We start from the raw sequence: 60,948 nt of genomic DNA, 5'->3' as shown, positions 1-60,948 counted from the left end.
AGAGGGGGGGGGGGGTAAAACCGGTCGCATTGTGACAAGGGGTATATGTATGTTTGTGAGGAGGAGAGGAGCTGTGTTTTTTAAAGATTTCATTTACATTTATTCTTCGTATTCTTTCACACGAGTTGGTTTCCATCACGTTATTGATTCCAGTGGAATGTGTGCAATGGATTTTGAAAAATAGTGCAAAAAGTGTTTAATATCGCAAATATACCACAAGAAGTCTTTATAAACAGTGTGCTGGTAAATAAAGTGAATGCTACAAAAAGTCTGTATAGTGTAACGTGCTGTTACATAATTATCGTAAATTCGACAGCAAGTCTCACAAAAAGTCCGTACATATCATGACATACATCGTGCTGTTGCATAATTATTGTAATGCCACGAAATTTCTGTATGCGGCTACTGTTGAATGCCATAAAATCTCCTGACGATGTTCAATGCTGTCAGAAAAAAAGTCGAGGATTTACGCAAATGCATCTAATATAAACACATCATTATACATTGTATTATATATCATTATATGAACTTATAAAAAGCTGTTGTATTGTGACTTACATTAAAGGGACGCAGTCCTCACGAAATTAAAAAAAAATATGTTGTTGTTGGTACCTCCAATGAACTACTTTCATCAAAAACAAACTTTCAAATCACCTAATAAGCTCGTACATTTCGGTTAAAAAAGTGTGACTCTGCAAATGAGCAAGTCTTGGCGGAGAGTCATACGTCATCGATGCACAACTCTTTCCAGCGGTGTTCTGCTCGTCATCCCTAGTTATTTATAAATACATGTTTACTATTTATTTTTATATTAATTGTATATATAAATAAGCTTGAAATATTTTGTTTGAAATAATAAAACCACATATTGTCACATTTTATGAAAAAATCAGATATGATCATTTTGAACACTTGAATTGGTTTTCTGAGGCACGGCTGTCAACTTGAGAGTAGGGCATCAATGACGTTGCACCTTTTGGCAGGCTCTTACACGATCGCTTGCAGGAATTATTTTTTAAAAATCGCGTACGGAGACAATTTTTGATGTCCACGCGTATAAATTGGGGAAAGGTTATATTTTTTACTCTTCTTAATTATCAGTACAGTGAAAATCTAAGGACTGCTTCCCTTTAAAGAGTGTCTGCCACGACGGCTATCGCATCGGAACTGTCAAACTAATAAACATATTTTGTTTTTCCCTTGTCAACTGATTCATTCGATTCAACTCAAAGTCTTAAATTTCTTTCGAATCATACATAAAACTATATCAAATCAAAAGTAATACAATAAAATATAAACGTACATTTGCAAGCAACAAGAAAAAATGAGCAGGGGCATAACCTCTTATGAAATTACATGTATATATATATATGTATATATATATATATATTGAAAGAAATTGGACTGAGGCGGGACGTTGCTCTCGATCTTAGTCTCCCTTTTATTTGTCAAGCTTTCGGCCCGTCATTGGGCCTTCGTCAGGACCTACCAACAGAATGATTATTATATGAATAACCTGATGTGTCATATAATATATAATGCAATTTCATATATTACCAATCTTCTAAATCATTTCCTTTATATACACAAATCAATCATTCAATTCAATACAAATATCCAATCTGACCTCAAATCATCATCAGAATAACATCATAATTATGTCCAATATATATATATATATATATATATATATATATATATATATAGATAGATTCTTATATCATAATGCTGCCATATAATAATCATGTTGTCTTATAATTCTTAGCATGATGATCACAAACAAAATCATATACATATATATCATATTCATATGTCTATCTGCATTGCGTCTATGTATACATCCACATACGCACACACACACCCACATACATACGCACATATATACATATTCACATACGCACAACACACAAGCAAACACACACACACACACACACACACATATACGCACACACACATACAACTCCGGTTGATATAATACTACATGTATCTAAATCAACATATCCTATATATTTCTTATATTACCGACATGTAATAACATTAACCCTACCAAAAATATACCAACTCTTAAATCAAATGTGTAAACAACAACAATTTCTGTAAATTACGTGCGTGGGTCTTGTATCGTTATCGTGCATCCCAGCACCGTGTGCTCATCTTCTGTTCAAAAAAAAAGATTTTGAACAGAAGATGTGTTTTGAACCTTTTTGGTAGTTTTTGTGGCCCAGCTGACGTCTTAAGTGGTCCCTAGCCGCCGAACCAACGTTAGATTCGATCCCTTTCCTAAGATCATGAAAACTAGGCTTATCATCTATTCATTGTTCAGAGAAAACGACTTATTAATCGTTCACAAGATGCTGGCAGGCTGCTCTCGGTTGAAGTCCAGTTTAATGTTCTCCTGATCCATTGCAGCATTCAGTGTGTCTTCACTATACTGAGGAAAAAAGCGAGAGAAAGTGGCGATCATCTCTTCACGTGACCGGAAGTAAGTTTTCTCCACTTCACCCTCCTCGTTTTCTATCAAGAGAGTAGTATTAATGATCGAAAGAAGTCGTCGGTTGGGAAAGGCTACACACCAAAGGCTATTGAGAAGTGGGTTCTTTTCCGATACCTCAGTATACAACATCGACATTACGTCATCGAAATGAGAGACGTCTACGGGCATTTCATGATGGATCTCAGCATAAGTGTACCAGCCTTCCTTCAAGGTTTTCTTGAAGCCAGCCGCCCCCACCGGGTCGCTTTCCGCGTTGTGCAGGCGTAGGATGAGATTACCTTGTCGCACCAACTTGTAGATCACGAAAGACTCGTGGTACTCGGGGGATTCCTTCTCAAAATCCAGCGGGATTAGCTGGAATGTCGGCCAGCCCCCTGTGCCCACATCTGCCATGTGCTTGCTACCTTTTCCGGATAGGTTGTAGACTATGATTACCACGTGGGCGCTTATCATACCAAGGACGTCACCTGGTACCAGGGTTGCCTGGTAACCAAGAGCTTTTATCACCATGAAACATCCGACATTACTGTGGTAGCAGCGTCCACCATATTTTGCCCATATATCGTGCTTGATCTCCAAGAGTGTAGGGCGGTGCCTTTCTTTGTTGGGCGTAGCTATGCTGCGAATTGTCTGGTATGGGATGTATTGTTGCCAAGAATACACAACATCGTCTAGGAGCCCTTTCGGGTCAGAGGTAATCTTATCTTCAGGTGACGTCACACCTAGAACATCGCGTACAAAACGAAATCCTTCCTCTGGCGTCATCACCGATTCGATCGTGACGCCCTTGGTTGATTCACTCGGCTCCCCCTGTAAGATATAATTTTGCTGGAATCATTAAACTAGTATTTGAATATCTGTAATGCATAGGCCCTTTCATCAACATTGTTTTGGAGGGTAAAAGTACCTGCAATTCTTTTTTTGTGACAACAGTGGAATATAATGACTTTCCGCCCTGCACGTTTCAGATGAAATCTTGTCGAATTTTGTTTTCATTACTGTACAAAATTACAGGCGAGGTATGCGATGTAATTGGTTCGCATGAGGCGATCTCTGAAAACCCTGAATAGCGTCCGCAAACCAGGTGTCAGAGAATACGTGCATTGGCGCGTAAAATGCTCATATTGGTAACGGTCGACTGGCTGTGTGTGTAATTTCTAAATAGAGATCAGTGAAAAGCTGAATACACCAGTTCTGTAAGGTGGTATAGAGGAATTCCACATTATGTTCGTAATTTCATATCATATAATACATAAATCGGCAGCTCCATGTTTAAATATCTGGAATTCATTGTGTGGTCCTTGAGCAGTGAAACCAATACTCAGAACACCCGAAACAACTTACACTGAAGAAGGATGATGGCGTATGAGTTTCATATAATACCGTTGCTTAACAAGTCTGTGTAGAAGTTATGCATGATTTCTTTTTTTTTTTCGTTCAGTTTCCTTGAACCCCCACCCATGCATTCCTATGGTGAATCTGTCATGTCATCTTTGTCTATAGTGATTTGTTGTTCATTTTAAAATGTATATTTTATTCCTCATCCCAATTACTATACAAATTCTGAAAATGTAGGAGTCTGAAAATCAGCCAGAGTTTTCCTTTACGAATTATAAGTTTGCTGTGAGCACCATCGTAGCACCTTAAGGAGAACAGCGTTGCACCTTTCAGCGTGACAAATATTTTCCATTTCTAATCTCCTCACCCTGCTGATTGTCCACATTTATACAATGACATAATTATTTGCTCAAGTTACGAACGCACATACAGATATACGTGACGAAATGGACCTTATGTGCCGTCATATGCATATTCAAAAGTAGATAAGTTACCATGAAGCTGCAGTGGCGTATCTAGGGGGGGGGGGGACAAGGGGGGCACGTGCCCCGGGCGCCACTCCTTGGGGGCGCAAAAAACGAAAAAAAACAACGAAGAAGAAGAAGAAGAAAAGAAAAAAAGAAGAAGAAGAAGAAAAAAAAAACAAAAAAAAAACTCGCCCGGAAGATGGGGGGGGGGGGGGGAGGGAGAATGATGGGGGGGGGCAGAAAACCAAATCAAACAAGATAAAAACAAAACATGATGATGACGCGGACAAAATGACAATGTTTATTGTGTTCACACAAGAATTCCATGTTCCGTAAGCTGAAATACAAAAATTTTCGGCGCGCTCGCTGCGCTCGCTCGCCAAATATATATAAAAAAGAAGGTAAGAACAAAACTTGATGATGACGCGGACAAAATGACAATGTCTATTGTGTTCACACATGTCATTTAATATTTAGCAGGCAAAATGTTTCACTGAGCAGCGGCTGCAATTTCTTTCGTTCTGAAGCGATCGCCAATTGGATCAAAAGGCGCCAACGGTTTCGAACATAAGGGGGGGGGGCGCAAAAAAAAATCCCAAATCAAACAAGATAAGAACAAGACGTAATGATGACGCGGAAATATACAAATTTCGGCTCACTCGCTCGTACTAATTTAGAGTATTTTTTCAAGTCCTAAGTTTGGTGGTATAAATCGTTATCTATAAGGCCGTCACTATATCTTGATTAGAATATTGTAAGATTTGATAAGCAAAAAATGACAAGAGTTCCATGTTTAGTAAGCTGAAATATAACAATTTTCGGCTCGCTCGCTGCGCTCACTCGCCAAAATTTATCAAAAAAAGGAAGAAGAAGATAAGAACAAAACGTGACGACGCGGACAAAATGACAATGTGTATTGTGTTCACACATGTCATATATTTAGCAGGCAAAATGTTTCACTGAGTAGCGGCTGCAATTTCTTTCGTTCTGAAGGCGATCGCCGATTGGATCAACAGAGGACGCCAACGGTTTCGAACATACGGGGGGGGGGCGCAAAAAAAATCAAAAAAGAATAAGAACAAAACGTAATGATGACGCGGAAATATACAAATTTTGGCTTCAGTTTGTTGGTATAAATCGTTATCTATAAGGTCGTCACTATATCTTGATTAGAATTGTAAGATTTAATAAGCAAAAAATGACAAAAATTCCATGTTTTGTAAGCTGAAATGCAAAAATTTTCGGCTCGCTCCCTGCGCTCGCTCGCCAAAATTTATATATATATATATATATAAAAAAGAGAGATAAGAACAAAACGTGATGATGACGCAGAAATATACAAATTTCGGCTCACTCGCGCGCACTAATTTAGAGTATTTTTTAAAGTCCTCAGTTCGTTGGTATAAATCGTTATCTATAAGGCCGTCACTATATCTTGATTAGAATTGTAAGATTTGATAAGCAAATAATGGCAAGAATTCCATGTTTTGTAAGCTGAAATACAAAAATTTTCGGCTCGCTCGCTGCGCTCGCTCGCCAAAATTTATCAAAATTCGCTACATTTAAATCACCCTCAAAAGACCCCTTTTAAGTGCTTGAAAAAAGCATATCATGTAGACTTGGTTTAAAGTCCCTACCGGGATGGGTTGGGGTTGAACACTTTTTCAGAAATTAGGGGCGCAATTTTCGCGCTTGCCCCGGGCGCCGTTTCCCCTAGATACGCCACTGTGAAGCTGGTATGATCTTTGATTGCCAATGGGAGCTGGTTGATAATGCTTCCAGAAAACAAAGAATCCTAGTCTTAGAACTTTGGACTAAAGAGGGTTATGTAGTCCAGGGGGCATTTAAGCTTTGCAGACATGTTTCACTATTTTTATTCGTTGTACTATAAGACAGATTCTTAGTTATTTCAAAACTTTTTTTCTCTCTCTCTCCCTCTCTTTTCGAGTCAGATTTAACTGTCATTTTCATGCTGGCTAATTTTTCTCAGTTTTATTGATTGTTTGTTTGTTTGTTTTCTTATTTGCACCGCAAAATTCCTTCTTAGAGGCATGTACCGACAGCCCTAACCATGTTGAAGAACCATGTTGTTTGGAAGGCTGGTGACATATAATAAATTTCATCTACAAAATCCTAAAACGGTGATGGCTCTGAAATCTATCAGACACACTGGACCTGATATTTGGAACTCTCTTCCTTCAGAAATTCGAATTTTAAAGTCTATGTATTCTTTCAAGAAAGCTGTAAAGACAATGCTGCTTTCTGGATATCAGTGATCTTATAATGTCATTGCAATTGTATCGTATATGAAATTCCCTTGTTGAATTATCGCCGTTCAGAATTTATTGCGTAATGTTATGTAACCGACCATGACCTGTAAGTGTTCACCTGTACCTCGGTGAGAAAATACTTTGCTATGCTTTACTATTCAGTGATCCAGGTGATCTAACTTTGTGTATTAGTGAAAGCAGACAGACCTCTCCTCTCTCCTTTCTCCTATCCTATCTCTATGCAAGTCATCCCTCCCCTTATTTTCCTATTTGTTATGTATTATGTACGAGGGCTGCATGCAAATCAAGCAATGCTTAAGCTGTAGCCCTTCTGCGTTATTCATTGCATCACTGATATGTTCTGTTGTACATTGTAAAGGCAATGAAGAAACTTACCTTGTTAGCACTTAATGTTTATGTATATCCATTTATATGTATGGTACCAACAATGTATATGATATAATTATGTGTATGTATCTGCATAAGCAATGATATAATGCAGGAACCAATAAATCAAATCAAATCAAATCAAATCAAATCAAATCAAATCAAATAACTGTAATAATTTTGATTTATTTAAAGCCTTTAGGGAGAGCAATAAAAAACTATATAGTGAAAAGCCTATTTCGGGGAAGTTTTGACCATATCAAAAATGCCGGTCTTCCTTTAAGAAAAATACAGAAAACAACAAAACAAAACAAAATTCACACAAACAGGAAAAGAAAATGAAAAAATGAGAATATAAGTCTGAAATAAGCTGCACATAACGTTTTCATGAGGGAAAAAAAAAGGAAAAATAACTCTCTCTCTCCCGGTCTAATTAGCCTACTGACAGAACAGAACCTTAGTGCTAAAAAGAAAGTAACGCAAATTCGTACTACCATTATACTCGACCCCTGTTTTTTAGGATTATCTGAGCAACTTCTGCTCAAATTCCTCCCAAAGATTTCACATGCTTAGCACATGGATGCCCTTCATATTCAAGTTAACTTTGACAAACCACACAAAGCTCATTAAATTTTAAGGTACATTTTTACAACTGAGAATGTTATAGAATGTAATTGTTTTATCACAGTGTTCGTAAAAACACAGATGTCCATCGCTACCACTTGCAGACTTGTGATACTAATGAGAATACGCCATGACGTCATAACCTCACAACTGACACTTCATTGTTGATATTGACGCAAATAAGTATTCCCGAACCAATGTTTTAATGTTTTTGGTCCATAATCGAACACAGGTCAATGATCCATCGAAGCCAGTACTGAAAGGTAAACAAACACACACACACACACACACACACACACACACACACACACACACGCCATGGACCCCATGGAAGACCAGCTTAGTGTAGCTGAATATGGGCTATCCAGCCATTTTCACGGATGGAAAAATGAACAACAACAACACACACGCACAAACACACACACAGACACACATTCGCACATACGCACACAAAGCCTATACGAAGTGCCAAAAAAAAACCTTTTTTTTTTCTTTCTTTTTTTTTTGGGGGGGGGGGGGAGGTCTGGTATGATTATGTTACCCTTACCTTTTTACTTCGTCATTTCGTTCCTACGGCTTTTTAACGCTTCATTTGTCATGTTTGTGTTCTTTACCCGAGTTTTGCCGACTCCACTGGTTTAACTCTACATAATAAAACCATTTTAAAAGAACTCACCTTCAAACACCCTTTCCAATGAAAAAGGCCCAAGAGACATCAAATACAAATAGTTTACAAACTGTTTTCGCCTCATGAACCTATGCAGAATTCGCTTACCATTTTTCTGAATACGTCTTTTCAATCGACCTTCGTGGTGTACAGTCGGTTTCCACTGGTTTATTGTGGCGGTCTAGTGAATACAGTAGGTTTGGAGAGAGACTGAAGCGAAAGGCGGTTTCAACCTTCGCGAACACAGGACTGTAAATGAAGGCAGTGTACGGCACGATAAAGACCAAGAATCAGCGGAAAAGGATTGTCTAGGTTTTCTAGCGTCGAGTGTTGACACATTCAGAGACTCAGACAAGAGTTTGTTGTCGCATCGACGTCAGGGTACATAAGATTAAAGGTCTTGTTTACCTTTGGGAAAATGATGTAAAAATGTTCAAGATATCATTTGATGCTTATATGTGTAGGTCTGTCGTATCACAAAACATCCTACCGTATACAATTTTATCAATACAGTCATAATAATTATAAGGACATAACACATGTGGGTTTTTTTTTTATTTCGTGTGAGTAAACCGTAACTGTAGATGGTTTAGTCTGGAAACAGTTTTATTATAACTGTAGTTCACATTTTGTGTACTTAACAAGACTTAACATTGATTATACGGATTCAACTTTTGACAGTGGTTGTTTCTATCCCTAACTCACATTTTAGAACTATGTCAATGCTGGGCTTTTGTTTCATCTGCAAATGTTAAATCATGCTTTTAACGAGTGCGAGTAGACCGTATTATTACCATCATCAAAAGGCAGGGTCGTACAAAGAAAAGAAGATGGGGGGGGGGAGGGGGACAGATATACCCCACCTATCCCCTTCCAAGATTTTGAAGATTTTGCAAATGTTATGTCGAAAGTGTTTATTGCACACATTCCTCCACTCTCCTTTACAAAGAAATGAATTCGAAAGTCCTTAAATGTAAATATCATTTAGTCTATTTCACAGCACAGAATAGAAGATTTAAATTAATGTGTGAGGTTGGTAATGAGGACTATGGAAAGCTGATTAGCATAGAATTGACCAATAAGTATTAGTTGGTAGATAGGATTTGCGTTATGTGTCACAACTGACTAATAAGATGACATTTACAGACGCTGATATCTTCTTCGTACAACACTGGTAAGCTGTTTTATCGCGCTTGCTAACACTTGTATACACATTTTACACGCCTATGCCGTTTATTTTGTTGTCAAGAAAGAACTTTAAGAATTAAACACACACACACACGCACAATGCCGGTAAGTGGTAACTGCATGTCCTGAAATGGACAAAGATAAAATGCCAACGGTAAAGGTAATGGTGGTGCAATGATAACTGACCAGGTCAGCTGTTTGTTCTGTGCAATCAGTGGTATATTAGCATATTACGTAATAAAGCAGAGTGAACATTGTAATGCGTACAAGCAATGTCTGATGCTCCTGTCAAGGGAACTCACTGTTTTATTCTCTCTACTAACGTTTAACCTTCATAGGGATGTTGCACTTGAATGGTTTCTGCTGTAAAAGTAGGGGCGTGCAACAGCAACCGTTTTGTCACAATCAGACGGTGATTACAAAGTTACGGAGAGATATTACACCTGTTTTTGTGAAGAAGTGATATTATACGAATAATTTATGAGTTGTGAGTGCATAGGGCACGAATATCGCACGTATGGCAAGCCTTTTTTACATTTAAAGTTAATTTCTGATATCACAAATTCCATTTTGTGATAAAATCAAATTTTTGATATCAAGAATTCAATTTATGATATCAAGAATCAAATTTGTGATATCACAAATTCCCGTAAGTGTAGCACATGAACTTAATTTGTGATATCAAGAAATCGAATTTGTGATATCACAAAATCCATTCTTGATATCACAAATTCAATTTGTGATATCAGAAATTCGAATTAGTGATATCTAAAATTCAATTTGAGATATCACTAAATGAATTTGTGATATCAGAAATTCGAATTCTTGATATCAAAAATAGGTTTCACGTGAAAAACCAATGGTGATTCGTGATATCACAAAATTATTTTTTGATATCACAAATTCGAATTTGTGATATCACGAAATAAATTTGTGATATCACTAATTTGAATTTGTGATATCAACAATTCTTATTTGTGATATCACAAATGCGAATTTCTGATATCACAAATTCTATTTTGTGATATCACGAATTGAATTATTGATATCACAAAATCGAATTTGTGATATCAGTAATTCACAGGGAATTCGAGCGTTAGTTTTGCGCTGAAATTCAACTGTGAATTCGAGCGTTAGTTGAGCGCAGAAATACAAAGTGAATTCGAGCGTTAGTTTTGCGCTGAAAATCAACTGTGAATTCGAGCGTTAGTTGAGCGCAGAAACACAAAGTGAATTCGAGCGTTAGTTTTGCGTTGAAATTCAACTGTGAATTCGAGCGTTAGTTGAGCGCAGAAATACACAGGGATTTCGAGCGTTAGTTCAGTGCAGTAAATCCCTGTGAATTCGAGCGTTAGTTGAGCGCAGAAATACAAAGTGAATTCGAGCGTTAGTTTTGCGCTGAAATTCACCTGTTAATTCGAGCGTTAGTTGAGCGCTGAAATACACAGGGAGTTCGAGCGTCAGTTCAGTGCAGAAAATCGCTGTGAATTCGAGCATTCGTTTAGCGCAGAAATACAAAGGGAATTCGATAGTTAGTTTTGCTCTGGAATTCAACTGTGAATTCGAGCGGGTTTTTTTTTTTCTTTTTTAGCGCAGAATACACAGGGAATTGGAACATTACCTTCAGATGGAAGGTATATTATACTGCTAACTTTTTTTTAGAACAATGTTCAAAATACAAACTATACATGAGAGATTTACACATCCATCATTCCCTAAATGATCATCAAGGTATATTCGCTGAATTATTGATACAAATCAATTATTGTTTTGCAACATGTTATCATGAATTCAATGATACTATGTTCACTTAGGGCCTACATTTAATTCATCGTTTTGGTCCTCAAATTGTCATTACTACATTATTGTTAATCATTATACATCCCCCCCCCCCATTTTTCATGTGGTAATCCCCTTTATATACAGTAAGACTCTTCCACTAAATCGATGATAATTATGTGTGGTTGTATGTGTATGTGTGTTATAAAAGCATACCATGTGTTTGTATAGCGGAGGACCGACCGAGGGCAATCACCCCTCTGGTCTGTGTATGTCAGCAGCGGAGAATAAGATAGAGAGACTGTGAGTCATGCAGGGTGCGAGAGGGAGTCGTAAACTTGTCAAATGTCCACCACTGGTGTCGGCTGGTGGTCACATAAAGCAACGTGTTTCTCCTAAAGACATTTTCTCACTCCTCAAAATCAGTCCTCCAGAACAAAGGGGTGTATCCATTAAGACCAATAGTGTTGGGTGTACAGTTTGCCTGCCCCACTATGTTTATGATTTTGTAAAATAATTTAAAGTGTAATTATATAGGCAAGTTTATTCAAGAACCAAAACCGGGGAGAACAAAACTGGAATGCACAAGCCCAAAAGTCTTCAGACCAGATCAAGAAGAGTGAAGATATCCAAATCTTATGAGGATTTTATGCAGCAGTATGCATGGCAAACAAACAGTTAGAATTTGTAGTAAGAAAAAAGCAGTGGTACGAAGGACTTCAATTTTGTTAATCTGCGCAATGAGAAATCTCTCTTATTAACCTGCTCGGAGGAGTAACAGGGGGAGGTCGGGAGAGAGTATCTTTCACATGACAGAGTAAAGAGAAACGCAAACAAAAGTTGTAAGTCAACCAGTCTCTGCCAAATCAGTGGCGAGAAATGGAGAAAAATAAGAATATAATAATGACTTTGAAGTAATTGACAACATATCAATAATGGCATTTTAGATATGTTGCTAAACGATTTATTTTCATCGATTCTTTTAAAACCAATTCCTAATCACTTTAAATGAAGACGAGTTGCCAAAACTCTTCATTTAGGGTTTTTTGTAACTATCGTTATATACTATGTAAAGATAACACCTGAAATTCCATAGGAATATCTGCGCTAAACTAATGCTCGAATTCACAGTGTATTTCTGCGCTCAACTAACGCTAGAATTCACAGTTGAATTTCAGCGCAAAACTAATGCTCGAATTCCTTGTGTATTTCTGCGCTCAACTAACGCTCGAATTCACAGTTGGATTTCAGCGCAATTTAACTAATGCTCGAATTCGCTGTGTATTTCTGCGCTCAACTAACGCTCGAATTCACAGTTGAATTTCAGCGCAAAACTAATGCTCGAATTCCTTGTGTATTTCTGCGCTCAACTAACGCTCGAATTCACAGTTGGATTTCAGCGCAATTTAACTAATGCTCGAATTCGCTGTGTATTTCTGCGCTCAACTAACGCTCGAATTCACAGTTGAATTTCAGCGCAAAACTAATGCTCGAATTCGCTGTGTGTTTCTGCGCTCAACTAACGCTCGAATTCACAGCTGAATTTCAGCGCAAAACTAATGCTCGAATTCCCTGTGTATTTCTGCGCTCAACTAACGCTCGAATTCACAGTTGAATTTCAGCGCAAAACTAATGCTCGAATTCACTTTGTATTTCTGCGCTCAACTAACGCTCAAATTCAAGTTGGTTTTCTGCACTGAACTAAAGCTCGAATTCCCTGTGTATTTCTGCCCTCAACTAACGCTAGAATTTACGGTTGAATTTCAGCGCAAAACTAATGCTCGAAATCAGATTATTTCTTTGCCAAAGATATGTGCTGAAATTCCATGTAAATTAATGATATCACAAATTGGAATTAGTGATATCACAAAATGTATTTCTTGATATCAAGAATGTGAATTCGTGATATCTCGAATTGAATTCGTGATATCACGAATTGAATTTGTGATATCACTAATTCGATTTCGTGATATCAAAAATTGGTTTTACGTGATAAACCAATGGGTATTTGTGATATCAAAAATTGAATTTGTGATATCAGAAATTCGAATTTTTGATATCACGAAAGGGAATTCGTGATATCAGAAAATCTTTTTTAAAAGTAATATGGCTTGCCATACGCACGAGGCGCGAGATAAGCCACTGGTCTATTCAACAAGGCGCGTAGCGCCGCGTTGAATAGACCAGTGGCGAATCTCGCGCCGAGTGCCGTATTACGTGCCCTAATGCACGAACAAAATCATAAATTATTCGTTTTATACAACACCTTGTCCACAATCACAGTACTGAATTAGTGACCGCCAACTCAGGAAGGCCCAAAAATAAATGTAACAATTAGGCCGAGAATTGTAAACCACCCTGTGTACTGCTTTCAAACACTCGTCATGATTCGACCACACAGTCACAGGAGTCACAAACTCCGCAGGGTCTATACCCATTCTACGCTAACGTTAGATCGAGTTAGGCCTAACTGTTAGGCCGATCTGAGATGTCGATAGATCTAGTAGTAGGTCTAGACTTTGTCTATTTCCGAAAATGATTTTGTATAAAAACACAGAAAAATAATCAAATTACGGTTTCTCAACTTGAAATGAAGTCTTGATTTTGGGATCACTGTGGTCCACGTAGCAGATCAGAGTCAAAAGTAAAAACACAGCAGTAGGTATCAGAGACTCCAACTCTCCCGTTTTCGACGGGAGATCTCCCGCCGAAGGCCCATTTTTGCACAATCTCCCGTTCTCCCGTTTGAGATTTGATTTCTACCGCCCTGGCTCTGTGTCTCCCGGTGGAAAGGATTTCTTACTCATTTCTATCGTATGTTGAAAAAATAAGCCTAACATAGCACCAGAGAACATCTAGAATCCTAGGAACTTCGCGCTTCGCACACATCAACTTGGAGTCTCCCGTTTGCTAGGGGTTTCGGGCGGGAGAATCTCCAGATCAGAAGGTGCTTGGGGTTGGAGTCTCTGAGGTATAAAGGCCGCAATACAATCATGCAACTAGCTAGGTAAAGTAGCTGCGCGTACACGTTAACGTTGCAGTACTCCGCCGCGCCTGGTCTGTGAGACTTAAGGTGCAATCACACATCGCTGGTTTAGATGGCGGTTCATGGCGGTTCAGCAAATCGCCCTGCTCCGCCAAAGACCGTGTTTGCACCGTACACAAACCGTGGTCATCCGTCACCCATCCGCCATGAACCCCGAGAACCGCGGGGAACCGCGGGGAACCGCCAGAAAAATTAAACATGTTTAATTTTTCGTGGCGGTCTTGGCGGTTTGAAATGGACCGTGTTCACATCGCCGTTCATCGTGTTAAGAACGGCATCCTCCGTGTTTGCACCGCAAGATCCGTGATAATACCGTGTTAATACCGCCATAATTTTCAAGCGAAAAGATGCAATGAACTTAAAAGAGAATAATGGCTCCGGCGACACTTCGTGGCGGAGCAATAAGAAATGGAGATAAAAGCAAAGATGAACCCATAATGCAAGATCGGGCAAATATATTGAATGCTACTGTTTCCTTACTTCTTTAACACATATCAGTAACAAATAAAGTTTAATGTTCAAAAAGTTGTTTGGTATGTTGAATAGTACATCATTTACATTAAAAGGTAAGTTCATAATTTTATCAAAGCTTAACAGCTTTTAAGATGGCCAGCAACGTGCTACACACAGAAGACTTATGTAAATAATTATGTTGGGTTCTGCTTTCGTGATGCCATTTTTGTAAGACTGCATGTTGATACAGATATGTTGAAACTTAAGAGAGTAGAGGGAAAAGCAATGTTGAAACTTGAAAAAAAAACACCATTATTATGTTACATGAACCTGTAAGTAAAGAGGAAACTATGCACATAATACTATATATGTTTCTTTGATAATGTGTAATGTACATAATATGTCTTTTTTATTGACTGTTGTCAAAGATATTATTATTATATCATCATCATTACCATTCTTATAAAGCGCATGATACCTTTGGCAAGGTCTCTATGCGCTTTAGAGGGGGAACAAAAAGATAAACAGGAAAAGGTAATTTCAGAAACAGTAACATGCTGCATAAATCATCATCTACAATCACTATGTTATTATTTTAACAGTTAAGTATTTAAAAACATTTTGGACTTATTGATGGAACTTCATGTTCTATCACTTGGGATGCTGTTCCACAGTTCTGGGGCGGCATAAACCACGTTTGCCATAGTAGTTTGTCGTAATAGATCGAGGGTATCACATACAGATTCCCCTTACGATCTAGGAACTCTCCTAGGCTCATATTTCTCATGAAGCTGTGAAAGATAAGAAGGAGCAATTTTGTGAAAACATGGATAAACAAGCTACAAGATCTTAAATTCAACACGCGAAAATAATCATGTGAAAACTTAATTAAGAAAGAATTTAAAAAGAGTGATGTTGAAACAAGCAAGTACTTGTACATCACTTGATAAATAAACCTACAAATGAACAGGAAACTTTGGAAACTATTTTGGATTCTGCTTTTGAACACGGAGCAAACGCGGATTGACGCGGTAGTAACACGTATCGTTCCGGAAGGTGGAGTAGTCAATACCAAGCCCATGTAGTTGGATGCAATCAGAGCCCTTTCACTTGTCCTCAGTGGGTTTCAACAAGGAGCGTTTTGCTTTGTCAGGTAAACACAATTTTAAAGAAATTATGAAACGTTGTGTCCCCTGTGTTTTACAGATTGATATAAGTGATGCAACAAGCGATTATCTTCAAGTTTCAACGTGACTTTTCTCTTTCTCTTTTCATTTTTAAAATATTCGTATTAACTGTCATTAAAAAGACGTACATATCAAAGCAGAATCCAAAATAGTTTCCAAAGTTTCCTGTTCATTTGTAGGTTTATTTATCAAGTGATGTACAAGTACTTGCTTGTTTCAACATCACTCTTTTTTAATTCTTTCTTAATTAAGTTTTCACATAATTATTTTCGCGTGTTGAATTTAAGATCTTGTAGCTTGTTTATCCATGTTTTCACAAAATTGCTCCTTCTTATCTTTCACAGCTTCATGAGAAATATGAGCCTAGGAGAGTTCCTAGATCGTAAGGGGAATCTGTATGTGATACCCTCGATCTATTACGACAAACTACTATGGCAAACGTGGTTTATGCCGCCCCAGAACTGTGGAAAAGCATCCCAAGTGATAGAACATGAAGTTCCATCAATAAGTCCAAAATGTTTTTAAATACATGTACTTAACTGTTAAAATAGTAAAATAGTGATTGTAGATGATGATTTATGCAGCATGTTACTGTTTCTGAAATTACCTTTTCCTGTTTATCTTTTTGTGCCCCCTCTAAAGCGCATAGAGACCTTGCCAAAGGTATTATGCGCTATATAAGAATGGTAATGATGATGATATAATAATAATATCTTTGACAACAGTCAATAAAAAAGACATATTATGTACATTACACATTATCAAAGAAACATATATAGTATTATGTGCATAGTTTCCTCTTTACTTACAGGTTCATGTAACATAATAATGGTGTTTTTTTTCAAGTTTCAACATTGCTTTTCCCTCTACTCTCTTAAGTTTCAACATATCTGTATCAACATGCAGTCTTACAAAAATGGCATCACGAAAGCAGAACCCAACATAATTATTTACATAAGTCTTTTGTGTGTAGCACGTTGCTGGCCATCTTAAAAGCTGTTAAGCTTTGATAAAATTATGAACTTACCTTTTAATGTAAATGATGTACTATTCAACATACCAAACAACTTTTTGAACATTAAACTTTATTTGTTACTGATATGTGTTAAAGAAGTAAGGAAACAGTAGCATTCAATATATTTGCATTATGGGTTCATCTTTGCTTTTATCTCCATTTCTTATTGCTCCGCCACGAAGTGTCGCCGGAGCCATTATTCTCTTTTAAATTCATTGCATCTTTTCGCTTGAAAATTATGGCGGTATTAACACGGTATTATCACGGATCTTGCGGTGCAAACACGGAGGATGCCGTTCTTAACACGATGAACGGCGATGTGAACACGGTCCATTTCAAACCGCCAAGACCGCCACGAAAAATTAAACATGTTTAATTTTTCTGGCGGTTCCCCGCGGTTCCCCGCGGTTCTCGGGGTTCATGGCGGATGGGTGACGGATGACCACGGTTTGTGTACGGTGCAAACACGGTCTTTGGCGGAGCAGGGCGATTTGCTGAACCGCCATGAACCGCCATCTAAAGCCCCTTTTACACTTTCACGGATTGCTTCACGGATGACCACGGATCGTCATCCGTGGTGTTCCGGCATGCAAAATATCGATTTTCCTCTCAATGCCGGTGTGAATACGATGCCGACTGGATGTCTACACGGACAAGTACGGAGGCTACACGGACAAGTACGGTGCCTACACGGACAGACAAGGAACGAACGCGGACCACAGCGGAAACGATACGGAGCTAACACGGCCATATCAAGGAAGATGCAAGTGGGTCCCTTCGCGGTCTTTACACGGATATCCCTAAAATGTTGAAAGATGACATTTACTTTTGCTTTTGATACTTTATCATTCTAGGGCGACAAGCCTCCAGAGCTAATAACAAGCACATCAGAAAATCTACAGCAGCCCACGTATGCCTCGGCTTGTCGACGTCAGGCAAATCTCTTTATTGCAAACTCTCATTTTGCGGGAACATCATAACATAAACAAAGCAAAACAAAGCAAAACAAAACATGCATACAAAAAACAACTTCAAGGAAATGTGTGTAGGTCACTGAAACTTTATTAACCATTACACGAAGAGAGTATGAGGGGTTGCTGGCTGTACTGATGGAGGGAGATGTGAGCAAATTTAATGGACTTCATGAGCTTGTACTGGCAAAATACACGAATTTTTCATCCCGGATGGAGCAGATGCTAATACGGACGTCCCGATGTCTTCACGGATTGTCCCGGAAAGAGTACGGAGACAACACGGAATAGCCGGTGCCTACAAGGAAGGAATACGGCAGCAACACGAAGTAGACGGTGCCAACAAGGAAGAGTTCATATTGATTTTCATCCGTGATGTCCGGGATGAAAAATTAAGCAAGTTTAATTTTTCTCGCGGACATGACGGGTGATCAAGGATAATGCCGGATGACTTCACGGAGTCAACACGGTCATGCCGGAAACAGTACGGATGACCCCGGATCGACGATCCGTGGTCATCCGTGATGCGATCCGTGAAAGTGTAAAAGGGGCTTAAACCGGCGATGTGTGATTGCACCTTGCAGCGCAGCGCAGCCGGCCAGCACGTACAATGTAGTTTGCTGGCGATTTGCTGCTGTGAGACAGAACGCTGTGAGCGGCCATGCATTAGTAGCCCCCCGCGAAGCCGTGCTATAGTACCTTCGAGCCGTGCAATAGGCCCATGCCAGGGGCCTATTGTATGGCTGTCACTCTCAATGAGTTTGATAGGTATTTTCTATTGAATGTCATGTGACATGTTCTTGGCCAATCACAATTCGACATCATTCTGAGGTGTTGTATAAAGACATGTAGAAAACGCATAAAGTGTTCAGTTAACTTCAGTTCAGTTTTATTCACCTTCATTTCAGCAGTATACAAAAAAAACCACAAATTCAAATGCAAACATCATTGTGTTAACCATATCTACGACTCATAAATTGCTCGAGAGTATCTACAAAAAAGATGCAAGTAAATCTTCTCTTTCCAGAATTATCTTTCTAAAATCAACGCAACCCTGGCAACAGTAAAAAGAACCGAAAGATACCACGCACTCATTCGAACGTTGTATAAAATAATTCCAGGTGAAGTATTGACATTCTGTGAAGATTTACAAGTATTTGAAATGAGAAGATTGTGTAGAGACAAGTACACTTTCGCCTAAGCAAATTTCCTTCAAAGTGACTGGTTCATATACTGATATGAAAGTTTTGTGAAGGCATATAAAATGAATTTAATGATTCAATGGCTGGCTTACACTCAATTTTTTTTTGCTGCAATATGATGAAAATCATTATAATATGATGATAATCATTTCATTCCAAATCTGTTGCGATGATTCAGTTGATTTAGGTCAACTAGGCGTATATTATCCATATAATTATTAACCCTATAAAGGCCAAGATTTTCATTTGCCACTCCTTCACTCTTTAACCGATTTCAACCAAATTTGGTGACTTTTCCTAAAATCTTATTGCAAACATTTTGATACATAATTCAGCTATATTTGATGTTGCTGGTTGCCATGGCAACTATAAACTGACAACCATGTCAGTCAGATTTTGCATCTTTTTTCTGTTCCCATTTTATTTAACAGCATTACAGTGGATGAAATGGGTGTTTCTTGGCTGAAATTTGTTGAAGGAGAAAGATTTGAAGTAATTATGGTCCTAGAAAGTTTTTCTTATTATTTACTTTGTTATTATGTGACAAAGGCATAAAACAATAGATATAATAGAGATAATTGAAAACAACAATACTTTCTAAAGATTATGCCCTTCTATTTGGTGTTATTTTGATTTCCTCACCCAAGTTATGCCTCTGATATCATTAGTTTATCGTATTATCAATTTGCAATCTTGAAATTCCACTATTATGCAAATATGAAATGTCATAACTATTCATGTACCCATCCCAAACATTTCATCTCAGGTCTCATAATGTATCATCATATTGACATGAATAGCGCCCCCATGTGATGACCTTGAGAAATTTCAACCATAACTAATAATAAGATTCCACTTCCTTATCATTTGTGACATATATGAAAATGATGGGTCTATAATAAGACATATATAATGGGGATAAAGAAATTATACAGAAAAATCATGTTTTCAGCATATTTCCTATGTATTTCTTTATATTTTGGAAAATAGCGCCCTCCATGGGTGACCTTGAGAAAATTCAAATGTACGGTCGTGTAGAGTATGAGTTACTCTACCCATGTACCAAATATGACGATGATACATCGAATAATTAAAAAAAAAAAGTTATATAGGGGGCACTTGTGCCCCCTCCCCCCCCCCCCCCCCCCCCCTCCCTTGGGCCTGCTAGGGGTCAAAATAGCTTGGGCTTACTGGGGTTAACTGTATATAGAAAGCTGTATCATTGAGTGATTTGACAGCACAGATATCAATCATTCAGGTACTAGAACGCTACTTCCGGTCGAAGTTCAGTGTCACGTTCTCATCATCCATAGCAGCATTCAACACATCTTCACTGAACTGAGGAAAGAAGCGAGAGAAAGTTTCGATCATCTCTTCACGTGACCGGAAGTACGATTTTTCTACCTGACCCTCCTCGTTCTCTATTAAGAGAGTGGTATTTCTGATTGAAAGGAGTCGCCGATTAGGAAATGTCATACACCATATGTTACAGAGGAGTGGTTCCACAGATATGTCAGTATACAACATCGACATCGCGTCATCGAAATGAGAGACATGTACGGGCATTTTATCATGGATCTCGGCATAGGTGTACCATCCGTCCTTCAAGGTTTTCTTGAAGAAAGCTGCCCCCACCGGGTCGCTTTCCGCGTTGTGCTGGCGTAAGATGAGATCACCTCGACGCACAAACTTGTAGATCAAGAAAGACTCGTGGTACTCGGGAGATTCCTTCTCAAAATCCAGCGGGATCAGCTGGAATGTCGGCCAGCCTCCTGTGCCCACATCCGCCAAGTGCTTACTACCTTCCCCAGATAGGTTGTATACTAAAATAACCACGTGTTCGCCTATTGCCCCAAGGAAGTCACCTGGTACAAGAGTTGCCTGGTAGCCAAGAGCTCTTATCACCATGAAACACCCTACATTACTATGGTAGCAGCGACCACCATATTTTGCCCATATATCGTGCTTGATTTCCAAGAGTGTAGGCCGGTGCCTTTCTTTGTTGGGTGTGGCTATGCTGCGAATTGTTTGATACGGGATGATTTGTTGCCAATAAAGCACAATATCATCTAAGAGCCCTTTTGGATCAGAGGTAATCTTTTCTTCGGGTGACGTCACACCCAGAATGTCGCGTACAAATCGAAATCCTTCCTCTGACGTCATCACAGTTTCGATTGTCACGTCCTTTGTTGATTCACTTGGCTCCCCCTGGAAGATACAATTTTGCGAGAATCATTGAAGGAATATTCAAATATATTCAATGCAGAAAAATTTTCATGAACGTTGTCTTAGTCATTGGAATTGAACAATGCAAGTCTGTTTCATGAACCCAACACCAATACACAATGATGACTTTCAATCCATACGTTTTAGATGAAATATTTCAATAGTTTTCATAATCTTGCAAAATTTTAGACATTTCATACGAAGTCAATGCATATAAATATGCACAATGATTGTTATTGCATTGGATAATAAATTTATTTATTCATTCATTCATTCACTCATTCATTCACTCATTCATATAAACTAGATAAAAAAAGATATTCGAACAATTAGAAAACGATCAAGATTGCTGAAACTGCAGCACCGACAGTGACCAAAGATGGTTCCTGGAAAACCGAAGACTTGTGACATGACGTTTTCAACACCAGGAAGAGTAAGTTATTGCTAATCGTAGGGAGATGGATATTGAATCAACTGAAAAACACCCAAAGTCAAAATAGAAAACGAGAGAAAAAAACGCACGGCCAAGCAGAACCGACAAATAGAACAAAACACAAATGAGAAGACAGCTTTCTGTGATAATAATCAAAATTTTTACAGTACACTCCAGTTATAACGAAATTCCGGTTACAACGAAGTAATACGTCAGGCCGCAACATTATCCGCTCTATGTTTGTTTGTTTGTTTGTTTTTGTCCGGTTTTAACAAAACTTCGATACATTAAAGAAAATTACCGGTCTCGAGAACTTCGGTATAACGGGAATCCAGTGTATTGCTAAAATTCTTCATCTGACCACGCAGACGAAATTCCGATTAAGACATCGCAATTTTGATAGCAGTGACGATGGTGATTTGGAGATGGGGGGAAAACTTAGGGAAAAAAGAAGAACACACGCACACACACACAAACACACACTAAGCGCACGGTCTGCAGCCCATGGGACACACAAAACAGGCCGTTTTATTCGGTATGTTCCCTTTAGCTGGCTCATTTTGTTCTTTAGTTTCTGCTTTTTATTCATGCTTCACTTTTGTCATGGCCGTGTCCTTTAACCGAGTTTCACCGACTTCGTTTATTTACATTGTAACTCTACATAATAAACGAATTCAGTTGGAACGCGCCTTTCCAATGAATAGGCCAATTTTACCTAAGAGACAAATGAATATGAAGATTTCATCTACACAAAGTGACAAATTAAAGGGAGATTGTAGTTTTGGTTGAGATGAGGTTTTTCTGGCCTTTAACTTTTTGCAGGATACATAGAAATCTCTTTGGGAAATGTTAAGGAGGAAACAATTCTAGAAGGAATTTAAATTTCAATAAAGTTGATGAAAATCAGTTTTGGGATGACTGACTTATGTTTATCCAAAATAGTAAAGTAAAATAGACCCATCCAAATACAAGATGAGTGTCCCACCTTTTATTAGGATTGGTGACTTTTGGGTATCTCAGCCATTTCAAAACCAATTTTCATCAAATAAATAAACTTTGAATCATTCCTCTTTTGAAATGTATGCTCTTATACATGTTTCATAAGAGGTCTCTCATTATATATCAAAAAAAGAAAAAAGAAAAAAGAAATACTATCATAAAAACCGTTGAAACCTGAACCCCCATCTCAACCGAAACCATACAATCCCTTTAACAAGTTTACAAACTATTTTCCCTCACTGAAGTGAGAATTTGCTTACCATCTTTCTAAAATGTCCCACGTCCTTGGCGACGGCTTTTCAAATCAATGGCCTTTGTTGAAGTGTCGGGTACCACAGATGTATAGTCGTGCTGTATTGAGGAATGTAACAGAGAGACTGCCGTAAAACATGGTGCGGAACAGCAAAGTGTTTCGAAGCCAATCCTTGTAAAGGGTCATAACATCAAAATACACACAAAAAAGATGAAGCTGGCGTACTATTAAAATATTAATCAAGATGTTTTTCATGGAGACGAACATTAAAATTGTTCGTGTCTCAATTATCTAATGAACACAGGCTTGTTCTGAAAGTTACAAGCCCATTGCATAACCGTACCTGAAACTTCGGGGGGGGGGGGTGGGGGGGGTGGGGTGGGGGGTGGGGGGGGGGAGAATGCAGTCTGTGGGTTGAATCCTAACAGTTTAAACAAAAGAAAATAAGATTTACATCACCTAATGCTTTCCAGTTTGCATTTACATATTCACTTCAGTACAACAGTAGAAGTTTTGTATATTCTGCTTGTGGTATTTCACAAAACAGGCCCCTTTATAGGTGTCACGAGCGAGCGAGTCACAGAAATGTGATTATTTTTCAATAAAACTTATTAATGCTTATTTCAACAAAAAGGATAAATTGAATCATTCGTATCCTATCGATTCATACGATAGTATTGATATTTAATCTGTATTTCTTCTAGAAATGATGACATTCATTTCTTTGACTTTACAGGGGCACTTATTTGTATATTGCATACCCTCCGTAAAGCACATACCTTTTAAAGGACAAGTCCACCTTCATATACATGTGGATTGAGAGAATGCAGCAATATTGGTAGAAAACATCAGTGAAAGTTTGGGGAAAATCGGACAATCCGTTCAAAAGTTATGAATTTTTAAAGTATCTTCGTAGTCACTGCTGGATGAGAAGACTACTATAGTGTATGATGTCATATGCGTACAACCATATAAAGAAAATAAAAAGAGAATTTCACAAAACTTTACTTTTTGAATTAGGTGCAAACTTCTTCGACTTGTTACTGACATATGTTAAGGGTAATATCATTCCCCCTGCCTTCCGAAAGAGAGAAATCAAGTGTTCTTTTGTTATTCAAGAAAAGTGAGAATATGTTGAATTTTCTTTATTCTTTCTTTATATCGTTGTACTCATTTGACATCACAAGCTATAGTGGTCTTCTCATCCAGCTTTGAGTGAGCAGAAACTTCAAAAATTCATAACTTTTGAACGGATTGTCCGATTTTCCTCAAACTCTCAATGATTTGCTCTACTAATATTGCTGCATTCACTCAACCCACATGTGTAGGAAGGTGAACTTGTCCTTTAATATCCCCCAAATAGGCATGCTATAGCATTCATTCTCTCTTACACTGTCACCTGCACACACGACGCACTGTCACTCGCACGCACCTACACTTCTATTGTCTATTATACAACACCTCAGAATGATGTCGAATTGTGATTGGCCAAGAACATGTCACATGACATTCAATAGAAAATACCTATCAAACTCATTGAGAGTGACAGCCATACAATAGGCCCCTGGCATGGGCCTATTGCACGGCTCGAAGGTACTATAGCACGGCTTCGCGGGGGGCTACTAATGCATGGCCGCTCACTAGAGTTCTGTGGCTCACACAAGCAAAGCGCCAGCAAACTACTGTACGTGCTGGCCGGCTGCGCTGCGCTGCCGGTAGGTCTCACAGACCAGGCGCGGCGCGGCGGAGTACTGCAACGTTTAACCCTTTGAGGACGAGTCCCGAGTATACTCGGGCAGGTGTCTATGGGAAATGCGTGTTGAAGCAAAATCAAACCGTCCTCAACGGGTTAACGTGTACGCGCAGCTACTTTACCTAGCTAGTTGCATGTATTGCGGCCCGCCTTTGTACCTACTGCTGTGTTTTTACTTTTGACTCTGATCTGCTACGTGGGACACAGTGATCCCAAAATCAAGACTTCATTTCAAGTTGAGAAACCGTAATTTGATTATTTTTCTGTGTTTTTATACAAAATCATTTTTGGAAATAGAGAAAGTCTAGACCTACTACTAGATCTACCGACATCTCAGATCGGCCTAATTAACAGTCAGGCCTAACTCGATCTAACGTACTTGTAGCGTAGAATGTGTATAGACCCTGCGGAGTTTGTGATTCCTGTGACTGTGTGGTCGAATCATGACCAGTGTTTGAAAGCAGTACACAAGGTGGTTTCCTGAGTTGGCGGTCACTAATTTAGTACTGTGATTGTGGACAAGGTGTTGTATAAAACGAATAATTTATGATTTTGTTCGTGCATTTGGGCACGTAATACCGCACTCGGCGCGAGATTCGCCACTGGTCTATTCAACGCGGCGCTACGCGCTTGTTGAATAGACCAGTGACTTATCTCGCGCCTCGTGCGATATTCGTGCCCTATGCACTCACAACTCATAAATTATTCGTATATTATACAACACCTTAGAATGATGTCGAATTGTGATTGGCCAAGAACATGTCACATGACATTCAATAGAAAATACCTATCAAACTCATTGAGAGTGACAGCCATACAATAGGCCCCTGGCATGGGCCTATTGCACGGCTCGAAGGCAGAGACTCCAACCCAAAGTACCTTCTAATCTGGAGATTCTCCCGCCTGAAACCCCTAGCAAACGGGAGATTCAAAGTTGATGTGTGCAAAGTGCGAAATTCCCAGGGTTCTAGATGCTCTCTGGTGCTATCTAAGGCTTATTTTTTCAACATACGATAGAAATATGTAAGAAATCCTTTCCAACGGGAGACAAAGAGCCAGGGCGGGAGAAATTAAATCTCAAACGGGAGAGCGGGAGATCTTGCAAAAATGGGTTTTCGGCGGGAGATCTCCCGTCGAAAACGGGAGAGTTGGAGTCTCTGCGAAGGTACTATAGCACGGCTTCGCGGGGGGGGGGGGGGGTACTAATGCATGGCCCCTCCGCTCACAGAGTTCTGTGGCTCACAGCAGCAAAGCGCCAGCAAACTACAGTACTTAGTACATTGTACGCGCTGGCCGGCTGCGCTGCGCTGCCGGTAAATCTCACACCTGTACAGACCAGGCGCGGCGGAGTACTGCAACGTTAACGTGTACGCGCAGCTACTTTACCTAGCTAGTTGCATGTATTACGGCCTTTATACCTACTGCTGTGTTTTTACTTTTGACTCTGATCTGCTACGTGGACCACAGTGATCCCAAAATCAAGACTTCATTTCAAGTTGAGAAACCGTAATTTGATTATTTTTCTGTGTTTTTATACACAATCATTTTCGGAAATAGACAAAGTCTAGACCTAAACTAGATCTACCGAGATCTCAGATCGGCCTAACAGTCAGGCCTAACTCGATCTAACGTTAGCGTAGAATGGGTATAGACCCTGCGGAGTTTGTGATTCCTGTGACAGTGTGGTCGAATCATGACGAGTGTTTGAAAGCAGTACACAGGGTGCTTTACAATTCTCGGCCTAATTGTTACATTTATTTTTGGGCCTTCCTGAGTTGGCGGTCACTAATTTAGTACTGTGATTGTGGACAAGGTGTTGTATAAAACGAATAATTTATGATTTTGTTCGTACATTGGGCACGTAATACCGCACTCGGCGCGAGATTCGCCACTGGTCTATTCAACGCGGCGCTACGCGCCTTGTTGAATAGACCAGTGGCTTATCTCGCGCCTCGTGCGATATTCGTGCCCTATGCAATCACAACTCATAAATTATTCGTATATTATACAACACCTCAGAATGATGTCGAATTGTGATTGGCCAAGAACATGTCACATGACATTCAATAGAAAATACCTACCAAACTCATTGAGAGTGACAGCCATACAATAGGCCCCTGGCATGGGCCTATTGCACGGCTCGAAGGTACTATAGCACGGCTTCGTGGGGGGCTACTAATGCATGGCCGCTCACAGAGTTCTGTGGCTCACAGCAGCAAAGCGCCAGCAAACTACATTGTACGTGCTGGCCGGCTGCGCTGCGATGCGCTGCCGGCCGGTAAACAGACCAGTCGCGGCGCGGAGTACTGCAACGTTAACGTGTACGCGCGCGCAGCTACTTTACCTAGCTAGTTGCATGTATTGCAGCCTAGTACCTACTGCTGTGTTTTTAGTTTTGACTCTGATCTGCTACGTGGACCACAGTGATCCCAAAATCAAGACTTCATTTCAACTTGAGAAACCGTAATTTGATTATTTTTCTGTGTTTTTATACAAAATCATTTTCGGAAATAGAGAAAGTCTAGACCTACTACTAGATCTACCGACATCTCAGATTGGCTTAACAGTCAGGCCTAACTCGATCTAACGTTAGCGTACGGAGTTGTGATTCCTGTGACTGTGTGGTCGAATCGTGACGAGTGTTTGAAAGCAGTACACGTGACAGGGTGGTTTACAATTCTCGGCCTAATTGTTACATTTATTTTTGGGCCTTCCTGAGTTAGCGGTCACTAATTAGTACTGTGATTGTGGACAAGGTGTTGTATAAAACGAATAATTTATGATTTTGTTCGTGCATTGGGGCACGTAATACCGCACTCGGCGCGAGATTCGCCACTGGTCTATTCAACGCGGCGCTGCGCGCCTTGTTGAATAGACCAGTGGCTTATCTCGCGCCTCGTGCGATATTCGTGCCCTATGCACTCACAACTCATAAATTATTCGTATACTATACCATGCAGTAGTCAATATTGCTTCTTTTTCTTTCTTTCTTTTAAGCGCCAAGTCACTGTTTTTCTTTTCCGTTTTTTTTCTTTCGCAAAATGTGTTTCGTGAATCAAGATTAAGAGTTTTATGAGTACATCTTCAAGATTATATAATTGGTGTTGTATTATATTTCTATTATATATAGAAAGGGCCTCATCCACGTCAAGCTCTGCTTATGATGACGGTCCCCTGTATTCATTTCTTCTTTGTTCATAGATACAGTATGCCTTAATATGTTATTTTGATTCATATATGTTACTACAGACTGATGTTGTTACGCAAATGATATTTTTTGTATTGATTTGTATTTTAACTCTTTTTTTTTTTGGTTGTTGAATACTCTGTATTACTCTGTTTTCATTTGCAATTGTATTTGGAGAAAGAAAATGCAAAAATAAACCAAACCAAACCAAACCAAACCAATAGTGTCATGTACGGTCACGTTTATGTCACTGAAGTCACACTCCAACAATAAATCGCAAACCATCCTGTAAAATTTGGTATGATTTAATCTCTAAATGCACAGTACAGTATGCCCCCCCCCCAAAAAAAAAAAAACAATTTGAATCGGGTTTCTGTAAAATAGAGCTAAGATGTTACATTTTAAGACCCTGAAGTAGCATTTAGACAGTTTAATCATACTGGGTGTTATCAGTGCGAAAATTTAATTGTAATTTCATGGGGGGACATACTGTACTCCGTATGCTTAGGAACAAACTAGGACATAATATGATGTTATGAGTAAAAGTTGTCGTAAATTCACATCAAATTTATGTGTTTCTGCATAATACTGTTTAATTGTAATTTGACATTTAAGGGTAGCTTCAATATCACAGTAAGGCGTTGAACAACAGTAAACGTTTAAACGCATTAGCCTTATCATGCTTAAGCATCTTGGTCTCGACCTTCTTCAGATCTTACGTGATTGTACGTTTCGTAAAAGTTTGTCGGTGTAGGACAATTTTTTTCAGATAATCATAATAATTAGGTCTTAGAAATGCATGATATCATAAGTCTCTATTATGCAAAAGTAGTAAAACTAAAAATCAAAGAAAAATGTGGAAATTCATAATCAACAATCATCAAAAAGACGGGGTAACAAAATGAAAGGTAGGGCCCTAGCTACACGTATATTACGTACAAAGTGCATAGAAGTCTATTCTTTGATCAATGTAAATGACTTCTGTTTGGAATTTCTAGCAAGTTAATTTGACATCGGACTGTAGCGTTCCTTTGAAAAATGTTATACTTGACAATGTGATACTTACATTATGTCTCTTGTCTCTAAAATCCACTTCGCTGTGAGTGTATAGTTGGTCAAATCGAGTTCTGGGAATAAGACAGGTCAGATGCACCAGACGTACTAGATGCCAACGCTGTACAATCTCTGACAATTTTTGAAATATTAATGTACTCCTCCAGCCTTGTATTATGTCGCTTCCAACCTATCCACAGTCACAACAGTGAAAAATTCAAAATGGAGAATATCTGTTGTTCTTCTATGGACTTTATACCCCAGCGGTAATTCTTGTGAGTTGTTTTTCTGACTTTTGCGATTTTCGGGTCGTTTGTTGCCAAGCATGAATGCTTCATGAGAGCTGTATGAATTCGCTTTTATTGCTTTATCAAGGATCAATGAGAGAGCGGTATTTCATAAAATGTCGTTGTCGGGCGAGACTGGTATGACCTTTTTATCTGTTGGGCAAAATGAACTCATGGAACCCTCTTGCCTAAATGAAAGTTGGATAGCAACGCTGCAGACAAGACGCGTTTAGTGATGGCATGTTGTACGCATATTTCAGCAATAAATATCAACCTCATTACACAGAGCATGAATATTTATACATTCAAGACAAAGATATTTCAGATTTTAAGTTTTCTCCCTTCGTAGCTACAGCTTAACAAGTCCTTAAGCGTGCAATGATATCCTCCGGTCTTGTTTTTCACTTTGTATGTCTGCATTTCATTTTTGCTGTATTTTTTTCTAATATATCGATTTCCCCCCCTCCGAACTAAAATAATGTCTGCATATAATATTCTCCTTTCTTTTTACAAAAGTCTCTTTATAACTCACGCTGTTTCATTGCAAACTATTAATACTACGGGAGCTTTAACAAAACTGCAAACGGGTAAATCCCTCAAACAAAAATCACAGTGAATGTCAAAATCTGACTTTAATAACTGTTAAAACAGTAAAATGGACCTTCCCTCAGAAAAGAGAAATATATACATACGTATACCGAGTATTATACACATAGTATAATATATACATTACATATCCCATTTTACCAGGAAAATCGAGTGATTCCAAAAGAAAGTCACTGAAGATCATTGTAGTTTCGACGTAGACCTTTATCCTGTTTTACCTGGAAAAAAGGGAACAATCTTGGGATATTTTAATACTGTTTCATGGTCCGTTTACCCCAACTTTTCCTATGAAAATAGGTCCGGGGAAAAGGAAAATTCATATTCAACATTCAAGTCATGGGCTGTATAGCTCTTATGTACGGAAACACTACAACAACACTGTGTGTTTCGACTGATTTGGAACATTCCTTTGCCCACCCAAAACCATGATAATTTGTGCTGGAAGTGGGTGTATCGTTTTGTTTTGTTTTGTTTTTTGAGGGGATGGGGTGGGGTTATTCTTTGTTTCCTTTTAACTAAACGCTTGTGTGTTTGTATATATATATAGATATATATAAGCGTATTTGTTCTGCCCTAAAATCAAATGGAATTAATTGATTGAAAATATAGGTCAATATTCCCCGATAAAGAGGTAGGTACAGATATTATCAGTTGGGTTGAGGTTATGGAAATAGTGACATTGTGTTTAGTGCCATTTTATCTCGGCCAGCGTGTTGCTTATTATCCCTTTTCTTTCATGATAGTTTTTGTCAAATGTGTTGAAAGGACATGAAACAGATCATCTGCTGCAAAAACATTACTAAAAGGGAGATACAACTCCTTGCTAAATTAACATTACGGAACCAAACAAAACACAACAGATTTAGCCTTTTCCCATGTTACTTCTGAACGGAATAGACTTGTTTCTATGCTTTATAATATGGTGAAGTTTATTTTATCTATATATGGTATAACAACAAAAAACACACTAACCAAACATTTATTTGAAGTATAGAAAATGCTTCAAACAGTCATTTACCTAGTATATCTGACAGACGAGATAGATTTGTGTTTTCATTTCATTTTATGTCATATATACAGAGTTGCCAACATTGGGATGATGAAATCCAGTAGATTTCGCGGAGGTATGATTTTGCGAGGGAGCGGTGGAATGTTGTCCCACGGCGGGGAGTTTTGTGTAGCACGACACATGATTCAGAAACATTTGATAGTAACTGTCAGTTGTCTAAACTAACAAAACTGTTTGCTGATAGATTAAATGCATACATCTTGTGACAAATTATAAAGTAGTAAAACCTTGGAATGAAAATTTTGCAAACAGAAGGTCAGACTATTATTCTATATGCTCTTCGCAACGCATAGTAAAAACTTATCAAACCTTTGAAATGAAAATAAGAATACTTCAAACAGTCGTTCGTATTGTCACCTTCGCTGGTTCGATAGTTCTACAATGACAAGAGCTCACAACACATGTATGGTTTGAGCAAGAGACGTAGCAGCGTTGAAAATAATTATTCTTTCTTTGTGTCTACAACTCAGCTACTATACTTCTTATATTAGAATTATAAATGCTTTTTCTGAAATATTTTTTATCTAAAACGTCAACATTTCTTTTTCAAAAAAGCGAAAGTGCCAGTCAAGATGACTTCCGATGCATGACATTGTAATTTCTTCCAAATTACATAATCGACCTCATGAGTTTAATCTATCTTTGAATTTTTAAACAAAACATGCAAAACGTTAGAATTTTGTGACTTTTTTGTCTTTTGCCTAATTACAGTGAAACTTATTTTACTCTTACTACTCATTTCAGCTTGTACATAAAATGGATTCAACAAAAAAACTGTCAGTTGTACATGCATGTCATCAAAATTTTAATTGAAACAGCGTAAGCTGTCCTACAAAATATCTCGAGTAACTGTCCTCTTTCTCGTTCTATTGCATTTATAATGTATTATTATTTTATTTCAACATATTTTTTCCAGAATAACAAGATCAGCTGGTGAGTGCTGTTCTACATCAAGGTCTTGTACAATCTCAGTATCATGAATATAAATTCTCCTTAATATAAAAACAACAATCAAATGAAGTTTGAAGGAGCACGACGAACTGTTGAAATCAGTAATAACCGGATGTAGGATATGACAAAACAATGTGATAAAAAAGGTGTATTAAAACAGCAATTAAATAATGGTTTTATGTATACAATCAAACCATTAGCGTACAATGAAATATGAGCTTACAAACTCTTCCAGCGGGAACTTGAATTCATAGTCCCGCAATAATGATAAAAACACAAATATAGATGCCTATGATTCAAGAGTCGACAATGGATAGCATACAGTACATACAGTCATGCCCATTAAAACTCCAACGATAAAACAAAAATAATAACTTGTATACCCATACCACACATTCAAGCACTCCCGCACAAAAGTGCCACGCAAGATAAGCTTAGGTAATACAGTGCATGTGACAAAAATAAAGTAATCATATTACATAATCATACATGGGGCGTTAAAGAAATCAGTAAAGGTATATTCTCATATATAATGCTTTAATAGCTGATAGTGACTATATTCTTTTAAAGACTTGGTAGTGAGTTCTGTACCTTCGCCCTGCAAATCTAAAACAGCTTTTAAAACACTCTGCATTCGGTTCAGGTGGTACCGCATTGAAAGAATTAACCAATAGGTCAGCCCTGTCAAAAATCATCTCAATTGCACATAAGGGGCAAGGCACTGTGATCTTTCTATCAGACTCCTCCCTGATTCTTCACCTCTTGCTCTCTTTCCCTTTATATCTTCTAATTGCTCAGCTGCACAAGTTGTCTTCGTGTGTCCAATACATTTCGCTTTCACTCCGGGCTTGCGAAGAGTTGCGTATTTAGTGTTGCGTCGACCACGCCAAGCTTACGCTAGTACCCTACCCTGCGCCGTCCTACGTAACAGTGGCGTATCTAGGGGGGGGGGGGGGGCAAGGGGGGCACGTGCCCCGGGCGCCACTCCTTGGGGGCGCAAAAAAAAAAAAAAACGAAGAAGAAGAAAAAAGAAAAGAAGAAGAAGAAGAAGAAAAAAAAACTCGCCCGGAAAAGGGGGGGAATGGGGGGGGGGGGGGAGCAGAGAACCAAATCAAACAAGATAAAAACAAAACATGATGATGACGCGGACAAAATGATGTCCAATGTTTATTGTGTTCACACAAGAATTCCATGTTCTGTCAGCTGAATTACAAAAAATTTCGGCTGGCTCGCTGCGTTCGCTCGCCAAAATTTATATAAATAAAGAAGGTAAGACAAAATGTGATGATGACGCGGACAAAATGACAATGTCTATTGTGTTCACTTCATGTCATTTTATATTTAGCTGGCAAAATGTTTCACGGAGTTTCTTTCGTTCTGAAGCGATTGCCAATTGGATCAAAAGAAGGCGCCAACGATTTCGAACATGGGGGGGGGGGGGGAAGGGGGCGCATAAAAAACCAAGCAAGATAAGAACAAAACGTAATGATGAAGTGGAAATATGCAAATTTCGGCTCACTCGCTCGTACAATTTAGAGTATTTTATCTTGATTAGAATTGTAAGATTAAATAAGCAAAAAATGACAAGAATTCAATGTTTTGTAAGCTGACAAGAATTCAATGTTTTGTAAGCTGAAATACAAAAATTTTCGGCTCGCTCGCTGCGCTCGCTCGCCAAAATTTATCAAAAAAAAGGAGAAGAAGATAAGAACAAAACGTGACGATGACGAGCACAAAATGACAATGTCTATTGTGTTCACACATGTCATCTTTATAAAGCAGGAAAAATGTTACACGGAGCAGCGGCTGCAATTTCATTCGTTCTGAAGCGATCGTCGATTGGATCAAGAGAGGACGCCGACGGTTTCGAACATATCAAGGGGGGGGGGGCGCAAAAAAAAAACGAATCAAAAAATATAAGAACAAAACGTGACGATGACGCGCACAAAATGACAACGTCTATTGTGTTCACACATGTCATATGGAGGAAAAATGTTACATGGAGCAGCGGCTGCAATTTCATTCGTTCTGAAGCGATCGCCGACTGGATCAAGAGAGGACGCCAACGGTTTCGAATATATGGGGGGGGGGCGTAAAAAAAACCAAATCAAAAAAGATAAGAACAAAACGTAATGATGACGTGGGAATATACAAATTTCGGCTCACTCGCTCGTACTAATTCAGAGTACTAGTATTACAAGTCCTCAGTTTGTTGGTATAAATCGTTATCTATAAGGTGGTCACTATATCTTGATTAGAATTGTAAGATTTAATAAGCAAAAAAATGACAAGAATTCCATGTTTTGTTAGCTGAAATACCAAAATTTTCGGCTCGCTCGCTGCGCTCGCTCGCCAAAATTTATCAAAAAAGAAAGAAAAAAGAGATAAGAACAAAACGTGATGATGACGTGGAAATATACCAATTTCGGCTAACTCGCGCGTACTAATTTAGAGTACTTTTTAATTTCTTATGCAGTTTGTTGGTAATAATCGTCACCTATAAGGCCGTCACTATATCTTGATTGGAATCGTAAGATTTGATTAGCAAAAAATGACAAGAATTCCATGTTTTGTAAGCTGAAACACCAAAATTTTCGGCTCGCTCGCTGCGCTCGCTCGCCAAAATTTATCAAAATTCATTACATTTAAATCACCGTCAAAAGACCCCTTTCAAGTGCTTAAAAAAACATATCATGTAGACTTGGTTTAAACTGTCCCTACCGGGATGGGGTTGGGGTTAAACACTTTTTCAGAAATTAGGGGGGCAATTTTCGCGCTTGCCCCGGGCGCCGTTTTCCCTAGATACGCCACTGCCTACGTATAAATGCATACGGGTCAAAGGGTTACACGGGTTACGAAAAACAAATATTTTTTGTTTGTTTGTTTGTTTGTTTGTTGTTGCTGCTGTTTTTGTTTTATTAGTTGTTGTTGTTGTTGTTTTTTGCCGCGTACTTTCGGCGGAGAACATGGACGCAGTTTATTCAAGTCTACGCGACACTACGCTATTCGTCGGTGAAAAGATGAACCGACGTATCTGAGAATTTTTTTCAATTTTATCGAAAATGAGATTTTTGCCTTATTCCACTGTTCTCACTTGCATCTATCATCGTAGCAAGTTGTGTACTTCAAATTACAGCCAAAAGCCATGATTTACGCACACGCCGTACATTATTTTGTCACTGCTGTTGTCGCACTGACTGCATGAAGTGACGCATCCGCATGCGTCTGTTCATGAACTAGCGCGTATTTTGCATGTGCGTGAATGAACCGACGCATCGCATAGGATCGCACGTTGTAACTTCGGGGTGAAACGCCGGTCCTCTGCTCTTCATCGAATCCTCAGTGAATGGATGAAGTGGCGTATTGTCAGTGATCAAGATGACAAACAGGTAAAGAAGAATACATTTCTGTTAAAATTCACCTATGAGGTGTATATCACAGCCTATTTCACATTCACATTTGTTTTTGGAGGCCTATGTCGTGGAAATATAACTAAGTTAGTAATTTTCATAGTTTTATGTAACTTAGTTGCCGTCTCAATTATTGTAGTCCCATTCATTAGTAACCGTGTAAGAACAATCAGCAAGAGTTTAATTCTTTGTGTTCATGGTAGCCTTTATCTAAAAGATTCTGTATCCGAACACCTCTCACTAAAAACTTATTTTCGCTTCAGAATTCCCTAAAACTCCCCTATTAATTGCGTTAGAGAAATTTCCGTTCATGTAGATATCTACAAAAGACACATACAATTATTTTAATTGTACTTTCTATTTGTATCAATGTAGGATATATAGGCGTCTACTCTAGATATCAAAACACTGTCCAGCCTAGCCTAGGCTAGTTGTAGTAGCAGTAGTTCTACTAGGTTGGTAGGAGCCTAGTACTTGTACTACGCCTATGTCATGGCTATATGTTGTTTTTTGGGTTTTTTTTTTTCCTCCAAGTCCAAGCCAAAAAAAAAGGACAAAAATCCACTCATATTAATCAGATTTTAGAACTGAAATGGCTCTTCTTGGGACCTTGCCTCAACAAGCAATACAAAGAAATGCTGTTCGCTGTCACGTGGAAATCTGATGGAGGCATTTGAAAACGTGCAAAGTCTATGGTAGAGTGATTTTTGTGAAGCTGATATCTGGTGTGTGCATTACTATACTAACAAGAGAGGGAGAGAGAGAGAACAGTGCGTGTAAAAGAAATGTATCTCTAGTCATGGTGAGTGGTTATTGCAAAAAACCACTCACCATGACTAGAGATTGTTCAGATTCTAGAGTTATCAAGTTGTATGAAAAGATAGATGGTCTGGTTGGACCTTAAAATCAATCAGGGTATTGTCATTTAACTTGTTTGCGTTCAAGATCATACATTTTTTTAAATACAGAGGTCCATTTGAATAAGAAATATGTAGATTACAACTTCAGTGTCATTGCAGTTCATACAGTCAAATAATTTATGTAGGAAGCAAATATCAACAATCAGAATTTGATTTAGTAATGGGTTTTATCTTAATGATGATGTTAGGTATTTATCTTTAGATATCTTGAGCTGTTCTAGTGTCAGTATACTTACATAAATGGATATAGATTATTACAAAACTTGTACTCTTAGGTATGAATTCACGAAGGTGGTTTAAATTTAGACCATGGTTTATGCAATTCCCTCTGCGTAAATGCATGTGACAGCTTGCATACACTGGCAGATGCTCAATAACATTAACAATCGCTCGTTGATCAGCACTTGTCAAAGGTACACCCATTTTACGCTTATTTTGTACCATGGTCTAAATTTAAACCACCTTAGTGAATTTGGGCCTTAGAGCCAAAAATCAACTTTTCTATCAAAATGAAAGACCACTTGACTAACCACTTTCAGAAAGCAGGGGGAATAATTGCTACCCATAACATATGTCAGTCAAGTTGATGGAATGTGTTGTTTTCATTTTTTTAATGATTTTTTGTAGTAATCCCTTTATATTTTCTTGATATTGTTATCCACGTACATCATAAATTACATGTACATGTATAACATTCAGGCTCTTCTGCATGGGATTATACTATTTGTACAGCTTGTGCAAGCCGAACAGACCAGGGGCAGAGCAGCCAGTCAGAGGCAACAACAGCACCAATCGGCAACTGCCATGGCACTGGTTTTCAAGACCACAGTGCTCCTTCAATACCAACACTTGGTCCCCACCGTGATACTTGTCTGCAAGGGCACAGCACCCCGTCAATGGCAGGAACAGTGCCACTTGCTCCCTACCATGGTACTCTGCAAGGGCACAGCACCCCTCCACTGGCAGTGACAATGCCACTTGTTCCCAAGCAATTAGTCTTCAAGGGCAGAGCACCCCTTCAATGACAGCGACAGCATCATCATGTAATTTCCACTATGGCACTGGTCTACAAGGGCAGAGCACCCCTTCAATTTCAGGAATAGTACCACAAAAGGTATCCACCCAGATTCTATGGCAACAACTGCAGATAAGAAAAAAAAATGGTTTAGTGCTTCAAAAGAATTCTTAAATGTGAGCTAGGGATGAAAATCATGAACCTTAAATGTTTATCTGTATTTATTTCATGGTAAGTATTGGGTATTGTAAAATTTAAAAAATGTGGACAATAGTTTTATCAAAATTGTTACTAGAATAAACCATCACTGGGACAATATTGCAAACTATTTAAATGCTGTGCTTTGCAGTGCAACTGAAGCATACATGTGCATCAAATGTGATGATTTTAGCATATTTTTAATCACTGCGCCCAATGTTAAAAAGTGACTTTAATTGTCCCACTCAAGGTACTGGTCTTCATGTGGAGAGAACCCCTTCAATGGCAGCTACAGCACCACTTGGTCCCCACCACGGCACTGGTCTGCAAGGGCAGAGCACCCCTTCAATGACAGGAACAGTACCACTTGGTATCCACCCAGGTACTGTTTTTTCAAGTGCAGAGCACCTCTTCAATGGCACTTACAGCAACACTTAGAACACCTTGCTAACATTTGCGGATGAAGAAAACAAACTGTTGCCGTGCTTCAAAGTAGTTTCTAACTATGAGTTAGGGATAAAAAATCACCAACGTGAAAATATTAATCTCTATTCAATCAGTGTTAAGTACAGGGTATTGTAAGATAAACAAACAGTTAACAATAGTTGAATAAAAATCGTTTCTAGAATAAACCATCACTGTGACAGTTTAATGAGAAAATTAGTACTATCTCCTGTTTGTGGTTTTGTTGCAAAATTTTTGTTGCTAAGGTGTTTCGTGACACAAATAAACCATACATGTGCGATAATATGAGCATTTCTTTTTGATCACTACTCCCAATGTTAATAAAGTGGCTGTAATTGTCCCTCCAAAGGAACTGCAAGGGTACCACTCTACCCAAGGATACCACATTGTCAGGTGTCATCTGTTCCTGCATTTACTTTTTTTTCATGTTATAGGTCAATTGCAATTATAGCGAGAATGGACAAATATGACATTGCCAAGATATGATGTGTAGCAGATGTGAACAGCAGGGCTTAATTGGCAGATTCACAAGAATGCACTCATCATGAATCCATGTCAATATTCTTATGATCAATGCAGTGATATTTTTTATTAGCCTTATTCTTCATTCAAATTTTTGTATTTTGTATTTCCCTCACAGCATAAGCATTTTGTTTATCTGCCATAAATCTCAGAAACCAAAAAATAAGTTGAGAATATCAAACCAGCCCTTGAGTTTTCTTTAATGATTCTCATCTTCATCTATTCCATGCCTGTCAATTTACCATTTCAGCATAACACACCTGACTTTTTTCCCCAAAACTTCATCCATGCTTTTAATTTCTCATTTGCTGCATAGCTGCCAGCTTTCCAGAATTTTCTTTAATTAGTAGTGCTGAGCCTGGAAACATAATTCTGGTTCTCCTTTACTGTAAATATCATAATGTTGTTTTAAATAGGAAATGTACGTTGTAATTGAAAGTGTACAAGTGGATTTCTACCTAGAATTTGGTACAGTGTTGTTTTGATTGGTTCATGTTGACGGCTGCGCTATTGTACAAATGTCAATGTTGCTAAGATACAATATAACCCAACATTCTTGCTTTCTTTTCCTTTCCCTACCCTTGCCTTGTTGAACTTATTGTGGCTCGTCATGTTTTTTTTTTATTCATTTTTGTTTTGTGTGTGAAATTTCCCTATTCCCCACATGCACACAGCCAAATACTAGTAAGGCTAAGAACACACGTAAAATGCATTGCAGCGCAGTACTGTAAAAATTTCTAAGAAATCCATGTAGGAATTAGAAGCTTTAGTAATTCATTTCTTGTGACTCTGTGGCCATCAAGGAATACATTCCACTGGTGGATTTTTCAGCTGAGTGCATTATGTTCTCTTGAAAAATTTGTGTGTTATCAAATTCATTTTGGAAGGGAAGCTAGTGTGTTTTTGCTCCCTGGACATGAATGTTCTAATTACCAGGGGCCCATTGCATAAAAGTTACTATTGTGGTAACTTTGCCATCCAATGGTAACTACCATGGCAACAATACTCAACAGCCAATCAAAATCAAGAATTCCATGGGAGTTTCCACTGGATGGCAAAGTTACCATAATAGTAACTTTTATGCAATGGGGCCCAGCAGTGGTGGTGGTTGTTGTTGTTGTTGTTTTTGTTTTTGTCTTGCCTGCGTAGCGGAAGCAAGACATAGGTGTCACTGTAGTTGTTGTCATCGTCGTCAACTCATTAAAGGTCAAAGGTCCATAAACTTATGTTGAAATGTACTCAACTCACAAACTGCAGCATGCAGGTGAGATGTTGCTTGGCATTTGCCTTTTTATTTTTTTAGTCGAAATATGCCATGATACCACATGTTGAAATGGACACTCTACCGCATGCTTTTGTTGTGACATGCTGTTGAACTGTGGCTAAGACTTGCTTTTGCAATGCAATGATGCTGCATTTGCTGGATTTCTACTGCTTGACAGACTTATTGCACATTTTTCTTATTTTAAATGCAGTTGTGATTTTCTCCATTTTTCTACTCTGCTTGTCATACTCTTTGCTACTGTATTCGTTTTAGCTACTGTAACAGTAGATACATGCTGCTCACACTATTGCTATCCCATGTTAATGGTAATGTTTTTAGATTACGAACATAATCACGTTATATCATCACTCTTGTTTGTACAAATTAATTTGTCATGTATTTGTGCTGTAAGCTCATTGTAGTGTCCTCTAACAAAATTCTGTTTATACATGTACTTCATCTACCAACTTATATTTTAATTTCAATTGAAGGTCAGTCATGTTTCTGTATTGTATGTTCTGATGATAGTAAGTCCTAAGTAATATTGTTGACACACAATTTGTACTATGTATACAACTTTGTATTAGTATCTACCGGCTACTGTTAATAAAAGTGTTCAAAAAAAAAAAAAAAAGAAGATAGTAATTGTACAGTGTTTCATGTGTAAAGATGTGTGTGATGGATGAGCGCACATGTTGTCATGTGGAGATTTTATTCTCATTTTGATTCACTAATATCCAGATTGCTAGATAAACAATAAGACAGTTTCAGTATTGCAAAGGGAAATGAAGTAAATGGTGTGGTAACTGAATGCTCACCATAACTTGTAAGTATTATACATGTTTTGTTTTTTTTTCTAATTTTAGAAAATTTTCTAATTGTTTAAGAAAAAAAATGTCACTCCACTTTTATCATTATTTTTTTTTATTTGGACGATGCATAGGAATACATGTACATAGGGTGTCACAACTATGCCCCTACTTTTTTTCTCTTTTTTCTCTTTTTCTTTTTACCACGGTAGTGGAACTAGAAAAAAGATGAAACCCAAAGTATGAGCGTGATAAGTCCTTTCTTTTTCCCCCGCTGAAGGCCTTTTGATTATTACTATTATTTTTTTTTTTGCATGTTAGTTGATGTGACACGGAAGTGGCAACAAAAGAATAAAGTGTCCCCTTTTTTATTTTATCATCATTATATATTTATTTTTTATTTATTTATTTTTTTTTTGGGGGGGGGGGGGGAGCTGGGCACCGGCGATGTAAAATCCCGAAATTGGCGTAATTTGGCACTACTTTACAAGGTTGATAGCAGCAAGAAATAAGAGATGCATAATTTTCTTTACAATGTTGACAAAATTCCAGTACACACTGGTACAAGTCACCTCACATAAGCACTTTAAAAATAAAGATCAATACTGTATTGCATATAAAAAGTAAAAGTAATCGTTTGCTTCATTTAGCGATGTCACTATATACATTCGCTTGCCAGAGCAATCTGTCAAATTCTTAGTGTAATTTGTTTGGCACTAAGTGAACTGTAATAAAATATGAAAAGTCATAGGTATATACACCGTACATTAAAATCACAAACATGTTGAATTTTTCAGTTAGAAAACAGTAAATATTGTAATACGCAAAGACCCAACCAACGTGTGCCTTCGAGTCTGCAGAAAAGTTCGTTGACCCATATTGAGCGCCTGTGTAAGCATACCCATACGAGACGGTGCTTACGCTACGCGTTCACCTACTGTGCGCGGATGAAGCGACGTATCTAAGCGTATACGTCTGTTTACAACCAGACGCGCAATAGACTTGATGGCATGAACCGACGCCAAACCTCCTCGCGCGCTGTAACGGGCAGAAAAGCACTGTCCCAAATTTCAACCTAATTTTCCCCACGTCAATACTCACTGCATGCAGATAATCATGTTATTAATTTACAATGGTTAGAAAGAACAGGTCTTGGGCGTTCTTGTGGTGTAACGTTTGTCTAGATTAACAGTCGATAACTACGTGATTTCATCCGTTGAAAAAGTCCATATTTTCAAACGCGTTTTTCTCCGATTCACATTTGCGCACTTGCGGGTCGGAAACGTCGGTTCATGTTTTCACCGACGTATTGTACGTCATGCATGCCTACGAAATACCACGCAACACTTTACACGCCAATGCTTACGCATTAGTACGCTACACTGCGCCAGTCCGACGAAAAATCATTTCAGGCTCGATCGAAGGATTTTTCATAGACACCTTAATCTTTTCTAATTCTTGCAATTATGTGCTTCCGTCAAAGTTTGTTTGTTTGTTTGTTTGTTTTTTTTTATGAGAATGGGCCAGGCCTATGCGGTACCCACTTAGCCGAGTTGGAGTCCAGAGTTGTGCCGAGTTGGGCGAGCTTGAACTCGCGTGAACTCGCGTGAAATTTGTCAGTTTTAATGAGCGGCGCATGAGTGATCTACGAGGCAATATCGACTTTACTACGATAGCGGTACGAGTGATCCGAGCGTGATACGAGTCACACCGATATTGGGGCGAGTTGTGATGACCTGTGTACGACTTAAATCGAGCTTTCATCGAGTTATAATGAGCTTGTTACGAGCCCGTTACGAACCCGTTACGAGTCCGTTATGAGTTCGCGCAATCCCTGTGAAATGTGAATAATTCCACATCAATAGGTCAGTTCAATGCACTCTGAATAAACGAACACAAATCTCGTAAGTCGCAGAGCTCGATCGAAACTCGCGCTTAGTTCGAGGGCAACTAGCCCTTACACATACTTGTGTAGGGTCGTAGTGCTCGTATTGCACTCTTCAAAACTCGAGCAGAACTCGCGTATAATACTTGAAGGTGGCGAGTTACGAAGAGTTCATCGCGAGCTTCGTCCGAGTATTGAGAGTTTGTTACGAGTAGTACGAGTATATTACGAGTTTAAAAGAGTTCAACACAAGTTAGTTCGAGTTAGGGGAAATTTTGAACATGTTCAAAAATTTAAGAACCATTCGCGAGTTCACGGGGAGTTTTGCAGATTGACTACGAGTGCCCCTTTGAGGCAACTCGCCACAACTCGCCAAAGCTCGCACTGTAACTCGGCTAAGTGGGAACCCTGCTAAGTACAAGTTATAACAGTAACATACCTCACCTATTGCTCTTTGTCTATACCATTCGATAAAAGAGAGAAAATCATCGTTTTAAAATCAATTTTCAAACCGGGTCAACCCGACCCAAAATCGAATTACGAGCGCGGGCTAGCTACTTACATGTAACTTACACATGTATCGCATGCATGTAGTACGTACGTGGACCGGAGCTTGCGAGTGTTATACGCATGCATACGCTGCGTTTTCATTTATTTTTATGAAAGTAATGAACTAATTGGAACGAAATTTTGCACAGGTGTTACTGCAATCATACCCAAACTCCATGCTAACTATGAGACCAATTGCTGCAGGTTTACAAATGTGGGCTAATAAACTCTAAGCAGGTCACAGTGTGAAAGTTGTGATCGGCTCATTCTACATTTAAGGTGGGACAGCTCAATCTACTACTGTGACAGACGTCGGTGGATGATGTAGGTCGCCAAGAAGTTGATGAAAGCGAAGATGAGGATGAAACCGAGTGAGATGAAGACTATCGAAAATGAGTTCGTGACGTCATACAGGCGACCTGAAAGGAACAATTGATTTTAGGAAGGAGAGGTCAATATGAATTAACTTTATATAGGCCCTACTCTTACACTACAATGGTTTCTCTTGTCTTTTGATGCAACTGCACTGGATATGTATTACCTGTTAAGTTTACCCACTTTGTGCAAAGGTTTGGATGTTTTTTTTTTTTTTTTTACTATCGTGTTTAATATAGATACGCCTCACTCAGGTTACAGTAAAGTAGAATTGACCTCCACTGAAGCAGCACATTAGTAAATGATATAAGGCTTTTCACTTTTTGTTTCGAGGTTTTAGTGCTATCGTGATGAAAATTGTGTGGATCACGTGACAATTTGATCTCATCTTGGTCTCAGATTGGAATGACATGCAACATATTTTCTGATCCACACCCTTTTTTAAGAGGATGAGCGCATTTGGAAGGATGGTTTCTTATTGATTTTTTAGTTGTTGTTGCTGTTACTTGATGACAGGGTGATTTTTCCTCCGTCTGTTCATATCATCTTCCTCATTGTCTGGAGATGGCTCATAAATACTACTTTTTACTGTAATCAATTCAATTAACAATACCTGATGACGTGTCGCCTGCAATAGCTCCAGCTCCTATAAGGAAAGAAGACACAGCTAGAGCTGTGGGAATGTTTGCTTCATTGCGTACTGTCATGTTCATCGTCGTTATGACGGAGGCGTCGAGGATAAATATCACGAGGCCTTGAATGAAGGCAAGCAGCGCTTGGAACGCGTAAGCGTCCGTCAGCGAGTTGACAAAGAATGACACGGCGCCTAGAAGGCAACAGCTCATGAAGAGGATGAAATTACAGTCGAAGCGGAGAAGAATAAGAAAGGCGAGTCTACCGAAGATTCCTCCAAAGCCGGCGATACTTGACAGAAATACGGCGTTTGAGATGTCGATACCTAACTCCGTGGCATGGGGGACGAGAAGAAGCATCCAGGCATACAACACGTAGCAGCAGAGAAATAAGGCTGGTGACACGAAAATGAACAGGGGCTCAGCGTTACTTACTACCAACTGAAGTCTCGTCAACAGTGATGAGTGCTTAGTTCTTCCATTTGATGACTGGGTGTCAGAAACAGCGGACGAGCTAGAATCGACTGTTTCTTCCTCAGAGTGGGAATGCCACTCTAGATTATTCGAGTCTTCTGAGGGAGAAGGTTCTCCAGTTATGGAGTTGTAGTCCATGGGAGGTCTGAGCGTAGCCCCGCATACTATGGCATTCAGGCAGATGGCGCCGAGGATCGTGAAAGCACCGCCGTACCCATACGCCTCCATACTCCTTTCTATAATGACCGGCATGCACACGGCGCCGAGTGTGGTTCCGTACTGACTCACCGCGTTGTAGACGACGAACGTCTCTGGGCAGTGTTCTTGGAGCGCCACGAAAGCAGGGTAACACGTTAGCGCCAGTCCCAAACCTTTCAAAAATTATAATGTAGAATTATAAATACAGAATGTACCTTTGAAACAACATCATAAATACGAAAAAAAAATGTTATGCTTCCATTTCTCAATATTTCATATAGACTAGTTACTCATGAGCGTTTCTTTTGGTAAATTATTGGTCGGTTGTTTCATTTGTTTGTTTGGTTTTTTTTTTTGGTTAAAAAAATCGAATAATCTTTACATTTTGTCAGAAGAGAGAAATATGATCATGTTTCTTTTCGATTTATTGGGGCTGACTATAATATCAAAGTCAAGCGCTTCTTCCAATAGTTTTCGTATTATTTTCTACAATTTGCACTGTGAGCATATGTTAGGACTGCATGGCTTTGTACTAATTCCATTTTACTGTCTGAATGCTTTTAGAGTTTAAGTACACACACACACACACACATACACACGCACATGCACGCACACAAAGGCTTGAGTTTGTTTTGGTCTGTATGTGGGCAAGTTCTCTGCTTTAAAATCCTCTCTGGTAAATATTCGGGTAACGATTCGCGTTACCGCCAAAATACAAAGCACCATTGCAGAGCCTGTCACAGGTGGATGAATTGTGGGATAGGTCGGTTACTTTCGATTCCCTAGCTCGCATCTTCATCCACGTAATGTAATACAATCAGTGCCTGCATTTCTTTCATTACTCTCCCTCTTTTCGTGGATTTGAATGTGTCATAAAAGGAGTTCAAAGGTTTCTATATTTGACTTTTTTTTTCTTCGTCAAACGAGGATTGCAAACGATGATTTGATTTTCAAAAATACTTCTGCAGTGGCGGATACAGGGGGAGCGCATCGGGCGCTCCCCCCTTATTTTTTTTTTTTTTTTTGTTAAGACAAACGATATAAAAAGGGAGTGAGTGCGCCCCCTATAATTTTGTAAAGGCGACCCTCTTTACGGAATTCCTGGAACCGCCCCCTGCCTGGATGACAATGATTAATATTAATGGTTTGATTGGTTGACAAGCTCTCGGAGCAGGCCCTGCACGTAAACGCGCCGTGCTTCTTCCCAGACTCATTCCGGTCACAATTAAAGGAAACCAAAACCCAAAGAGAAATGTGGATTGAGTGAAAGCAGCAACACTGATTAGAAGACATTAATAAAAGTTAGAGGAAAATCGGACAACCGATGCAAAATTTATGCATTTTTCAAGTTTTGGTATTGGAACCACTGGATAAGGAGACTACTTGAGTTTATGACATCATTGTATGGACAACACCAAAATTTTTATAACTTTTGCATCGATTGTTCGATTTTCCTCAAACTTCCACTGATGTTTTAGAACTACTAATGTTGCTGCTTTCACTCAATCCACATTTCTCTTTGGGTTTTTGTTTCTTTTAAACGAAATGTGTTGGCGCATCGGTCTGGCGAGCGAGATATACAGGTACATGTAATAAAGCCCAGCCCGGTTCCAGGGCTATTGAGTATTGACTATTGAGTATTGGCATCCCGAATTATGGTTGGACTTAGACGAAGCAGTATTATTAATTTCCCTCTTCATTTGCCCTATAGCATAATTATGATCATAGGTAGGGGTACCTATGTATAATTGATAATGATTTTCACTATGGTAAATATAAATCTTATTCATCTTCTCATCATTATTATTCCATCATTATTCTCTTCATTATCATCATCATTATCATCGCATTCACGATCATGCATACCATCTTTTTTGATACTTACCCGTGACAATCAACAGTGCAGCAAGAAGGTAAACTTCGTCAACCAGCGGAACTAGCAGCAGCGATACACCGCACAGAAGCCCGCCAAGCACCGCTAGGACTCTCCTTTGTATCACGCGTAACAGAACCATGACTGCAGGTGCTGGAGAACATAACATTAATAAACAAGATTACCTGAAATGTCAGTGTAGATCCGTCTGCATAATTTGGGGAAGATGTTTGCTTTTGTGTGTGTGTGCAAACCCAACGCCGTCAGCTTGCAAGTGTTGTGATGCAAAACAAAAGGATATCAGCATGTAATAAAGAAACAATTTCAGCCAGAGATAAGTGCCAAGAAACAGTTCGTAAATACACGAGTAGACTATAGAGGTCAACATAGACCATGATAATAAATATGACAATATTATTGATAAAACTGATGTATTCAGAACAGTTCTGTATTGTTGCATACGTCCATTGTGTTCGTTACAGTGCACGGTCGTGCAATATAACTATGAATAGGTCTTGGAAGACTCAGTAATAGAGATATTGTACACTGTGTCTACTTTAACAATTGTTGCACTATGCATTTTAATAATAACAAATCCTGTGAGTGAGAGAGAGAAGAGATGATAAAAGAATACGTGAATATATGATTTCTGCTTTTAGATTTAAAGGGGAAAATCCAGTCCAAATATAAGTTAGTCTGATAAAAAAAAGTACAATCTTACGAGTTCAGGGGTAAAAAATTTGACTGAAATCGGATGGAAAATAAGGGACACGACATGAAAATGCTAATGAGTGAGCTATAGCCATGTCATTTACCTCACAATTTTCCATTGGAAAAAAAAATGACGAAAATTCAATGTGTATGTCATAAGAAGTCTGAAACATGATGTCATTCCTGGTTCAATAACTTCAGAATAGTGCAGATCAGTTAGATATATTAGGAATTGAGCCTCGGGCATAATTTCGTGTGAATGAGATACTAAAAATGTCCACAATTCCATGTACAAACAGTATGACAAGTTGTAATATGGTCACTTTGCTATGTGCAGATTTATATTGACTGTTCACGACCTGTTTCCTGACAAATTAGCGAAACTACAAAATGTCATAACTTCCTTATTTCTAACGAGATTTCGATCAAAATGTTACCGTTGACGTGGTTGAATTCGTTGAAGGGCGAGTTTCTGGTTCCTTCTCCGCCTGCTATTATTCTAGTAGGCCTATTACTGAGCTGTAGATCTGCGACGCGACGGTAATTACAACGCTAGTAGGCTAAAAATGTTCTTCTGCACATGCGCGAGTCAGCTGTTTCCATTGTTCAACCGGGGAGGCTGCGTCGTCTTTGCGCTCCTGTCGTAGATCTAAAGCTCGTTAACACTATCTCGTGAGATCTTAATGAATGTATAGCTACATCTTTTCCGTGCACTTTCTCTTTTCTTATCAAATGGCTACCCTTTCAGCCTTGTATCTACTCGTATCACATTCGACGTTTCTGAATTTCATGCAGAACATTAATCCTTACTATTTTTCCCATTTAGTCTCACTTCTAGAAGTCTCCGGGAATAGAAGAACAAAAAACAAAAACAAAAAAAACCCCTCTCTCATCGAGCAAAGCCTCTGTAGCCATGCACTTAAAATGGCCAATGATCCACCCTTTACTTCCTATAAAGAAGACCCTTTGGTGTCCCCACCCCTTCCTCAAAGGGGTGAGGGGTCAAGCGTCAGGCAGCGTCATTTGGAGCTTTAGATTTTCGCGACGCGGACGTTCAGAGGAAAAAAAAAACTATTCTGGGTATGCGTAAAATTGCATATCAAAATCGATGTGTGTCTTCTGAATTTTTCAGTAGCATTCTGGACCATTTTTGTGTCCGCTTAGTTCACTACTCAGAGAGCTAGTAGATACGCTGATAATGGGGGCGCCATGTTACTTTTTAGAGATTGCGTCCTCGCGTAAACCAGGGAGGTGAGACCTCCCTGTGTAAGCTGAAGCTACTTTACCACACAATGCCATGCAGGGAGAGCGGAGAACAGCCAACGCAATCGTCGTCTCAAACGTCCGCGTCGCAAATCTAAAGCTCCCTGTTATTGTCAGGAGAATGCGTTTAAAGCGACTTTCGAAGGACAAGACCAATTTTATCACTCAACCATGGCGAGAGAGCAAACGAATAAAAAGTGTGAATCGACCATACAGGCACAAATGTCTTTACTCACGGACGTAGCTCATGTCCGTTTCAGCTTTAAATTATCACTGTCTTTCTTTCATCTGCCTCCTCCTCCCCCCCCCCCCCCCCCATGGTCATAATGGGGGTAAAGACTGTTTGTATTAGACTGATGAAAGGTGTTTCATCCTCGACAGGCACGGTACCAAGAGACTAGGGAAGTGCCCACCCACCTTTTGATAGGACAATTTTGTTCTGCTTTTATTTTTGATATCTTAGCCATTTCGAAACATTTTTTGGGTGAGTATTTCTGGAATTTATGGATCATAACAAAATATTGTCTTTTTTCATATGTTATATTACACAATTACCATGAAGTTTTGACATCACAGAAACAAACATTCTCAACAGCATTCAATGACAGCAAAAATACAAGAAGTCTAATCCATTTTGGGACTCTACTCTCTAACATACGTTAACATCGATACACTCTAGAATCGAAAACAACAGAACATCAAAGTTATTTCATAAAAACCTATTTTCATCCAATAAACTTTAAACTCCTCTTAGAATTATTTACTCTGCAATATTTCATGTAAGTCGTTTCTAATTCTCTGAACAAAAAGTTAAAACCTGAATTCCCATCTCAACCAAAGCTATACCATCACAACAATGACGTTGGTTGTCAAAAAGGACACTAGTATTAATTTGGTTTATCATTTTGTATATCCAAGAAACAATAAAGTCCTTACCAGTGGTTACAGAGAAGAAGTAAATGAAGAAACTAAAAGACAGTTGGCGAATTAATGAGAAATTGAGATGAATCATTCAAAAATTGAGTTTTCATAGAAACGAACAGGAGAAGCAAATTGAACATTCGACCAATAAGGAATGAATTTCTAATGAACACCATACCCCAATATAAGAATGAGACAATGAAATGTCTTAGGAATTAAAGTTTGTCAGTAAATTAGATATACATAAAAAAACATGTTTTAGCAGAGAAATCAGTTAGAGTGACAAGCACAATGGCAGCGGCTTCACACTATGTAGTGAAGCAAAGGCTGCAGAGTATTTTGGAAGTTTGAGGAACTTTGAGAATAGTTGGTGACCACAGAGATAAAGTCAGGAGCTCCCCTTCCTTGGTACATCATGCCCCCTCCAAGTCAATCAACTAATCTTTATCGACGCTGAATGCACCATCGACCTACGCTGTAAATGTGATGAGGATCTGACTGTTATGACTGAATCGGCGAGCAGCAGCACATTCGACACTAGGAGAAACTGTGCGTCACGATATGTCGGGCATGCAGCGGGTACTGCTTTGTTCTTCAAATTCATGAAATCCTTCCGTCGAGATGTTTTCATTGCAACTGATTGACAAATTGCCCTACATCGACGTAAATAAGGGCAATTTGTCAATCAGTTGCAATGAAAACATCTCGACGGAAGGATTTCATGAATTTGAAAAACATGATGATGTTCTAGAGAGCATTGGTAGGCCCTATTTATTAATGTTGTCTGGTGCATACTGAAAACGGAAAAAGCATAGTTAAAAAAATCGACCATTGACCCTTGCCCAAAACATTGCCCCGGAGATCTCCCCCCCCCCCCCCCCCACCATACGTTTAGAAAACACACACACATACGCACACACACATACACACACACAATCACACACATTCCGCCGCCCCTGTTAAGGTGTACTCCTTAGGAAAATTGAACGTGGAATTGTGAAGTGCACGTCACCATATTCCCGGGGAAGAAATATTGATTACACTGTACAATGCACTCGCAGATCTGTCAAACATGTACCTCCCCACTCTGGCAAAAGGCAGCAGGTGACAAATGCGATATATTTCTTATAAATTAACAAATATTGCCCTGGCGATTCCAATGACATATCTAAATAGGATTGATTTCTACGCAATATTTTTTTCAAGGAAAACATCAATAAATCGAATTTGAGTAATTTATCATTAGGACAGTACGTATATGATTAATATATATGAAATGTAGAGGGCCTATAATAATGTATGTGCATATAGCCATTGCGACATTCGTAAATTTACAAACGTTTGCTATTTCCACAATTTACACAGAATGATAAACACTTTAACCATTTTTGTTGGCGATATACTATTCTAACTGTGTATCACATTCCACGTCACTTTCATTCAAAATTGTAATCATTACAATGATGGTATTGCTGTGGAAATGCTTAAAAATGGGGAGAGGTTTGGTCATTCACACCTAAGTCCGAGAATGCTTTTGGTTTGACATCGATTGATTGAAATCTATAGACATTTTATTTGTAGTTTTTGGAAAAATTGAAAATTAAGAAAATTGGGGGTTTTTTTTAGTTGTCATGGCAACAAGCTATTTTCGAACTTAGGCTGTGGATAGTTTGTGATTTGTTCAGTAAAAACCATTTGGAGAAAAAAACAAACATACTTCAGTCTAATTAAAATGAAAATAAAGCCAGCTATTCAATGAAACGTCCAGTTTTCATTCAATGTTAACATAGGTCAATGTTCACTTGGGTAGCCATATTGATGACGTCATCTGCGTATTTTCTCGAGGAGGAATTCCATGTAAATTTTAGTTGTTATGTTGTGAGGATATATTTATGTTTAAAAACATCGATTTTTATGCTTGTTGCACGATAGTTACCACTTGATCCCCGAATCCTCGCATCAGGTCTGGTTCTTCAAATTCATGAAATTCTTCCGTCGAAATGTTTCATGCAACTACATCGACGTAAAAATTTACATCGATGTAGGGTAATCTGTCAATTGTTGCAAGGTCTGGTTCTATTGTACCTTATACTTGTATTGTTTTGTGAGATTGTTTTCTAGATGTTTTGCTATCGTTTTCACAGTAAAGGGAAGACCAAAAGTTAACGCTTATCGGATGTCAGTTTGTATTTTTCCCTTTTTCTAGAAAAAAACAGCATCAGAACAAATAGCCCCTGTTTCTCACTTTAAATATGCTATCATCTGACACATTTGCACGGGTTATTACTCAGTACCATTCCAAAATAATGCGATTAATTATGATGATTATGGAATTGTACTAGCAATGTTAAAATGTAAGTCGAGAAAGATGCTCCATACAAAAAATATGAGATAAATACTCATATGACAACTTCCTTATTCCAGAGAAGAGATTTACTTTTTTCATTGGAATGAAATTTTCCACTGAGATATGAACATGACCATAGTGTGATATAATTATAATACAATCTGCTGTGTAGATAGCAATAGACATGCAGTGTTTACTGATATTGCCGTTCAATCGAATAGCGATATCGCAGGGTCCGTGTGTTCATCGTGTTGGTGAGTGTGACTTTTCACTCTGGTGAACGTAGTTTATGGTTCTTGGCTGACTTTGACATTCATATAATATCTGACGGTTTAAATACTGATTTTGATCTTTGGGATTACAATCCCGGGAATCTTCTACGTTATCATTATAAGCGGATGGTACGTTACTTTACTCCTATTACACAATGAAAGGGATCTTTACTTCCCTTGCGTGAAAAGTTGCATGATCAAGTGAAATAAAGATTTCCTCTCCTCCTCAAAATTACTGATTCAATTATGTCCTTCATAATCTATTGCCATGATATTTTGGAAGTATTCTGTATATTCATGGAGAAATCAAACAGTTTATTACGGAGCTGTTGAATCTGGACTCACCAAGAAGAAACATTAGGGAAGATGGCAAACTGCAAATGAATCCCATCGTTCGATGATCACTGTTAAAGCGAGCCACCATCTCCGGCAGGAGAACCCCGAAGGATTTTGCAAGACCAGCGTCAAGGAAGAGCAGTGTGAATTTGCTGAGAATGACGACGTATCTCCAACGATGTCTACTGTCTCTCCCGAAGCGGTTCGTTCCTGCGTTGTTGGTGGCCATTCTTGTTACTCCTCTTTTAGTTATGACACTCCCCCGGACACCCCGTACAATCAAGGAGGCGACCTCTCTAGTACAGTGGTGTTCGTTTCGCCAACGTCAAGCGAGCTTCGTGACGACTTGACAGAAAGATCGGTCTGTATCTGGTCATCGGGGATATGTTCCGCGGCGACTGCTTCTTGCTTCACGGAATCCCCTCCTATACGGAGGAGAGCTGATTTTAATTATCTATAAGACAATGAAAAGACTCCTCCAGACAGACGGATTTTTCTGTCTGCTTGACGAGTAGCATTGCACCGGGAGAGGACAAGTTACGTTTGAATAGTGAGAACGCAATACCTTAAATCACAGAATGTGCTATTCGTATTACCACTTTTTAATATTTCGAAGGTAGGGCCTTCATTCCATTCAAAAGAGCTGCGATACTCGTCCTCGTCAGCCTTCAGTAAACCAATTCATGCGCAGCTCGTGCTTACATTCAAAAAGAAATGGCAACTGTGCACTTCACAGCGACAGGACTGTGTACCAATTTACGGGCAGCCACCACATGGACACACACACACACACACACACACACACACACACGCACACACACACACACACACACATTTTGAAAATTGCAAGGGGTGACAAAAATGATCCTAAAATCATAACACATTAACCAAAATCAATGAACTTGTTGTCACTCTATTGGAAAAAGAACGGCCTTTCCAATAATATGCAAAATAATGACCTATTTGCAAAAATTTTGCTGAAATCCAAGATCTTAGGTGTTCAGTTCTTTTTTGGCCACCCTATGCATACATACATATGTGACCCTGCACCTCAAAACAAACAAAAAGTCGCCAGACATGAATTTTTAGTTAAGACCAGATTCTAAAAGAACAGACTTTAAGGTTTAAAATGATGTATAACTCAAATCAAATGGACTCTCCTAACCTATCTAAATATTGGAAAGAAAGCACAAACTCAGGAAAAGTGTGAACTGAGAAAAGAGGCTCTGAAGTACAGTGTCTATTCAAGCGCTTAATTTTTACCAAACCGTGCTGGCTGTGCGATGAATGGGACAAAAAACAGGAAGTAAACCACCAGAGTAACAACAATGAAGGGATTATCAGGTTAAACTGAAATTCAACATGCCTCATTAACATATTCTGTACATAATTAATGCAAACTTTCAAAGCAGTAGCCCTATCTTTTCAAAAGTTATTAGAGTTGAAAGTGAAGAGTGTGGACAAGGTTTTTCAGAAAGGAAAAAGGGATTCTAAAGACACACCTAATCACACTATTCTACCAAAAATGTTCGAGATAAACTGCTGAAAAACACACTTTCCTGCCCGTTTTATGATACCAAATTTTAGCATAATGTAAAAGAAGACCCGCTCATTCAGAAAATATGAAAAAGTCAAGTTCGGCTAGGTTGACCCATTTCACTTATTTTCAGTCCTCACGCAAAATCAGTGTGCGCGACTTTATGTTCGTTTTGAGGTGCACGGTCACATATACATATCACATGTAGTCCAGTCAATCTAGCGCTTTTTAGGGGGTAACCCACCACTAATTGCAACAGTAGGAATTTCACTGCAGTGCAAGTCGTTGAGGCCTTCTGAACACTACACTAAAAGTCAAAAAAAAAAATCCAGTGGGGCAAAATAGTAAAATTTGCATAATATGCAAATTAGCACCTGTAATGAGAGAACACTGACAGATCTCAGCTTTCCGTTATTCAATTCTAAAGATTTAAATGTATAAGCTTATATTTTGTAGGTCAATGAACACGATGGATACTTTCTTGAATTGGTCAGACAAAAATAATTTACATAAAATGCAAATTAGCGATAACTGTAAGAGTACATTCATAAAAACAGTATTCACGTTGACATAATGCAGTCAGTTGTCACGCCGTATGCAAATTAGGCATAATGAGGTTCCGTGTGCCAGTGTTTACTCGATGCGCATGACCGTCTCGCGAATTTGAGGTTTGCGAGACTCTGTACAAGCTCCTATACAGTTGCCATGCAGTTAGCGCTAGTGTATACGATTTCGACATGGTGGGGTGAGTCCAATTACCTGTTTCATACTCTTCATTTTGAAATAAAATTTGTCCATACTTAAAAATATTTTTTAATGTTTAATCTCTCGTTAAATTTACCTTATATTTTGCTCGTAGTTTTGATGTATTCGAAACATAAACCTCTAGTTTGCTGGATCCTGGCTGGTATAAAAATTTTCATACTCTATTTTTTTTTTAATTCGGCAGAGGAAGCATGTACCGATACTTGTTTTAAAAATCGAAAAGATGCAATGGTATGTAAGTTAATTAAACATTCGTTCAAAGTTGCGGAAGTTGCGATCGCCGAAGTCAAGATTTTTCCTACATATGGCGCGAAGCTTGGCGTATTTTGTTTGCATTCATAATATAGAGCAGCCAACATTGAAATGCAATTATCTGGGAGATTGTTCAATAACATGCTTCTGATTCTATGCTGGTTCATAATTGTTCATTTCCAGAGAGTCTTCTGTGGAATCGGGAGTGGAATTGCTCGTATCTGCAAGTAGTCAAACAAATGACAAATCCCTTAGAACACAAAGTGGCGATAACGAATCCTTAAATAATTATCCACGAAATTTTGACAGAATATGACAGAATAAACCTATTATAAACACGTTTCAGCCGAGTTTCAGTCTTCGAGACCCGACACAGGAAGTCAAAAAAATCACAGTAGCAGACGATGTGATGACGTCATGGGATCGTCGTTTCTGACCAATCACGATCCAGCATTGTACGAAGGCGCTAATGGACGATTTCGAACAAAGAGCGATGTGACTTACTGTTGTAATTTGCTGGATCCCATGAGGTATAAAAGATAGAGTGACTTGATTTTTCCATATTTTGAAAATAAGATAAACAAGTATCCTACATTTAGTTTGAAAGAGATGCAAGGTGGTTAAGAACGTATTTGACCCACTTCTTTCGGGTTAAAATTTTATATTTTCAACGCGTGAAATTACTCATATTTTTACCCTAATTCCCTTTCCAGTATTATCAAATCATTGTCATTGAATTAAACCTTGAGCTTTCTTCTTTCATTTAACGTAAAAATGAGCTGTAAATGTTATGCTGGGGCTGCATAACGATAGAAGAACACTGCACAGCTAATTATGTATTCATGACCGTTCCGAGCGTGCATACGTCCTCCGCGCTCTGTGCGAGATTCGCACGCCGTGACGACTGACTGTAATGCACGTTTTGCATATGGGGACGCGGGGTTAAGGGGGTAACTTTGGGCGCCTCCCAAGGGGCCGTTTTAAATGTACACCCCTTTTTACTATAAAGGTATTATAAACCAATGTCTCCTGTTTTGATTACATTGCATTTCTTGGAAACAAAAGTACCCTTGCTATAAGGCACGATCGAATTTTGACAGCATGTACGTTTGGAACATATGTATTCGCGTTATATGATATTATGTTTTCTATATTGCTAAGAGGATATAGGGCATTTCGGGGGCACACGCCACAGGATCGCCCTTCAATAAGCACCCTCTTTTTTGTGTAGATATTGTAAACCAAGTCTTCTTCTATCATTTCATGACTTTTCATTTATATAAGAGTGAATTTGCTGTATTGCCGGACCTACTTTTGAAACCATTCACGCTAGAACAACTGTATTTGCGTTGCTAATATCTGTATTTTGTAATAAGGGGGCGTGAGCGTAGGTGTGAATTTGGGCACTTCCCAAGGGATTTCTTTAGGATGTTCACCCTCTTGACAATATAGCTATGTAGAGCAATGTCTCCTCTATTGATTAGTTGTATTTCTTGGAAACAAAAGTGCCTTTGCTATACGGCACAATGGAATTTTGAAAACATATACGTTTGGAACATATGTATATATATATATAGATATATATTCGCGTTATATGATATTACTAGTATATGTTTTTTTATATTGCCGTGAGGGTGGAATATTTTTTGGTACATCCCACAGGGTTGCCATTTAATGTCCATCCTCTTCAATGTATAGATCTTGTAAAGGTAGGCCTCTTCTATCATTTCCATGACTTTTCATTGATAAAAAGTGTATTTGCTGTATTGCCGGGACTACTTTTAAAACCGTCCACGCTAGAACAACGGTGTTTGCGTTGCTAATTTATGTGTTTTGTATTAAGGGGGCGTGAGCGTAAGTGTAGTTTTGGACCATTTCCAAGGGATTGTCTTTTAATGTTAACCCTTTTGACAATATGGATATTGTAGAGCAATATCTCTTCTATCAAGTACAATGTATGTTTCAAAACAAAAGCGCCCTTGATGTACGGCACGATCGAAGTTTGAAAACATGTACATTTGGATCATTATAGTATATTCGCGTATGATCGGCAATAGTCACCATCACCACGATTACAAGCCCATAACCGGACCCCCCCCCCCCCCCCACACACACACACAATCACACACTTTACAGGGATCGAATGTCCCACTCTTTTCCATGCAAAGTGGGAGGGAAGTAGCAGCAAAAATATGAAGACTTTTTGTTCTTGTTTTTGTTTGTTTGTTTGTTTGTTTTGTTTTTTTGCTTGTCAGCCGACTTTCGGCGGACAATCAGACCTTAAAAGTATGAAGACTTTTTTGTTGTTGTTTCTCTTGTCTTTTGATGTTCTTTCTTCTTGACTGACAGGCGATTTTGAACCACCCCCCCCCCTTTCAAAAACGTAGCGCAGCCCTGAATAATGCCCAAATTAATAAAATGGTAATATGTATATCCATTTCTTTGTATGTAATAAGGTAGTAGATATTTTCCTGTAGCTATTGATTATATTCTTCAATTTTCTTGATTGAAGTCAATAAAGCAATCATCCCAGGGGCATCGTTCCGTTTTAATGATGGTGGGTGGGGGAGGGACTTGGAGTTTGAATATCTGTGCGAGGGAGCGGAGCGGCCTAGCGGGGTGGGGGGGGGGGAAGGGGTTGAGGACGCGTGTGGGAGGGGGGTATCCCCCTCCCACACGAAGAAGATTTTGCATTTTCAGACCTGAAATTCAGCGATCTGGTACGCGCTTTTGGTGAAATTTGGGATTTTTTTTTCCTATCAAAAAGCAAGTAGGAAAAAGAAATATTCATTGATAAATTGAATGACTACATTGTGTATTTAAGCTCTTGCTCCGCCTGTGCGACATCACTGTGAAGGCCTACAAAATAGTGGGGCCCATCACCGGCGTAGCCAGGATTTGATCTCAGGGGGAGCGGTTAGATGCGAGGGAGCAAAGCGAGGGAGGGGGGAGGGTGGTTTCCCCATCACACAGTGAGAACGTTTTGCATATTGATGTTGTAAATGGTGCAATTTGATGCACTTTTTTGCATGTTTTATCGACTTGAAACAGTCCCACATGTTTACGGTAGCAGCATATTTTATGTGGATTATTATTGAACAATTTTGCCTATAAAATGGTATCAGTTAGATTAACTTCTTGTATTCATTCTTACACTGAAAATCATGAACGCGATAGAGCCCGGGCGAGCGGAGCGAGCGAGTGGGGGGGGGGGGGGGTTGGGAGGAGGGTGTCCCCCCTCCCACGGTGAGAACTTTTTTGCATTTTGATGTTGTACATAGTGCAATTTGATGCATGTTTTTGCGCGTTTTGTCGACTTGAAACAGTTTCACTTGTTTAAGGTAGCAATAGAATTATTTTCATGTCGATGAATATTACACAATTTCGGTACAAAATGGTATCATTTGAATAAACTTCTTGTATTAATTCTAACACTGAATGTCATGAACGGGACCGAATGTACTATACATGCAAATGTACTATACATGTACATAACTGTGAGTCCAAAAAAAAAAATAAAATGAAATAAAATCAACTCTCGCGAAAGTCGCATTTTCTTTTTCTTTTTCAGTCCCGAGAGCTTCGGCTCGTGCGAGGTTTGCTGTACCCAGGTATATGCAACATTTGCCATAGCCTGTAGCTTGTCACATACAATGTATTTTCATACTCATTGTTGCCTCTCTGTACAACTCCCTTTGAGGAATATTTCATTTCAATGTTGTCATGGGAACTATTATCATGTTTTCGTTGTTTTTTGTGTGTGTTTGTGTTTGTGATGTGATGTACTTTGTAAGGCAGCTCACCACAAGCTTTGCTTTTTTGAGGTTCTGCCTTCCTGTACAATAATTTTATGCATGTGATTTCCTACATGAAAAAAAAAGATGGAAAATAAATGTTATACAAACTTGAACTTGAACTTGAACTTGACCGAGCCCGAGCGAGCGGAGCGAGCGAGGGGGGGGGGGGGGGACTGGGAGGAGGGTGTTCCCCCCTGCCATGATGAGAGCTTTTTTTTTGCATTTTGATGTTGTACATTGGAGTACTATTACCACCACCTGTGTAATAGTGCTCAGAAACTGCTAGACAAGTCTCTATCAGTGAAGAGCAGGTTTTACGCTGTATTTTGATATATTCATTTCTGGATGGATTTGGATTTGGATTTTGGCTGTACTCAGTGTGCCCTGTGCTTCCTATGCATCACTGTGTATAAGTAGCACATTCTGCTATGCTGTTCCTGCTTGGATGAACGTGAACATCTGGATTACAAGTCAAGCACAATGCAGCCTATTCATCTCAGAGTATTTGTTGCTCTTTGTCTCTGTGCTTTTCTGAGTGATCCAGTGCATTGCAGTGGCCAGTCTGCCCTACATCCTTTTCGGATCATTCACCAGAAGGCATTTTCTAAAGAGGAGAATTTTATACAGTCCAAACTGCACTGCCTCCTTTCAACTAGACATTCTCCATGACGGGGATGTCCATCCAAACCCAGGACCCAACACCCAAAATGGAGAGATATCGCCTGCATCAGGTTGCCATGGTACATCTCACCATGCCCAACGCCAAATCAAATACACCCCAGGTGAACTTCTGCGATGGAGACATTCCAAACTGCAACTCCCGCGAGATGTTTGCGACATCATCAAATCTTGTGTCATTCAACGAAAGAGAACACGGAGAGGAACTCGAGGAGGCCGCAAGAAGAATACTGTGTTACGTAACAACAAGCCAGTATCATCCTTGAATCTCCAGTTGTGTTCCATGAATGCCCAGTCAGTGCGTAATAAGACCGGTCTTGTTCAAGATTTCATCTGCGACAGCAATGTCGACTTGATTGCCATGACGGAAACCTGGTTAAAAGACACGCATTCGGGAATCTCTCGTGAACTTGTCCCTCCCGGATATCGTTTTGTTCATCGACCGAGGAGTGGCCGCCGTGGCGGTGGAACTGGCCTTGTCTTCAGAGAGACAATTGATGTTCATATGGTAGCTGCTGGTGAGAAGAATTCATTTGAGTTCGCTGAGTATTATATTTCATATCACACGTTTCATATGAAATTGATCAATATTTACAGACCGCCGTATTCAGAATTACATCCCGTGTCAGTTTCATCGTTTATACCTGAATTTAATGATTATATTCACTGTCATTTGCTGTCTAATGCCCCCCTGTTAATTACAGGAGATTTCAATATTCATGTAGATATTATCAATACTGAGTCAAAATCTTTTTTGAATCGCCTTGAGTCTCTTTGCTGCAGGCAATTGGTTGATTTTAGCACACACACACGTGGTCACACCCTTGACTTGTTGATTTGTCGGCAGTCAGATGATGTTGTCATCGGCCAGCCCTGGCCACATGGTTCTCTGTTGTGTGATCATATTCCTGTTATGTGTCGTCTTAAGCCATGCACACCCCCATTGCCTTTCAAAGTATTGTCATTTCGCAGGTTGTCTGCGATTGATATTGAAACCCTACAGACGTTGTTGGAAGTGAACTGTGTAAGCACATGCCAAGTGATGCCAATGAACTGGCTGTATTGTATGATAAAACACTGAGTGACATCATTGATAAGCATGCACCTGTGGTAACAAAGAAAGTTGTTTTGCGTCCCCAAGTACCTTGGTTCACTGATACTGTCAGGGCTGCAAAACGGAAGAAAAGGAAGGCTGAAAAGTGTTGGTTGAAAACTAGGAAAGACAGAGATTGGAATAGTTACAAGTCAGAGTGTAATTCCATGCTGTATTTGTTAAATGAAGCCCGCCGAAAGTATCACAATGATTTAGTCATGGAAAACAAAGACGACCAAAAATGTTTGTTTCACATGGTGAAGTCTTTGTGAATGTAGCGAATAAGCAGCCTGTAATACCACAGCACACTGACAAACATGCCTTTGTGAATGACTTAGGCAAGTTTTTTCTTGACAAAGTAATGAAAATTCATGTCGACGTTGAGTCAAGATTGAATGTGCTGAGCAAACCATTCACAGATTCTGTTCAAGAGACCTCACACAGTGCACCAATGTTTACAAGCTTTAAGCCATTCTCAGAGC

The 60,948-nt window shown here is 38.9% G+C and overlaps 3 protein-coding genes across 3 annotated transcripts; all 3 read right to left on the bottom strand.

The window, feature by feature from the left end:
* Positions 1-2,344: 2,344 nt before the first annotated feature.
* LOC139742085 (uncharacterized) lies at positions 2,345-3,259 on the bottom strand. Its single transcript, XM_071652648.1, has one exon. The coding sequence runs from the start codon at positions 3,257-3,259 to the stop codon at positions 2,345-2,347; it is 915 nt and encodes a 304-aa protein (XP_071508749.1).
* Positions 3,260-20,357: 17,098 nt separating this feature from the next.
* Positions 20,358-21,251, bottom strand: LOC139742084 (uncharacterized). Its single transcript, XM_071652647.1, has one exon. The coding sequence runs from the start codon at positions 21,249-21,251 to the stop codon at positions 20,358-20,360; it is 894 nt and encodes a 297-aa protein (XP_071508748.1).
* A 21,988-nt stretch (positions 21,252-43,239) lies between these two features.
* Positions 43,240-52,573, bottom strand: LOC139742082 (monocarboxylate transporter 3-like). Its single transcript, XM_071652646.1, has 4 exons — positions 52,354-52,573; positions 46,507-46,647; positions 43,931-44,794; positions 43,240-43,361 (listed from the first exon to the last, which is right to left on the bottom strand). Exons 1-4 carry the CDS (start codon positions 52,571-52,573, stop codon positions 43,240-43,242), a joined length of 1,347 nt encoding a protein of 448 aa, XP_071508747.1.
* Positions 52,574-60,948: the final 8,375 nt, after the last annotated feature.

This window comes from Diadema antillarum, unplaced genomic scaffold (genome assembly GCF_040938485.1).
Source record: "Diadema antillarum isolate AM-2024a unplaced genomic scaffold, OU_Dant_1.0 seq00000979_RagTag, whole genome shotgun sequence".
Classification (NCBI taxonomy): Eukaryota; Metazoa; Echinodermata; class Echinoidea; order Diadematoida; family Diadematidae; genus Diadema; species Diadema antillarum.
This window is presented reverse-complemented; position numbering and strand designations above follow the sequence as displayed.

Excerpts from the sequence above, each read along its gene's own strand:
- LOC139742082 (XM_071652646.1), bottom strand. The coding sequence starts at position 52,573 with ATGGCCACCAACAACGCAGGAACGAACCGCTTCGGGAGAGACAGTAGA. Across the intron at positions 44,795-46,506 it reads TGCACTGTTGATTGTCACGG|GTTTGGGACTGGCGCTAACG; the intron begins GTAAGTATCAAA and ends AATTTTTGAAAG. Across the intron at positions 43,362-43,930 it reads TGCAGGCGACACGTCATCAG|GTCGCCTGTATGACGTCACG; the intron begins GTATTGTTAATT and ends TGTTCCTTTCAG.
- LOC139742085 (XM_071652648.1), bottom strand. The coding sequence starts at position 3,259 with ATGACGCCAGAGGAAGGATTTCGTTTTGTACGCGATGTTCTAGGTGTG.
- LOC139742084 (XM_071652647.1), bottom strand. The coding sequence starts at position 21,251 with ATGACGTCAGAGGAAGGATTTCGATTTGTACGCGACATTCTGGGTGTG.